This window comes from Xenopus laevis, chromosome 1L (genome assembly GCF_017654675.1).
Source record: "Xenopus laevis strain J_2021 chromosome 1L, Xenopus_laevis_v10.1, whole genome shotgun sequence".
Taxonomy (NCBI): domain Eukaryota; kingdom Metazoa; phylum Chordata; class Amphibia; order Anura; family Pipidae; genus Xenopus; species Xenopus laevis.
Genome location: NC_054371.1, coordinates 122,743,762 through 122,804,709, shown reverse-complemented (window position 1 = coordinate 122,804,709; position 60,948 = coordinate 122,743,762). Strand labels below are relative to the sequence as shown.

Sequence of the window (60,948 nt, the reverse complement as noted above, 5' to 3'; positions counted from 1 at the left end):
GTGGGTGAGAAATGTGGTACTGTATGTGGTGTTACATTTGGTAGTTAAGCAGAGAGAGGGTAGGCTTCTCGAAAGAAGTGCGTTTTACGAGATTTCTTGAAAGCAGAAAGGTTGAGAGAAAGTCGGACAGACCGTGGGAGAGAGTTCCAGAGGAGGGGTGCAGCCCTTGCAAAGTCTTGAATGCGAGCATGTGAGGAGGTAATGAGGGAAGAGTTGAGTAGCAGGTCAGTAGAGGAGCGCAGTAAGCGGTTGGGTGAGTATATAGAGATGAGTTCAGAGATGTAGGGTGGGGCAGAGTTATGAAGTGCTTTTAATGTCAGGGTCATTAATTTGAATTTGATTCTGAAAGGTAACGGAAGCCAGTGCAGGGATTGACAGAATGGCGTGACAGAATGGAGTGGCAGAGGCGGAGCAGTTGCTGAGATGTATGAGCCTTGCAGCAGTGTTCATTATGGACTGGAGAGGTGACAGTCTCTGGAGGGGAAGGCCAATTAAAAGAGAGTTACAGTAGTCTAGACATGATATGAAGAGAGAGTGAATAAGAATTTTGGCAGCATATATTGTATAATAGATAATGTGGCGCAACTACAGAGAAAGCAGACCCCGCGGCTGCAGGGGGGGCCGGAAGTATAGGGGCCCCATGAGGCACTAATTCATGAACAATTTCAATAAATATTGGTGAAACAGGTAAATTTCTAGATATTTTGGGGGCCTGAAAAATTATTTGCTGTGGTGGGATCCATTAATAACGTGTCACTGCTTCTTTCTTTGAAAAAGGCTTTGACACTTCCGCAATTTCCCCAAAAAAAATCTGCTACCACTGCACCCAGCCCAAACAAATGAGGTCATTATTCAAATATGACGAGCTCTAAAACGCTTCATTCCCAACTACAGCCAGCAGAACTACATTTCCCATAAATCCTCAGGCTTAGCTCTCGCGATGTTTTGGCTGGGGAGTAGGAGGGTATGGGGCCTTGTTGTTGATGTCAGTGATGGCGGCTACGGCGGTAGTGTCTCCGCAGGCTGAGGCCTCGGAGTCGTGGTATTTGGCGCTGCTGGGTTTTGCCGAACACTTTCGTACGTCCAGTCCGCCCAAAATCCGGCTGTGTGTTCACTGCTTGCAAGCCGTCTTCCAGTTCAAGCCCCCGCAGCGTATTGAGGCCCGAACTCACTTGCAACTAGGCTCGGTTCTGTACCATCACACCAAGAACAGCGAACTAGCCCGGCAGCACCTGGAGAAGGCGGTGAGGTGGCAGGGGCAACGTTGGATAAATGGGGTGAAATCGAATCCGATAGGGAGAATGTCGTGTGTCAAGGGTGAAACTCATTGAAGCGGCACTTTGCTGCCACAGAAAATGAGTTTCTATCTAAGGACTCTAATATAGGGGCAGTGATGAGGTATATTAGTGTGGGCGGGGCAATACGTGTGAGAGAAAGTGGGATGTTGTGAGTGCACCTAAGTTTGAAGGATAATGTTACCTCAGTGATGATAGATATATCTTGTATCTCATGATAACTTGCACTTCATTTATCCTAATCCCTTTAGGTGACTGCTTATAACTATAATGATTAAGACTGAAGCTCCCCTTAAAGTAATCTCTAGTATGGTGCCAACTGCAGGATTCTTAGACATTCTACAAATGGTCTTCATTTATTTATTTCATTTTCTTGGCATTCTCTAGGCTTACAATTTAAACTGTCGACGTTTCCAGGGTTGCCTTGCAACCATGGAACGGGTTTCAAATTAAACATAACCGATGAATATTAGAGTTCTCAAAAAGTAAAATAAGCAATTGAAATAAAAACAATAAAACCAAAAGCTCGCTATTTATCCGTAGATATATTTTCGTTTGCCGGTGTCACTGACCACTGGACAGCATTTTAATTGGCAGGCTGATATATATATAGTATAGGAAAACCAATACATCCAACACCATAGAAAATAAATAATAAAATCCTAACGGAAAAGTTTGTTAGATTAGAGCCATCTGCCACATAAAACTATTGCGAAGGTGACCCCCCCCCCCACACACACACTTTAAATGCTTGTTTTATATTTGTGCAGAAAAATGTCCTTTAAAACCTTTCCTGAATGGAGGGCTGCATACCTCTCCAATCTTTTTGCAGGCCTGTTTTAAATGGAGGATTTCCAATGGTTTTAGTATAGCAAATACTCCATACTAGTGATACAGTGGATCATTTTGTTCTTTAGGTATCCTGGTAAAAAGAATCAGTAGGGTATTTTATACATCAGTCACATGACTCGCTGTGTTCAGCCTCATGCTTTTATATGACTCATGGAACTTCTCAGTGGCTTATATCCTTGTATTTCATATTATGAGGTATGTTATTTGCTCTGTATCAATGACCTCTGCCGCAAGATTGTACAACAAAATCACTTATTTGCCTACAATGTTGTCATAAGGCTGTCATTTTGATCAAGAATATTTTGTCCTTTTACTAATTTATGTGATGTTAAAACTCGGTGGAAACAAATGTTTATTGCTTGATGCTCTTGCAGCCAAATGGCACTTGTAAACAATTCACATTTGTTTTTTTATTTGATTCCTAAAGGAGAACTAAACCCACCCCCAGTAACAGCCCTCCTTAACGCCTCCCTCACCTCTTACTCCCTGCACTGTGTATTAGACAGAAAGGTTCCCCCTGAAAAAAAACCTGATTCCACAATGCAAAACTGCGCAGTGGGGTTCTCCAGTGCCATCTTCAGTCTGTTTGCATTCTCTTCTGGTCTCTTTGCTGACACTAAGCCTGTGGGCGCATGCGCAGTTGGGCCTAGTCAGGAATTGGATTCAACTTTGCTAGCTCCTGTGGGCTTAGTGTTGGCAAACAGACAAGAAAGAATGTGAACAGGCAGAAAATAGTGCCGGTGAACTCCGTTGCGCAGCTCTGCATTTTAGGCACCTTTCTGTCTAATACACAGTACAGGGAGGGAGAGGCGAGAGGGGTGATGGAAGCCAGTTAAGGGGGTCTGTTGTTACTGGGGGTGGGGGGAGTTACGTTCTCATAGGGGTCGTATACATCTTTTAAAACCTTTATCATGTATCCCATAATAAGGACTAGTTGGTGCCTCACTTAAATTTGGACTAAGAATTATTCTAACGTCTCTGTATGATGTCTCTTTAGAAATAAGTAGTAGGAGTGTGCTACTGTGGAAGCACAGTAGGGTTATGTAAAGGGTGAAGACTAACCACAAACTGCATATGTTTTTATAAAAAAAAAAAGATTTTTAATTTAAATCTATCTTTATATCTTCTTTAGTACCAATTTTATTTCATAAAATATATGTTATAAGACTTTAACTTCAAGTTAATTTACCCACTTAATATTTGCAATGTGGTTTTATTAAAGGACTTGTTTAGTATAAAAATAAAAACTGGATAAATAGGCTGTGCAAAATAAATGTTTTCAATATAGTTTGTTAAAGTTCTTGACTTAACTCAAAGTTAAAGAGCTGAAAATCAGGAATTAGACTGTGCTTAGAAGCCTGACATTGTAACACAAGGGGGTGCAGGCAACAATCCATAGCGTGCATACCCCTCCATTTCCTGTTCCTTTGATGGTCACTCATCTGATTGGTTGAATTGTCAGCCAGTTGAACTGGGCTAATGCAAATTAAATAGGCATTTGCAGAGATTGATATATGTTATTCCTTTGCTGTTTATGTAATGTCATTCTGATGTAGACAGCATTTTAAGCATAATGAGGGTGAGTAACCCCCCTCCCTTCGCTTTGGCAGAGAGAGGGAACATAAAGATCTATGCCTCACAACCACGCCAGATATAGTGAAAACACTCCGTTTTTGTTAATGAAACCACAATGCAATGCTGCATAACATCTGAAAGATTCTTAAGATTTGTCATAACTTAACTATTGTTTCTGTTTTCTTGCAGTGGTTTATATCGCAGCAAGTATCCTTTTGTTTGAAGATCAAATGTACTGGTTGTCTTCCCCCCCTTCCAAGATGCAACTTTAAGGGGTCAACCCAAATGGTTTTATATGTTATGTCTAAATAGAACTGCTATAGCGTTTTTCTGTTCTCTGTACCTGACTTTTAATCTGTGTTCCCTTTGTGTTTTTTGGCTGTGTGCGCATACCATGTGAAAACCATTTAAATATTTTTAAAAGAAGTTGATGGGGAAAAATCAACACAAAATTGTTTTCACACAAAAATTTTGTGCAGGCCACAATTAGAATTTGAGTGCAGCAGCATACAGCTTAGAGGGAATATTGGTCAGAGAATTGCAGAGAATAGAAATAGACAGACTTATACTGCTCTTAAATCGATACTGACACGTTCCTATAAAAATCATAGGAACGTATCAGTATCTAGTAGTTGCTGCACATGCAATAGTTCCCCTCAAAGCCCCCCTCAAAGCCACCCCCAGCTCTGCAAACCTCTATTGACCTGACCCTCCGACAGATCTTCTGTGCTGTTTCAGTGATGCTAGGCTGGGGGTGGAGCGATCCTTCCATAGGCTAGTTACGAATGAAAACAGGACTTCAGCCAATGGAAGGATCGCTCCGCCCTGAGCCCAGTGTCACGGAAGCAAGGTGGAAGATCAGTTAGCTGTGTCTGCTGGCGTGGCTGGGGGCGGCTTTGAGGGGAACTATTGCGGGTGCAGCAACTACTTGATACTGACGTGTTCCTATGATCTTTTTTAGGGATGCACCGAATCCAGGATTCGGTTCGGGATACGGGCAGGATTCGGCCTTTATCAGTAGGTTCAGCCGAATCCTTCTGCCTGGCCGAACCGAATCTGAATCCTAATTTGCATATACAAATAACAGGTGGGGAGAGAAATCAAGTGACTTTTTGTCACAATACAAGGAAGATAAATATTTTTCCCTTCCCACCCCTAATTTGCATATGCAAGTTAGGATTCGGTATTCGGGCGAGACTTTCGAGAAGGATTCAGGGGTTCGGCCGAATCCAGAATAGTGTATTCGGTGCATCCCTAATTTTTTATATGAACGTTTCAGTATTGCTTTAACAGATATTACATTTTCAAATGCAGTGGAACTTCAATTTTGCATCCCCTGATTTTTAAGTTTTCTCAAATTTTACACCAGTTTTTTTTAGTGGCCCCTCCAATATATAATTTATTTTCCTGATTTTTACATTGTGCATTTTCTGGTCCTGTAAAATAGGTGTTTTACCTGTGGCATTTTTGAACTAATGTATAATGGAAAATTTCTCAGGATTTGGGTGGAGGACCTTTTTAAAATTCCCCATATATTTAAAGGTCAGCTCATTTGACGAGGTTGCATGTCCCCATGTGTGGTGTCAAATGAGACAAATCTGAAAATTTTGTGGGTCTACCGAAACCCAAAAGTCAAGGACCACATTAAAGAGATACTGTCATGGGGAAAAACATTTTTTTCAAAATAAATCAGTTAATAGTGCTGCTCCAGCAGAATTCTGCACTGAAATCCATTTTTCAAAAGTGCAAACAGATTTTTTTATATTCAATTTTGAAATCTGACCTGGGACTAGACATATTGTCAATTTCCCAGCTGCCCCAAGTAATGTGACTTGTGCTCTGATAAACTTCAATCACTCTTTACTGCTGTACTGCAAGTTGGAGTGATATCACCCCCCTCCCTTTTCCCCCCCAGCAGCCAAACAAAAGAACAATGGGAAGGTAACCAGATAACAGCTCCCTAACACAAGATAACAGCTGCCTGGTAGATCTAAGAACAGCACTCAATAGTAAAAACCCATGTCCCATTGAGACACATTCAGTTACATTGAGAAGGAAAAACAGCAGCCTGCCAGAAAGCATTTCTCTCCAAAAAGTGCAGGCACAAGTCACATGACCAGGGGCAGCTGGGAAATTGACAAAATGTCTAGCCCCATGTCAGATTTCAAAATTGAATATAAAAAAATCTGTTTGCTCTTTTGAGAAATGGATTTCAGTGCAGAATTCTGCTGGAGCAGCACTATTAACTGATGCGTTTTGAAAAAAAATTTTTTTCCCATGACAGTATACCTTTAATGTGTTACTTGACTGATGGGCTTTTCTAGCCTGCTTGATGCGTAGCTGATCGTTGACCTGATATCAGTTGGCTGGCAGTCCTGAATGTCCCATACACTTGCCAATATGTTGCGACTTGGAGTTGCTAAGTAGGCAGGTTTATTCAGACCGTGTATTATAAACAAGCCACTTTATGCATCATTGTCCTATGTTGGGAGAGGATATAGTTAACAAGTGCTAGCAGCAACCTTCACAAATACACAGATCTAACAATATTTCAAGTGAAGGGACTGGGTTGGGATTAGGATGTAGTTGATAAAAGGATTATTCTTCTGAATTTCTTGTGTTGATAATAATTGGCATCTTGGTGTATAAGCAATTTTTGATCTTTCCCCAGTCTCTTTTTCTTAACTTGCTGCCCTCAGATTCCACAGTTTGAAGATGTGAAGTTTGAAGCAGCAAGCCTTCTCTCTGAGCTATATTGTCAGGAGGTAAGTTGCTGCTGGCTCATATACTCCTTGTGTCAAATGCAAATGACTACTCTGAATGGCCACTGGAAGACTGAAAAAAATGTCAATTAAAAATGTCTTATCATGGCTTAAAATCCATGATAAGTTAAAAGTGCACTGTATGTTGATCATAGATGTTCCAGCCACCTTGATTCCACAATTTTAGACTAGAAATCAGACCACGCTGTGCAATCTAAATCACTAGACTCTGACAGCAGTGTGACTATTGCCTACTTCACTTGACTGTTGCAGCAAATTTTGCTTTAGGATGATTGGCTAGATATACAAGAAATTTGGCTGCACAGGGATTTTTAACTTATACTGAACCAAAAGATCAAGCATAGTGAAAACCTATGAAATTTGTTACAGACTTCAATTTTCATTTTTGCCGTGCAGCTTTGGTTTAACTACACTAGGGGGCACATTTATTAATGGTTGAATTTCGAATTCATGAGAGTTTTTTTAAACTCTAATAAGTTTGATTTTACCGTACTCAAAATTCGATTGGGGGGTGTGATGTTTATATGGATTGTCACATCCCCTGATCACTAAACTCAGGGTTGACAGTTCCTGCCATTGCAGGTCACGCGCTGCACAGAGACTCATAAGAGTGTGACAGTGGGAAACTGGATGTTATTATTAAGCATTTGAGAGTTATCTGCTGATGAGTCTCTTAAGGGTAACTTCACAGGGGGTTATTTAATAAAAAAAATTGAATATGTTAAACTCGCACAAAGTTAACAACCTGAAACCTCTAATCGAATTTGACTAAACTTGAATCGTTTTTTTGTCAGAAAAAAACTTGAATGTAAGGAAGGCGACTAACAGCTTCAAAATGGTCACTAGACCTCTCCCATTGACTTATACATGAACTCGGTTTTAGGTGTTGAATAGTCTAATTCAAATTTTAAAGGGCTACGGTTTGATAAATCTCGAAATTCGAATTAAAATTCGAATCTAGTTTGGATTATTCCCTATTCAAATTTGAGAGTTTAGACCATAAAAAAATTAGAAAATTCAAATATTAATTCGACCATTAATAAATCTGAACCTAGGTGATCATTTTGTAATTCATGTGCATGAAGGGTTGATATAGTGCCAGACAACTGTGTAATAAGGTCATACACAAACTGAATTATGTGCCTGGCCAGGTTTAGAGACCACTTTGAATTAAGAAAAGTGAACTAAACCACAGATGTCTTCATTTTATGAAAATCGAATAACTTATGCAAAATATCACAGACTAGTCTGTTGTTCATATCATGTACGTTTATTATTCATTATAGTGGCTTATTATGGACTACAGGTATGGGATCTGTTATCCAGAAACCCATTATCCAGAAAGCTCCAAATTACAGGAAGGCTGTCTCCCATAGATTTCATTTTATTCAAATGTTTTCTGTACAAATAAAATAGTACCTTGATCCAAACTAAGATATAATTGTTTATTGGAACTAAAATCAGCATATTGGGTTCATGTAATGTTAAAATGTTTTTTAGCAGACTTAAGGTATGAAGATACAAATTACAGAAAGTACCATTATCTGGAAAACACCAGGTCCCGAGCATTCTGGATAACATGTCCCATACCTGTTCTAGTATCTCTTTACCTTTTCTTATTGCTGCAAATTATAACTGGCAGTCTGTTTATGGTAGGGCAGCATCAAATGTTAACAGCTATTTGACCCATGCAATTTCTATCTGTAGAAGTTTGCACTTGGAATGGGATGGAAATGTTTGGTTCAGGAGAAAAAATAGCCCATTTTCCCAGAATTCCACCATAATAAAATATGGCCACATAATATCATGCACGGCAACTTGTGCATATTTTACCAGTGCAGGTGTAACTTACCACCTATGTTGTTAGATCCCCAACATGTGGTCGTTTTTGTCAAGCTAATGTGTCAAATCCACTAATGCCTAACTGCTTGATGCGTTCTCCGCCTAGAGCAACTTGAGGACATCTTTTATCCTGTTTCTCCTGGCAACCTGGTTCCCAAGAAGATTTGCTTTTCATTGTTTTTAATAAGTAAATGTACTGGTACCCTGGTTTTAAGTTTTCCCACATTTTAATTTTTTTTTATTTGCAGTCCCACCAATTTATAATGCATTACAATGGGTGCATTTCCCTGATTTTAAGTAATGTTTTCCTGGATTTTACATTAAAAATGTTTACTGATGTTCCCAAAAATTGCTGTTTGTCCATTGTGAAGATAATTATTAGAGAAATAAAGACATACTAACCAGATGTATATTTTGCCATGGTTCTGCCTGTAAAAATTGAATTTCAATTTGTGTGCCCCACGTACAGTCCTGCACCAATCACTTATTGGGTTAGATTGTGCATGTGACTGACAGAGGACTTGCACATGTCCCCTATACTGTAACATTAACGCTGCAATGCTTACACTTGGCTAATAATGCAGTAAATATTGTATCTCAAAGTAAAACTGACTCCTGTGCTTATATCATTTCAGTACTTGAAGAAAAAGTTGCTTTAATAAATTTCCCGGATTTGACATTTTCCCAGATTTTACAAATTTTTATCCTGATCCCCTGAAAAACGTAAAATTGGGGTTATACTGTATTTACAGCTAGAGGGCCATTTACGATTTTCAGTATTTATGCAGACTTTAGAGAGACACCTGCAAACTTTTTTTTTTTTTTTCTTTATTGTAAATGACTTTTGTGCCATTAATGCCTTAGTATTGAGACAGATGCTGGGTTGTTGCCCTCCTTGCTGCTATATCTTGTAGGGAGGAGGAAGACGCTGCCAAATAACAAATCAAATTTGAAAATCAGCAGTGGACAGCAAGTAGATATGTCTTTATTTTCATTCTTAGTTTTAAAGGTATCCAAATATGCCAGGCTGCCCTGAAGCTTTCTTGATTAAATTGTATTCATTCTTTTACAGAACTCTGTAGATGCTGCTAAACCTCTTCTGCGAAAAGCTATTCAGATTTCCCAGCAGACTCCTTATTGGCATTGCAGGCTGCTCTTCCAACTAGCTGTGAGTTTCAGAATTACTTCCGTATCTCTTTTAACAAACCATTACTTTCGTATCTTCAGTGTATTTTTGAAGAAATGCTTTTTACCTGTATTTGTTTTTGCTGCAGCAACTACACACTCTAGAAAAAGATTTGGTGTCGGCATGTGACCTGTTAGGAGTTGGAGCAGAGTATGCACGTGTAGTTGGTTCTGAATATACCAGGTAAAATGTTTTGAGAGATGTTATGGCTGTTCTGGTATGCTACATGCAGATTCTTAAAGGAACAGTTCAGTGTAAAAATATAAACTGGATAAATAAATATTCTGTGCAAAATAAAAAATGTTTCTAATATAGTTAGGCAAAAATGTAATGTATAAAGACTGGAGTGACTGGATGTCTACTATAATAACAGGAATTCAACTTCCTGCTTTCAGCTCTCTAACTCTGAGTCAGCGACTTGAAGGGGGACCACATGCGACATAACTGTTCAATGAGTTTGCTCTTGAATCTGACCAGCATGCTAAGGATCAATTGCAAACAGTTGTGACCCATGTGCCCCCCTCAGGCCTGGTAACCAATCAGTGGAAACCAAAAGAGCTGCAAAGCAGGAAGTAGTGTTCTGTTATGTTCATCCAGTCACTTCAGCCTTTATACATTAAATTTTTGCCTAAGTAACTATATTAGAAAGTTTTTACTTTGCACAGCCTATCCATTTACCCAGTTTTTATTTTTATACTGAACAATTCCTTTAAAAGTCAGCGTTCACCTTAAAATAAATTCTTTGTTGATCTATTCTAAGCAACCTTTACAATGGTTTTTAAGTGACCAATATTTATGTTGGTATGCCCATCTTTAGCTGGATTGTTTGTTGCAGTGTACTGATGTTTTTGGAATATGAGATATTGATAATATAATATATTTCTCTAGATGTTTGGTGCAAGTCAAATGCATTTCTGGAAGAATGATGAATTTATGCTATGAGAGTGTCATAACTAGAAGTTATTGAACAGTAAAATCTTCCAGTATATCCTTTTTAGGCCCTCCAAACTAAGGGGAAGATCATTTTAAGTAAACACATTATCACCTGAAGATGAAATTGTGCATCCTATTTTAGTTCTGCTGTTTGTTACTACTTTTCTTTTTGTACTTGTACTAAAAAAACATCCTGTGCAGTAGTAGATTGGTAAATGACTGTGTGAAAGAAAGCCATGTAACTTGCTGTATTGCAGTTCAGTGGAGTAACTAGTCACGGCTGGTTGGGGTGCAGGATGTGTACCCCTGCTAGTTAAACCACTGTTGCAGATGCACATCCCTAAGTAATAAACCTATTGATGTAGAACTTAAAAAAAAATACCCTTGATGTAGACACTTTGATAATTGCTTGCTATTATTTGGTTGTGTTAACAGTTGCAACCCCATATTGACATTGACAGCATGGTCTGCTTTTATTGATAGAATATTTTATCCAGAGGATTGACCGTAGACTACACATAGTCAGCCTGTTTGAAATAATGAATTTCTTGGCTGTACAGTGTTTTTGTTTAATCAACCATTTATTTGACACCGTTCACAGCCAATTGGGCTTTTGCAATACGTGGCAGGGGTTAATATGCTGTGCCAAACATATTTCCAAATTTGTCACTGTTCCATCCCCCCTTAAAGGAAAACTAAACGTAATAAAGTAGGCTAGAAATGCTACATGTTATGTTTTCATGCAATACGGTCTCCAATATATGTTCAAAATGCTTTAGAATATCTTTGTCAGTAGATGGCACCTGTTCTGTGCTGTAAGGCTTGCATCAGCACCATCTAAAGTTGCATCAGGGTTTATTCTTCCTCATGGGATGTTTATTTAGGGTCTTCTTGTCTGAAAGATTTCACAATATATGATCTTTTGTTAATTGGCAACCAACATAACAATGGACAAATTGTGCCCCAGGGAACATTTGCAGCTTCTAATAGCAAAATAATGATTGTTCTAGCCAGTTAGGCAAAATATGTAGATAACCAGCTACTTTTACCCTTGTTCTGATCAAACAAATTTAAAATCAAGTTTGCTTGTAGAAAAGTGTGTGTTATTTAATTTAAGTAAAAATGGAAGAAATGGTATAAAACTAGTTCTACTGAGGGTACTGCAGTTTTTGGCAGATTCTTCACTTCTATACTATCCCATGTCAAACATCAGTGTTTTGCAGCAGCACACATTCTAGGTGTTCTTTTGCATTTTGTGGAAAAAGGTTTGCCTCCCGCATAATCAATTTTTTCAACTCTGTCTTGCATGAACCTGAAATAAGCTGCCCTACCCTTTATGATTATGGCACATGGGATGTTTTATATCGCATGATAAATCTTCGCTACAGAAGGCAACAAAACATCCTTTGTTTCCTTTGACCGGCTAAAATGCAAATCTCAACTGGCAATTTGCATTTTAACTGGTGGGACGTAAACAAGGAATGATATGTTGTCTGCGGCGGCTAAGATTTATCACAGGCAATTAATTATTCTGTGTGCCATTCCTTGTGTGTGTGTGTGTGTGTGTAGCAGCATTGACTTATTTTTTGTATTTTTATTTCAGGGCATTGTTCTTGCTTAGCAAAGGAATGGTAAGTGTCTTAGTTTTTCATTGTGTATAACAGGAGACACAATACATATCACTGCTCATTTTCCTAAAGTTACTTTGTGGTTGGTTACTATTGTTGATCGCAAAGTCTGATCCCATCCTTAAACGTAATAATTGTAACGTGATGCATTGCATACCCTAGATATCTGTCCCTCAAAACCTTAAACTTTCACCTTAACATTATGTAACAGATGGGTATACTTTCATGTTCATAGTATGGGACTCCTTATTTTGCTTACTACCTGTGGCATTTATGTCTTTTTGCATACCATCAAAAAAAAATCGCATGCAGTCTAACTCTCAAAACAGGCATTTAGTGATGATGTATCTTATAAGTTAGCACACCGTATCCTCTAATATTATCACTGGTCATTTTCTGTACAATGCATAATTCTCCTTGTTTGCTGTAACACACTATGTTCAGCTTGTGATATCTTTAGTGCTGGCACAGTATCAGACACTCAACACTTTTTGAAAGATAACTTACATAATTTATAAATGCTGACTTTTTAGGTCACTTCCATGGAGTGGAGCTAATTGATTGGATTGCAGTTACCAACAGCATCCAAACAGCAACAAAAAGTTTTATAAAGTAGAAGGCAAGATTTGATCGGTTGATAAAGGGAACTGCTCTGGTGTAGTATAGCACTTGAGTTAGTAAATCAGCCCCACTTTTTCAGTAACAGGCCTGTCCCAGGAAATGTACGAGTGCTTGCTTCAGATATTTACTAGTCTTCTAATGTTTTAGCTATTGTTGATGGAGAGAAAGCTGCAAGACGTGCACCCGCTTCTCACCCTGTGTGGACAGATTGTGGAGAACTGGCAGGGGAACCCCATACAAAAAGAATCCTTGAGAGTCTTCTTCCTTGTTCTGCAGGTCACACATTATTTGGATGCAGGACAGGTATGCTATTCAGAAGATAATTTTATTTTGAACGGAGATCTGCTTTTATCCCTATTTAAAATCAATTGACACACTACAGTCTTACATTTTCAGATTACCTTGTGTTTTAGACCCAGATTCCCTAGATGTCATGATAAATTAGTATGACCTTACACAGGCTGGATTTTGGATAATCGGTGCAGTTTTGGCTGAATACATGATCTGTTCTTGGTTAAAGGAGAAGGAAAGTCTAAAACAAAATAAATCTGTAATTATTGCCCATAAAACATATATAAACTTACCAGCAGGCATTTCTTCATAAAGTTTTTCATAAGAAGAAATTCTTTTTAAAATAAGTGGCAAGTGGGACTGAAAAGAATATCCCTGCTGCAGTTCAGAAATATTCTAATAAGGGCACACGCATGCGCAATTAGTTTCAAATGTGCCCTGCGCAAGCGCATAATGATTTTCTGGCTTCCCTCTGAAGAGATGACGTACGGGTCACGATCTACCCGTTGGTCGTCCCTGATCTCTCTGCCTCTGCCTGCTTTTACTCACACACCAATCAGATTAATAGTTCCCCTTGCCCGGTTACAGAGAGACACTTTGAAGCTCCTGCGCTCGCTCTGGGTTTTTATTTTTTTTATCATCAGCGAGTGAAGGAGCAGAGATAACCAAATATTCCCAGCGTTTGGGTCTGTCTGACTGTGGTCTGTAGTAATACAACATACATAAAAGCATCATTTTAGAACGTTGGTTTACGTTAACAATATACTGCTTCCTATATTTTTTTCCATGATTCATTATCTGCGGAAGTGCCGCAGAGATTTAAAAATGGTGGCGCCAAAGTTTCCAATACAGACAAATTTCCCAATGCTAGTACACAAATTTAGCAATACTATTGCACTTTTCATTGCTGTGATTCAGCAGCAGATAATGGCGAAGAGAAAGAGAGGTTGTTTTTTTTTTTTGTTTTTTTTTTTTAACTTTCCTTCTCCTTTAATGGGAAGTACTAGGGGTTTGTGCCCCTTTATTTCTTACAACAAAGCAGTGACATTTACTGGCACCTTTACAATAATTCACTTTTATCCATTTGTCTGCTTGGGGGACACAGGAACAGTGGGGTATTGCTGTTACCACTAGGAGGCATGATACAATGAAAAGAAAAAAAGGCGTGCTGGCTCTTCTGCTCGCTATACCCCCAGATGGGCAGAGCCCAGCTCAGTTTTTAATGGGTCCTCAGGAGGTTAGGACATGTTACAGTTACCTCAATGGTAGTTTCTATTCTCTGACAGTTTTTCTCCTAAATTGACGATGGTGATAGTCACCTACACTGAGTAGTGTGCCTATGTCGTAATCTCCCAGCGTGTGATAAAGGTCCTCTGTAGTCTTTCATGTGCCTCTAGCACTGACTACTCAGTCTCACCATACCCTCTCTTCCTCACAGAGAGAAAGTAGGCTGACAGGAAGACAGGTGAGACGGGAGCCCCCTTCCTCCTAGGGTAGGGGATAGGGTGTTTTTTCCCCTCACTCAGAGTCCCAATACTAAATTAGAAAACCTGGACTGAACTCTTCACTCCGCTGAGTTTTGACGCATGGGCCCAAGTTTTTTGATGTGCATCTCGAATAGTTTTTTTTTTTTTTTTTAATGCTCTCACTGAATTTTGTTGCCAAACCTCGCAAGAGCTGGAGTGTCGTTTCCGGAACACTCCCAGAATGCATCCTTATACAGTAATGCACAGCTGTACAGATCCTCATCGACTGCTCACAGCAGGGATTAGCTGATACTACTATCAGCAGGGCACACAGCAACAGTGCACCTGTTGGCTACTGCTGTCTTGGTCTGTTTTTTTTCTGGGTACAGGTCAGTGCACAGCTCATTTTCAGCCAAACCAGGTAACATATCTCCCATTATTAGAGGTAATTTTGCCACACCGTGTCTGAGGGCCCCTTCTCTCACAGATGATGAGAGTGATCGTTACTCTCACAACCCCTCTCCATGTCCCCAGCATCAGAGGATGACCTTGAACTCTCAGAGGGTGAATTATCTCGTTACTCAGACCAACAAGACGAGTATACTCCTAAATTCTTGTCGGAGGCAGTGGATTTACTTATACTCTCAGTGCTAGAAACCTTTCACCTGCAAGAAACAGAGGCTAGAACTCTGTTCTAACAAGTCCTGCACTTAAAGGAACTAAAGAAGTTCATTCGGCCACGAAAATTCAAAATGGAATCTCTTAGATCCATCATAGCAGCAATGAGCCCAGCCTCTTCAGTTGGGGAGCAGTCCTGGAACGGCGCTCAGCTCAGGGTTAATGGGACCAGCGAGAAAAGCAACTTCCGATCAATCCACTCGAGATTCAGGCAATCCGCCTGGGATTGTGCCACTGGCACAAGAACTGTACTGACAGACCATAAATATTCAGACAATTCAACAGCAATCTCATACATAAATTATCAAGGGGGCACAAGGAGCAGATCAGCCCAAAACAAAGTAAAACTCCTATTTCAATGGGCAGAATCCCATCACACTCTCCTATTGTCTATATACTTTCCTGGTCTGCTAAATTGGGAAGCAGACTTCCTCAGCCGCCAAACACTGGACCCAAGCGAGTGCTCACTAAAAGAAGAGTTCTTGCAAGAGAGTGTCAAAGTGGGGACTGCCAGAGGTGGACCTCATGGCGACATGTCAGAGTCGGAATGTCTCAACTTTCTTCGCCCTCTGTCGGGACCCCCTTGCAATAGATGCATATGCGCTTAAGCTCAATGGAACTTTCGCCTCGCATATGTCTTTCCCCCACTTCCAATTCTTCCAAGAATGATCAAGAAACTTCAAAGAGAGAAGATCACGCTCATCCTCATTGCACCCAGGTGGCCCAGACACGAATCTTCTCAACCTCTCAATAGCAGAGCAGTAGCCACTACCTCCGGTGCAGGATATCCTATAGCAGGGTCCAAACCGGCATCCAAATCCAGCCCGACTTGACTGCGTGGCTCTTGAGACCCGAATCCTGAAACAGAAAGGATTCGATGAAGCAGTGATACATACGATGCGGGCAGCTCAGAAGCCCGTTTCAGCTAAGGCATACCACAGAGTATGGTCCACGTAAAAGCAGTGCTGTCATCGACACACTGTGGATTTCAAGACTTTTTTCAATTTCAAACCTATTGGAATTCCCTTAGTAGGGCCTTGCCATGAAGCTGTTTCTGGGATCTCTTGAATCACAGATCTCAGCCCTATTGATTGTGTCCTGCCTCCTAGTGGTACCAGCTATACCCCATTGTTCCTGTGTCCTCAAGAGACTGGAGAAAATTATATTTAATGGTGAGTACACAAAATCTCCTTTTTCTGCAATAGGCAAGCAATGCATTTGGTATCAACAGTTAATACTAACCTTGCAAGTTTTTTTTTTTTGTTTTTTTTAACTATTTCTTCATTTATGTTATTGCATTAAAATAAGATTAATATATTATAAATATTTCTATAAGTAAGACAACCTTGCCTGTTAAACATTCCCAGAAAATAGTTACCATATTTCCGACAACAAGATTGTACTTTAGACCGAGCAAAAAGGGGATCCTTAGATTCTGTAGCTGAGAAATGTCTATCTGAAGAATGTCAAGTGCTTAAATTAATCCTTCAAGAATGGATGCCTTTAGATACTAGCCTTAAAAATAATCTCAAAAGTTATCTATCCATTAATAGACCTAATTCTCATATACAGTTTGCCCTTCTTTATATATAGATGTTTTTCTATTTGAGTGGGATCTGCTATATTACTTATGTTATTATTATCCAGTGAAAAGTTCTGCATACTTGGCAACCATTTATGGTTTGGCACTTTATCTTGCAGGTAAAAAGTGTAAAGCCATGCCTAAAACAGTTGCAACAATGCATACAGACCATTTCTACTCTACATGATGATGAGATTCTGCCCAGTAATCCAGCTGACTTGTTCCACTGGCTTCCCAAAGAGCACATGTGTGTTCTGGTTTATTTGGTAAGCATGATCTAATTTTGTACCACCTGAAATGAATCATTCTGTGTCCCATATAATGTAGAAGTTGGATATTCAGATGTATGTAAATGTTTATAACTTGTGAAAACCTGATTATATAAATAATTGAATTATATGCTGTAGAAAGTTGTGCTCCTTGGTATGAGCATATTAAAAAAACATGTTCTTGAAGACACTCTGAAAGCCTATAAATTCCTAATAGAGAGAAAGGATACTATGTTATTTATCAAGTCATATTGATCAACAGTATCTATTAAAAAAATGATATGGTTAAAAACCAATGAAGGTCCGTTCAAAATCTGTATTAACCGTTTTTTTTATTTAGTACAGCATAAAAACAAAGACCAAAGGAAAAAAAAAAACCCATAAGTGGTCGGCACAACTTTAGCCACCACTCCCAAAAGACAGTACTCTGGTGATATCCTGTCACTTCACTCCAAAAGCAAAATTCCAGAACATATGTATAAATGTAGTCAAGTTTAGGACAATTCAGCACCTAAGTGGCTAAAGCATTGGGGGTAGGGGTGATAAACAACAGATGGAGCATTTTAAATTGGATTAGTTTATCTCCTCCTTTTCCCATCTACAGGTAACAGTCATGCATTCTATGCAAGCTGGATATTTAGAAAAGGCTCAGAAATATACTGACAAGGCCCTTATGCAGCTGGAGAAGCTTAAAAGTAAGTTTTTTAACATCCTCTACTTTTCAGTGTTCAGTTTATACTTTTGGAAGGGGACAAATTTAAAACTTTTAATATAGATTACAATGTTCAAGGTGGACCCATTTTAAGCAACTTTTATTTTGGGTTAAATGTTTTATGTAGCTTTTTTGAATTAGTACTCCTATTGCCACTTATAAGTCTGCAACTGCATGTCATCTGTTTTTTGGGGTTGCTGATCATGACAACTAAAAAATGATTGACTTGTAAGGACATTTATTGGAATCATGGATTGCATGTGCCAGCTATTGACTGGTCAAGAGTGACAGATTCAGCAGTTAGTATTAATGTTTATGGGCAGCTCTTATCATGTTGCTCCCATAAAAAAATCCTAGGGATTTTGGATACTTAGCTATAAAGCCAGAAGTTTCCTTAAATGTCGAATGTTATGTAGTGTGAGACTGTTCCAGCAGAAATGTTGACAGAATGCCCTGTGTATCATTGTAATACTAAATTAACATACTTTTTTTCTTCTCAGTGCTTGATAGCAGTCCTATCCTATCATCTTTCCAAGTTATCCTCTTGGAACATATAATCATGTGTCGTCTTGTCACAGGACACAAAGCCACAGCTTTACAAGAGGTAGTGATGCAAAAACTGGTACTTGAGAATTTTGCAGCTGCCTGTGGAATCTTTGTCAGTTTACATCTTTTTTTACTCTTCTTAGATATCCCAGTTATGCCAGCTCTGCCAGCAGTCTCCACGTCTGTTCTCTAACCATGCAGCTCAACTCCACACGTTACTGGTAAGTCCTGAATAGTGATGAAGCTACATCATGAGTTATGTCTAGTTTTTTTTTTGTAGTGGTGCACAAGTGCTTGCTCTGTTTAAATATTTATAGCGTGTGCATAAAAATAAATTGTAATTGTATTTGTGTCCTAGGGCTTATACTGTATTTCTGTAAATTGCATGGATAATGCAGAAGCGCAGTTCACAACAGCACTAAGGGTAAGTATGTTTCCTAAGATTTTTACATTGTAATGGTCCAGGCTGGCAGCCTCTTATAAAATCTAGCAAGCAGTTAATATATTTTCTTTGAAAAGTGCCATCAGCCTTTTCTTCTGTAGGGAGGTATTCATTGGAAGGGAAAAAATATGAAGTACTGTTGTTCTCATGTGAATGCAGAAATGGTATGTGGTTCACTTTATAAACTATTTTTACATTGATATCCTCAGCTCACGACGCACCAGGAGTTGTGGACATTTATAGTGACAAATTTAGCAAGTGTTTACATCAGAGAGGGAAACCGGCACCAGGAGGTAAGTGGATTCATATCTTCTCTTTTTAATTCACACCATGCCAATAATATTCACTAACCACAATAGAATTTATTTAATTTTGTCCTTCTCTTGTGCCCCTTCCTTTGTCCCTTTCCTGTGTGACTGTACTTGTATGCATGTTTTAGTTATTGAGAACCATTTTAAGGTGGCCATAGACATAACAATTACCATCTTTCCAGGAAAGATTGTTCATATCAACACGTGTAGAGATGAATCGTCGGATATACAGGTAAAAACAATTGAATTCTACCTGTATCTGACGATTCAGCACTAACAATGGCCAATGTTCGGGTGCCTGCAAAGGCAAAATTTTCCATCCAGTGACGAGCTGACCGTTATCCAAGTCTTCTGCCGATATCGGTCGGCTTGTTTCCCACCATACATGCACCGAATATCGTACAAAAATTTGTTTTGTATGATATTATCTGTGCGCCACATTGAACTATCTTGTTTTTTTTTTTTTTTACAAACACACTAAAGTTCTTTGTGAAGAAAGCTTGAGATCATAGATGCAGGTACCTATTTCACATGTGGTTCAGCTGCTTGGAAGTACCAGGATCTACATAATACAACAACGATTTTGTTTTTAATAGAAAATGGGAGAGCTGCCTGCACTATATTTTTTTTTTTATCAGCCACATTAAAACTGCACATAAATAGAAAAAGACAAAAGCACTCACAGATACTGAATCTTTATACCTTTTTTTTTCTTTTTAAATTTTGCCAGTAAGCCACATTGTGCAATGTTTCTGTGAGTTATAACTTTGAAGAAAAATGTACTGTTCTGAAGGAAAAGTAGAGCTACACAATGTTCCCTCTAAGGTGTGCATGCGCACACAAATTTTGATACCAGCGCACACAACAAATTGTGGTCCGCACAATTAATTAATTCTGACCTCAGCACACAGTTTTTTAAAACTGTGCATGCAAGTTTAAAATGTGCGCACAAAAACTTTTTTTTTTTTTTTGCACACAGTGAGAAGGAATTAAGAGGGAACATTGGAGCAGCACCTGTTTTTCTTACATTTCCCAGCACAGATTTGGACTTGAGCATACACAGTAGAGGAAAAATCTAAAAATTTTACTCTACTATGCATGCAAAAGTCCTGCACAGTGTCTGGGATGGGAATTTCTGCCTGAAACCTGACCGCTTTGCAGGTAATGTGCGGGTACCCGACCTGATGCAGGACTCGTGTGTTAGGCTAAACTTGTCAAGAGACAACTGGGAAAGGTAAGAAACATGGTGCTATTTTAATTGTCCTCAGGCAAGTGCATCTCTTCCCCCCCCCCCCTAAAAATAGCATTGGTGCAGTTGTGGCAACATTTAGGAGGGGTGATATTTTAATTCTCTAGTTTATTTCCTGCACTCATGCACATATGGAACTCTTAAAAAGCTTCTTTAGTAAATTGTCAACCTGTACCTCATCCCACTGGACACCTAGCTCTCTGGCCTAAACCTCAGTAAATTAAATTGCATTATTATCAGAGCTGAGAGAACTCTGTATATGAGAGTGAGTGTCTGGAGGGCAGGAATTACACGCAGTCAATATAGTAGCTTAATTCTATGCTTGATAGTCTGATAACACTTATCCTCCTCTCCATATTCCCAGTGTGTTTCTTTTCCCCCCTATAAAACCTCTTATTGTTGACCAATAACTTTTTTTTCTGGAAACAAGTATCCATGCATGTACAAATAGAAGCAATGTTAACTGTGGCTTAATTTATGAACTTGGGACAATTTATTTTACATAGGTGTATAGAGGGTGTCTTTTTTTTATTTTTTTATCAGAAAGGTAAAATACTTTATTTGTATGGTATAAATTATAAACATTGTCAATAACATGCCTAATAAAATAACCTGTGTTTTTTGTCCTCTCCCCCCTCCATTCTCATCACCCAAGCTTTATGGTTTACTAGAAAGAATTAACCCAGATCACAATTTTCCAGTCAGGTAAGAAGCTATTTGCATGCAATTGATAGATAGATATATATATATATATATCATTTTTATTGAAATAGAGAATATGATTTGTATATGACTACTGCTTTTCTGTTAAATGTAATGTGGAAAATCATCAAAAAACAGGGACTGAACCTTGGACTTGTGTGAACCCTACAACAGATTGTAATGGGAGGTTGTAACTTAGACTGCCAATGGATCCCTAGGAAAGTTAAGATGGCGGCTCTGTGCTACTTTTTTTTCCCCAGCCAGGCTGGTGGATTTTTTTCCCCTAAAAAAGTGCATCAGCCCAGGTAAATAATCATCGCGATTAAATCCACTGGAGATTGTCTAACATATTAATATGAAAGAGAAGAATAAACCATGTTGCTGAGGGGTGCCTAGAGTCAATAAAAAAAACAACTTTACTCTTCCATTAAAGGGGTTGTTCACCTTCCAAACACTTTTTTCAATTCAGTTGTTTTTAGATTGTTCCCCAGAAATAAAGACTTTTTTCACTTTCCATTATTTTTTACTGTTTTTCCAAAATCTAAGTTTAAAGTTTAATGTTCGTGTCTCTGGTGTTTCAGTCTGGCAGCTCAGTAATTCAGGTGCAGCCTCTAAACTGTTAAAATTTTGCCACATTTAGTTGATACATTTCTCAGTAGCATCTCTAGAGTATTAGCAACTATTGTATCAATTCTAACAGCTGCCTGTGATAAAACCCAGAGATTCTGCTCAGCAGGGACAAAGATAAGAAAGGTATCCACTTAGAACAGTTTACAGAGCTGCTTCAGAAGGTGAAAAATGACACTTTACACTTCAATATTAGAAAAATTGTCACACACATCTAAAGTAGAAAGTTGTTTGAAGGTGGATAAAATAACATGGGGTACAGTCTCCATTATTGTTCTTCATTATGTAGAGTTTAGCTATCATCTGTTAGGTGGAACAATAATATATATTTTTGTGTACACAAATAATCACTTCTTACATCTATAGATCTGCCTAAAAACCTTCTAGCATGGTTATTTTCCAAAAGACCCTTAAGTAACTTGCCAAATTTACAGTGGGTATTGTGAAAATTCTTTCTAGAAATACAAGTATGCAAAAGGCGGTAGTGTCTTTCACACATTAAGCTATTAAGTTGAGTTGTTGCTTGTGTGTGTGTGTGTGTGTGTGTATATATAGAGATAGAGATAGATAGATATTATATATATATATATATATATATATATATATATATATATATATATATCTATATATATATATATATATATATATATTTATATATATATATATATATCTATATATATATATATCTATATATAGATATATATCTATATATAGATATATATCTATATATAGATATATATCTAGATATATATCTCTATCATATATATATATCATATATAGATATATATCATATATAGATATATATCATAATATATATCATAGATATATATATATATATAGATAGATTAGATAGATAGATAGATAGAGATATATATCATATATATCATATATATATATATCATATATATATATATATATATATATATATATATATATATATTATATATATATATATCTCTATCATATCTATATCATATATATATATATATATATATATATCATATATCATATATATATATATATATATATATATATATATCATATATATGAGAGAGAGATATAATATATTTGTGCATAGGGTGGCACACCGCTTTAACTGTTGAATGTAGCATTCAAAAAGACCAGCAACACTGGGAGTTTTTGTGAAACAAGTCAAAAGTCTATATTTTTACGTTTCGGTCCCCTCTGGGACCTTTCTCAAGGCAACCACACCCATACTGCAACAAAGTTAAATAGCCAGTGGTGATTAATCAATTAAGGAAATTACATCATCTAATTAAAGTGACTAGTGCATCAAACATTATAACCAAGTATATACATATGTCTTGAAGTGCATGTGCATTATCACTAACAATTTAAAGATAAATAAGATACCATGTACATTTGTATTAAAATTAATGTGCTACTTACTTAGATAAAAGTGAGTTGTGCAATAAATATAATAAGATGAATAGATAAAACCATTGTTACATTCATATCTTGTCATTCTAGCAAAACAGTTCAAGGGCCATCCCTGAGACTATGTTGTTAATATCCAAATATTTACTTACATTATTGCATATGGGCAACTAACGTAACGTTGGCTGTATATGCACTTTAAAAATATAGACTTTTGACTCACTAAAACTCCCAGTGTTCCTGGTCTTTTTGATGTTCTGAAAGCTTGCTGTGATTATATTAGTTAGCAAATAAAGGTATCGCCATTATACCACTTTATTTTTTACTTCAAAATGGTTGCCCTGTAACATTTATACAGCAGAAACAACTTTTTTTTTTCTAAATAATTTGCAATTTCCATTCTAGTTCTCACTGCCTCCGTGCAGCGGCCTTCTACATCCGGGGACTCTTTTCTTTTTTCCAAGGCAGATATAATGAAGCAAAGTAAGTGATTTTTTGTATATATACACATATGTATGTATGTGTGTGTGTGTATGTATGTATGTATGTATGTATGTATGTATGTATATATATATATATATATATATATATTTTTTTTTTTATTACCTTTTACAACAAGTGCCCATTTACACCATCCCTCTTTTTACTCTTGTAGGCGATTTCTACGTGAAACCTTAAAAATGTCAAATGCAGAGGATCTCAACCGGCTGACCGCTTGCTCCTTGGTTCTTTTAGGCCACATATTTTATGTTCTGGGGAACCACAGGGTAGGTGTTCCCTTTGAACCTTGCTGAATTTAATTTTCTTCTATATTCATAACTATGAAAGACCAACTTTCTATCTCTCTCAATTTATTGTGTCTTTATCCACACTTTTTAAATGCTGTGTTGTGTTCACTATTCAAGGATTCACTAACTCAAAGTTTTCTGGATATGTTTAAGTACTGTATCCTCCCAAGAAGTACATGGTAATATTCAAGTTAGGATCCAGATTTAAACAGATTTGCCTATACCAATTGTACTAGGGCAGACATTTCAAGTTTTTTTTAAGTTCACACGGTACAGGTAAACCAGGCAATGATGTGGTTGGACACACACACACACACACACCGTTTTGCACTCCTTCACCCCTGCAACACTAGATGAAGTTAGCAAACTTCTAGCCTGCTCAAAACCCACAACCTGTTCCCTTGACCCCTTACCCTCTCACCTCCTCTATCCAATCTCTGATACACTGCACTTACCTACCTATTTAATCTTCCACTCTCTACTGGTACTTTTCCATCCTTATACAAACAAGCACTAATCACTCCTATCCTCAAAAAACCTTCCCTTGATCCCAGCTCTCCCGCTAACTATCGTCCGGTTTCCCTTCTTCCATTCGCATCCAAATTACTAGAAAGGCTTGTTTACAAACGCCTGATCCAGCATCTCACTCACAACTCCCTTCTCGACCCCCTGCAATCTGGCTTCCGCCCATCACACTCGACTGAAACTGCACTCACCAAAGTAACCAATGTTCTTCCACTGGCAAAGTCTAAAGGTCACTATTCCATACTCATCCTTCTAGATTTCTCTGCAGCCTTTGACACAATTGACCACACACTCCTCCTAGACATTCTATACTCAGCTGGCATTCGTAACACTGCTCTTTCATGGTTTACATCTTATCTGTCTGACCGTTCCTTTAAAGTTGCCTTCTCTAACTCTACTTCTACTACATTCCCTCTCTCTGTCGGAGTTCCTCAAGGCTCTGTTCTAGGCCCCCTGCTGTTCTCGCTCTATCGCTAGGAAAACGTATTCAGTCGTTTGGACTTCGGTATCACCTTTATGCTGGTGGCACCCAACTCTACTTGTCCACTCCTGATCTTTCTAATTCTGTCCTTTCCCAAGTTACAGATTGTCTCTCTGCTGTCTCCTCCTGGATGTCACAGCGCCACCTGAAACTGAACCTTTCTAAAACAGAACTCATTATATTTCCTCCAAGATCTTCCCCTGTCCCTCAGTTATCACTCACAGTAAACACCACCACCTTTCATTCCATCACACAGGCACGCTGCCTAGGAGTTATCTTAGACTCACATCTGTCTTTTTCACCACACATTCAAACACTTGCAAAATCTTGTCGTATTCAACTGCGTAACATTGCCCGAATATGACCATATCTCAGTTCAGAATCAACTAAAACATTGATTCAGTCGCTCATCATCTCCAGCCTTGATTACTGCAACCTACTCCTTGCAGGTATTCCAACAAGTCACCTTTCACAACTCCAATCTGTTCTAAATGTGGCTGCTAAACTCATTTATCTATTTCACCACTTAACATCAGTTGAACATCATATGAATGTCCCTTCACTGGCTCCCAATCTCCTCTAGAATTAAATTCAAATTACTAACACACACATTCAAGGCCCTTAATAATGAAGCCCCTCCCTATATTTCATCTCTGATCTCCAGATACACTCCTTCACGAAACCATTGCTCTACTTCTGATCTTTGCCTCGCTTCTCCTCTCATTACTTCTGCCCATTCTCGTCTACAAGACTTCTCTTGGGTGTCTGCTTTTCTCTGGAACTCTCTGCCTCGAGCTTTCTCCTTCTTTCCAAATTTTCAAGCGCTCCTTAAAGACCCACCTGCTTAAAGAAGCTTATTCAATGTACCTTAATTAATCAATATCATAAATCACAAAATGGTTTCTAAAATCCTAATGTCTCAATTGTACTCTAACCTTTAGTTTGTAAACTCTAATTGTAGGGCCCTCTAATCCTATTGTACTCTGTAACCCTTGTTTGTTATCCACCATTTATTCCCTGTTTGTTATAACTAAGGTAAAGCACTGCGTATCTTGTCGGCACTATATAAATAAATGATGATGATCTGTTTTTTTATTGAAATTCTGCCCTGTGTGGTAGCAGACAACGAAGAAGCAGGCCATCGATCCATAGATTGAAAAAGTAAAAATAAATGTTCTTGTTTTAATTTTTTCTAAATTTCACTTACTCTGGCTAATGGAAGTCAAGAGTATGTGGAGACGCACTAAGTATGGCTGCCTAAATAGATCAGTAGGAACCTGCCCAACTTTTTGTATGGCCAGATTATTGCTTTAAAAGGCAACTTCCTCAGCCAGCTGGGAAAGAGCACTTTCCGCAGTATAGCTCTGATTGATTGCTTAGTCTTCGAATACACAGATGCAGGATTTCAGACTGAGCAGATTAATTTATACCAATGTATTTCAACACATATTTATTTATATATATATATATATATATATATATATATATATATATATATATATATATATATATATATATATATATATATATATATATATATATATATATATATATATATAATCTTCAAAGGACCTGCACACCGATTTTGTGAAAATATTTAGTTTAATTTATACTTGTGATTCCAACGTTTCAGCCCTCATTAGGGCCTTTATCCTTGATAAAGGCCCTAATGGGGGCCGAAACGTTGGAATGACAAGTATGAATTAAACTAAATATTTTCACAAAATCGGTGTGCAGGTCCTTTGAAGAATTACATAGAATTTTGCCCTAGAACCTGGAGTAAGCTGAAAGACTGGTTTCGAGTGCAAGCGTTTGGAAGTGTGTGTGTATATAAAAATTCCTTACACCCATGCGGAGTGAGAGTAGTGGCTGCCTAAATAGATCAGTAGGAACCTGCCCAACTTTTTGTATGGCCAGATTATTGCTTTAAAAGGCAACTTCCTCAGCCAGCTGGGAAAGAGCACTTTCCGCAGTATAGCTCTGATTGATTGCTTAGTCTTCGAATACACAGATGCAGGATTTCAGACTGAGCAGATTAATTTATACCAATGTATTTCAACACATATTTATTTATATATATATATATATATATATATATATATATATATATATATATATATATATATATATATATATATATATATATATATATATATATAATCTTCAAAGGACCTGCACACCGATTTTGTGAAAATATTTAGTTTAATTTATACTTGTGATTCCAACGTTTCAGCCCTCATTAGGGCCTTTATCCTTGATAAAGGCCCTAATGGGGGCCGAAACGTTGGAATGACAAGTATGAATTAAACTAAATATTTTCACAAAATCGGTGTGCAGGTCCTTTGAAGAATTACATAGAATTTTGCCCTAGAACCTGGAGTAAGCTGAAAGACTGGTTTCGAGTGCAAGCGTTTGGAAGTGTGTGTGTATATAAAAATTCCTTACACCCATGCGGAGTGAGAGAGGGGTTATAGATAACTTAAACTAGGGAAGCAGCACTGTTAAAAGGGCAACTTTTTAGTTTTGTTTTCATCTTAAGGTCCACAAGAGCTATTCATATTGTCCATGCAATGTGTTTCTAGTTTTACAGTGTTCTATTTGTACTTAGTATGAGACAGTGGCAGCTGATAATTTAACATGTCTTTTTCCAGGAAAGTAACAATATGGTAGTCCCAGCCATGCAGTTGGCAAGCAAGATTCCAGACATGTCTGTACAGCTCTGGTCTTCTGCTCTCTTAAGAGGTAAATTTTATGTACATTATTTAATTTGTTTGCCTTAACCCCCTTGTGTTCCTCGAGTGCACACTGGTATAAAACTACATTAAGAACAAATGTATCGATGAATCATAGACTATGACCCTATACTTAACTTAGGGTGTGCACATCAGACTTGATGCGTTAAGATGTGAATGAATGTTAACCAATTTTTTTCTTTTTACTTGGGAAGATTTAAACAAGGCTTGTGGTAATAATATTGACGCACATGAAGCAGCCCAAATGCACCAAAACTTCTCCCAGCAGCTTCTCCAGGATCACATTGAAGCTTGCAGTCTTCCTGAACACAATTTGATCACGGTGTGTATCTGAGTTACCATGTTCTGAGGCTGGAATAAATGTCTTCCCTTTCTTTCATAAGGACATCAATAGCACTGTGTGCCCTTCTCTGCTTTATAACTAGATTGGAGACCTCTTAGAGTGGTTTAATGTGTTTGAATATTTTACATGAAAGTAAACAAAAAATATTTAATTTCCAAAATAAAGCAGTCTCAGACTTAACCAGAAGGGTAGTTGTGCGTGAAAAAAGGTAATTGGTACTTAAGCTAAAGAGAGCAAATGGGAAAGTGAAGCTACTCCATGTTTAGTAATCTCATTGGCTACCTCACAGTTACCAATGTACAACCACCACCCCTTCACCCTCTGTTGTGACTGTTTTGTTAGCACAAGTCCAGGGAGGTTTTGTGCACTGGTGATCTTATTATCTACTTTGCAAGAACTAAAGATTGAGTTGCTTCAATTTCCCCATGTGACCTGTTTAGCTCAGGAAATTACAAAACCCATAGATTTTTTCATGACTAAAACAGCAGGCACAAACTGTGTTCGGAACAAGCCCTATTAATTGAACTTATGTTAAATAAAACAGTTTCACCTGTAAATCTGTTGCTTGGGTATATTGGATAGATAACATTATAAGCTTTTCTGCTTGTTTTTGATTGTGAAAGGCAGAAAAGCATATAATAACACCAGTATTCCAGTACAGTAGTGCGGGAGACTGCAATATCATTTTGACATACAAAGCCTTGAATAACTGCTAAAACTTTTTTTTTTTTTTTTTTACCCCTTTCAGTGGACAGATGGCTCTCCTCCAGTACAGTTTCAAGCGCAGAATGGGCCCACCACCAGCTTGGCCAGCCTTTTGTGAGAGTGGCAACCCCAGTGCAATGCTAAGACTTATCCAGCATTCACTCAAACACCGCCATATACTGATTTTAGAGAGTTTGTACAAAAAAACCCAGAAATCAATTATTGGAAGCACTGCTATACTTCAGCACATCACTTCTGGATTTGTTTGGATACTGTTCTAGATCCCAAATGGCAATCCGTACACAGAGTGAAACAAACTTCATTGGGTCACTTTTCAGAGACACGTTTGGAGGCAGATCTACCTGTTGGAACACACTCCAATATGCAGGAGTTGCCGGGTTAATCCTCATGTCTATGGTGTGTTGAGGATACACCTCCCCTACAGCACTAAAAAAAAATTAGAGGAAGGTCTTACAAATTGGCATCCTGTTTGACACCTGCCTTCATTGTATTTGTATCCCTCCTCCCTAACAGATGTAACAGAGAAGGGCATTTTTAGCTTGTTTTATATTCATAAATATATATATTAAATTTATCAATGTTAAGACTTTTCTACTTACCGAATTACGGTTTTGTGAGGGACCTAGTTTTCCCTTAACACTTTTTTGTTTTTTTGTATCAATATGTAATATGTACAGGGGATAGGAATCTTTTTGAGACTTGGATATAGTTTTTTTTTGGGTTGGAGTAAAGCCTTAGATGGGAGACACCAAATATGCCAAGATACCACTAATTTTCTTGGCATCCCAAGCAAAGGAACAGCTATGGTGTGGTCATGAAAAGGGGTTAATGTTTCAGGACTCTCTAAAAAGTATGTTGAGATGTTCAGTAGCAAAAAAAATAGAAGCCGTAATTGAGGTTTGACTTTTTAAATTATCAGTAATTACTCCTATGATCCTTTTTTATTTATCATGAAGAAACCTGTAAGTATTGTAACCTGAAGATTTTTTTTTAAAGCCCTTTTCAAGACCTTTCCTTTGTTATTCAGTTTTCTTCCCCTATTACGTATATATTAATTTTACACTATCCTTTGCAGATCTGTGGTAAAGCGTTTGGTTATACATTAGTGTCTATGGGAAAATTTGTTTATGCTGCATTTTCTCTCCATGATAATGTTTTAGGTTACAGGCACAGATTGTTTTAGTCACACGTCCAACAGGCAAATACATTAGAGGTATATAGGAAATCTGTTCTGTTGCACCCTTAATAGGTCTCATTTTGTGTTTGTCATGCAAACTGACTTGTAAATGGCACTTTAAAGGTAGCTGCTTCAGCTCCCTAAAGGTGCATGTTTTTTTTTCTTGTTTTAAAACTAATTTACAGCATATATGATAAATGTGTAGAATAATCTACTTTCTAATTTCTACAGTATTTTTGCCAATTTTGACATAAATCTAATTCAGTGTTTCATGGGCCCTTTTTGCTGATGCTGTGATGTCATGAAGAGCTGTGGTTGCTTAGTTTCCATTTTGTGTATATAGATATGGCAACTTCATGCATCATCTAGCAGCAGGCTTTTTCCACCTTTAAATGCAATCTGGAAAAGTAGATGCAGTGCCTCTTGCGATATGTTACTTTTTTAGAATTGTTTTCCCATTCAATTTTAGATATCCTTCAGCTGCCTGAAAAGCATACCTTGTGCCGCCAGCCTACGCTCAGACACACTGGACATTCTCACTGCAGAGGTGGAAACACAATAGGAAACTTACTAAGTATTTTTTCTGCCGACTGGCACAAGTGTGTGCCAATAAAGTGCATTTCCCGTTCAACTGAATAAAAAGAAGATATCTATATGGATGGCCAGTCTGATCTCCATAGTCAGAGGTGATAAATATGCTCCGTGTGCTATCAGCCTTATATCACCAGTTTTAGTTGCATTCTCTGTGGGTTAGGATAAGAACTTTGAGTGGAATTGTAAGTATTTGGAGTTTTATTTCTCCTTCCGGAAGAAGGCTCTTAATATAACTTAGTTTCCCTCCATGAACAGTATATTACTTTGCAATCTTATCTTCCTCCTGTGCTCTAAGCTCTAAATGAATTATGACCACTTTATAGTGTTTGCACATATACTATCCCAGTATGGCTTACACTGTGGGGCTTGTAGAAATGTTGGTGTTATTTTGTTTTAAACTAAAACAAAGTAATTTGTACTATAACTGTTATGAGTAATAGAAGTAGTCATTCAAAACTGTGGGGCTGGCCCCTCTGGTGGGAACTCTGTTTGAAAACAAGTTAAGAGTATGGTTTGGGGCCAATGCCTATTTGCTCTGCTTGAAACACCTGAAAACAAAGTTTGGATGTCATGAAAGTTCTTATATTATTTGGTTGAAACAATGCTACACCTGTAAACATCTAAAGATGGCCATACAGGTTACAATTACGACCATTGGTCGCAGGAAAGATTGTTGAAACGTTAAGAGCTGAATCATCAGATATACAGTTGGAAACAATAGAATTCTACCTCTATCTGACGATTCAGCAGGAGCGTTCAATGGCGCCAGATCAAAATTTTCCATCTTGTCCTATCGAATAGATGACCGATATCCAAGTCTTTTGCCAATATCTGTTTCCTCGTGTCCAGCCATACATGCTTTGTACAAAGTGAAGTTTCATACGCCATATTTAGGGCAGCCTGGCCAAAGGATGGACCAATGGGGAATTAAGATGATTATTCTAATAACTGCCCTGGGGTCATGTCACAGGTCAGTGGATTCCAAGGTGACTTTTAATATTCTTTTTTTTTTTAATACATATTTTTGATTTTCATGGAGAGAAAAATTGAAAATTTTACAAAAGTAAAGGACAAGTAATGAGGTACAGGTATGGGATCAGTTATCCGGAAACCCATTATCTAGAAAGCTCTGAATTACGGAAAGGCTGTCTCCCATAAACTCCATTTTTTCCAAATAAACCAAATTTTCTCTGTAATAATAAAACAGTACCTTTCGCATTAGGTATTTTTACACTGACATCATGAATTAAGTTAAGGACCCCATACACGGGCAGATATAAGCTGTCGACCGATTATGTCAGCAGCTTATTGGCCCCTCCTGACGGGTTTCCATGATAGATATCTAGCCAAAAGTCGGGTAGATGTCGATCGGCTGGGCTTAAAAATCCCATCAGATCAAGGACCGCATCAATTGGTAGAAGTCCTCGATCCAACCTCGTCGTTTTGATCCAATGATTGGGCCCTAGGGCCCATTATCAGATCACCCAATCCGCTCGTTTGGCAACCTCACCAAAACCTCGACCTCTCCATATGTATGGCCAGCTTTATACTTTAAATTTATCTCGGTTTTCAATATATTGAGAACTGATGGTCCTTTTAAATGTTAAACAAATGTGTTCCACAGTTCTATGCCACATTTAGAGGGGAGGGGATTAAAACACAGAAATGTAAAGTTAGGCCTGTTTTTATAAATTTTTCTTTTTAAGTTTTACATAATGATAGAATTTATATTACTGACAAAATCCAATAGCTTAAGCTGATGTTAATGGTGGCCATACACTGGCAGATAAAGCTGCCGATATCGGTCTTTTGGACCAATTTGAAAGCTTATCTGCCCGTGGATGGGGGCTTCCGACGGGTCTTCCTGATCGATATCTGTCCACGATATCGAACGGGAAGGTTTGATTTTTAACCGACCAACCCTTCGGAGCCCCTTGGCGTATCGTAATTCGATCGTTCGGCCGAACGTTCGAATTACCCCCGATATAGCCATGCCGTTAGTGTTTTCTGCGCTGCCGTGTGCCAGTAACCAGCATTTGCTAATCAACCTTCTATTGTGACGTTTATATTAAATATATATTCAGTGTATTGTGAGTTGGTCCCTAAGCTCAGTAAGTGACAGCAGCACAGAGCATGTGCAGTGAATCAGCAGAAAAGAAAATGGGGAGCTACTGGGGCATCTTTGGAGACACAGATCTTTATTGCTAAAGGGTTTGTGGCACAGATTTTCCTATTGTTTAGCTTCTGCATGGACTGTTGAGTTTTGGTTAAATTGCAGAAGAATTCGTATTTGCCTGTTGGATGTGTGCCTAGAGGGTCATTGTGTTGTACTGGAGGACATGTAGGTGAGAGCTGAAAATGTTAGACATTCCTTTGCACGCTTATATTTGTTAATGTTATCAAAATGATCTTTCTTTTAGTACACTGCTTCTGGTGGTTCACCATCTATTGGAAAATCTATCTTCCAACAGTTTGCAGTACCTGCAAGCCTGTGAGTCTGAAACATCCTGGGGGGGGGGGTAATTACGCATAAGAAGATTTATATTCTCAGTAGCTGTGACTTTTCTTTAGAAAAAGTAGTGGTTACAAATCACATGGAGCCCTCTCCAATCACTTTCCATAGTGGACAACTTAGATCAGCACATGTATGGCACACCTGTGAGGCCAGAACTTCCCAGACTGCAGTGGCATTATGGTCCAATGGTTTTCAGTTTAAATTAGGGATGCACCAAATCCACTATTTTGTAAATACTTTGCGAAAGATTAGGCCAAATACTGAACCGAATCCAATTCCTAATTTACATATGCAATTTAGGGGTGGGAAGGGGAAAACATTTTTTACTTCCTTGTTTTGTGACAAAGTCACGTGATTTGCCTCCCCGTCCCTAATTTGCAAATTCTGTTCAGACAGGCAGAAGGATTCGACGAATCCGAATCCTGCTGAAAAAGGCCAAATCCAGAACTGAATACTGGATTCGGTGCATCCCTAGTTTAAATGCTCTTGAGTTTTTAGATACAGGGAAGGACCCGCATACAGTCTTGCAGTGGTGTCCTCTGCACACTGGTCTGGAAACACTAACATGTCTTCAGGCAACAAATGTATAATTTACTTCTGGAGATACCATTTGTCAGCAGTAGCAAGTGATTGAGAACAAAACTGTTTGATTTGTTGCTGCTATTTGCCAAAGAAAACTCATTGCTATTAAATAAAAAAAAAAATCTTCTGATGCGAGACTTGCATTACAATCTAGATAGCTAGACCACACTTACATGATATCGTTTGCCTTTAGCTAAATCTTTCAACCTCTAGCTACAGTCCTAATTATATTGCAGATTGTTGCAGTGGCAAAAATATATTGCAATAAAATCCGTCTCAGAGGGATAACAGAATTTAGACATTTTAATTTATGTATCTTGTGTTAAAGTCGACTTGCTTTACTCTGATTGGTTTGCCCTATTCCCTAATGGGCAAATCACTTGTACAGTTCTTTTAAAGTTTTAATTTAGTGTTGTTTTGAATTTATTCCAACTATTGATTCTCTGCTTTACTTTCTGTAGATAGTGTAAAGATGTTTGTATAGAAAATAAAATCAAAACTACATCTCAGGATTACAGGTGTATTTTGTATTCTTGTTTTTCATACAAAAGGGGATATTCCCTTTACTCCGCTGTCCTGGGTATTGCTGTTTTAGTGCTAATATTTGCACTTTAAAGGGATTATTCACCTTTAAATTAACTTTTAGTATGCTTGTAGAGCGTGATATTCTGAGACAATTTGCAATTGGTTTTCACTGTTTATTATTTGTGGCTTTGAGCTTTCTATTCAGCAACACTCCAGTTTGCAATTTCAGCATCCTGGTTGCTAGGGACAAAATTACCCTAGCAACCATGAATTGATTTGTCTCTAGCACATGAATAGGAGGGGTGGATAGATAGATAAAGTAATACAAAGTAGCAATAACAATTAATGTGTAGCCTCACAGAGTATTTGTTTTTTTAGATGGTGTCTGACCCCCATTTTAAAGCAAGAACATTTTAAAGTTGCTTAGAATTAGCCTTTTGTATAACATACTTAAAATGAAAAGTGAACCACCCCTTCAATGGCAGGTTAAAGATACCGAGAAAAGTAGCTTTCTCAAATTCAGATCTCAGGTGATAGCAGTTTCTCAAGGGGACTCCAACATACAGTAGCCAAAGTCTGCTCTATGCTCGAAAAAATCAAAGGGAAGGCATGTGGTAATACTACATTGAAAAAAGTTTTATGCAAAGCAATCTTCAGACTTTATACATGTAATATGGCTGGGCTGTGAGAACTGGAAGCAGCAGGTGAGTGATATGATGAAAAATGACGCATGTTTTCCCACCAGCGATTTACATTTTTTCCTTGTGTGCTAGTACCCTTAGAGGAGGACACTGGCCAGCTATATTTGCTTTACTGATTTTTAAATTTTCACACAATCTCAAGAGACTCTGTCTCAACAGAGCACTAAAGTATCGTTGTGTATAAGACATTTCTATGGTGACATTACCCTGAAAGAATTTGGTCTCCCCCCTCCAAAAAAGCACTGCAATAGCACCATAGGAGTTGCCACCTTTTTCTCTTAACCCATACCTGCTTTGGGAACAAGGGTGGGGTGTGACATTACCTCGGGGTGGGGTGTTGACAGGCAGGTTAGGTGGAAGAAAGGTGGATGGGACAGAAAAATGTGAGGGGAAATGGGCAGATTGGGTAGGGAAATGGGCCGGCCTGTGGTTAGAAGAGGAGATGGAAAAAGAGCAATTTATAGGGCATTTTTTATTTTACCCTCAATATAAATATATTGCCGGTGACTTTATCATACTGGTGCTGGCCTTAGCTGGTGATTTAAAATGCTGGCCAGGTGGGAACCCGCGGATCTCTTCCTCGATATGCCCACCTTGAGGTGAGTGATATTGGTTTGATCCGATCGTGGACCCTAGGGCCCAAAGATCGGATCACAATAAGTTGAATACAGGCGGTAAGATCAAGGACCCCCCCGATCGAAATCTACCCGACGGACAGATATCAATCAGGGAAACTCGTCGGAGGGCCCAATCAGTCGACCAATTATAACTGCTTGTGTATGGGGGCCTTAAAGGAGAAGTTACCAAGGCAGTTTATTGAAAATAGATTAGCCACAACAGTGCAAGCTAGAACATTTTTTTTTATTCTTTAGAATGCTTTTCCATACCTGAGTAAACAGCTGTAGACACTGCCTCTGCTTGTTTAGGATAGCAGTTGCCATATTAGCTTGCTGTGACATCACTTCTCCCCCTCTCTCCCTGCTCGCTCTGAGCTCAGGTTACAGCAGGAAGGGGAGAGGAGCAAACGGATTATGCTGAAAACAGGAAGTCTGATACAGAAGCCCATGTGTAAACAAAAGACTAAAAATGCGGTTTCTTTTGACAGAAGACACAGAGTAGCAATATTTTGAGGGTTAACTGGTGTATTTATATAGACCTTTGTGATAAACCTTAATTAGTTTTAACCTTTCCTTCACCTTTAAGCATGAGACAAAATAGTTCTCTGAAGTCTCCTAAATCTACACATCAGAATCCCAAACAGCATTGAATATCAAATCTGATTCATGGGGTGCATAGAGAATGATGCACCCCTTAGCTTATAATAAATTATAAAAACAGCACAAGTGCTGCTTGTCTTCTAAATATTAAAACAACAATAGCATGTTTGTGGTTGGTATGAAAGTTTTACTTTATATAACCAATTAAGTATTCTACAATTTAACATGAAAAATGTAGCACAAGTCTGTTTATACGGATGAGTTTAGATGAACCATTGTTCACATCCCTACAGGTTACTTTTAACTATGAACCACTCCAAGTGCTAAAGCATAGTGATAGGGCAGGGGTGCAATGAAATGGAATACTGTTAACATCTGTTCTTAAAAGGAGGATTGTCAACAGCACCACCACGCCTAGAAGTCAATGTTACACCGTGATTACTAGCTGCTACTTGTAGCTGGTAAGAAACAGGTTTATTTTCTGTAGGTGTATAATAGACAATATGAAACAACATAAATGCTCAAAAGCCACAGCTACAACAAGCTGTGTTATGCTTAATCTGCTCCAGCGAAGATGACACAATGTCCTGTTACCTTCCTGCTGGTATTATTGTAAAGTGCTGGTGGTAAAACCTTTGCAATGCATTGTAGCCCAAGTTGCGAGGCTATCTTAATGTAACCCTGGATTGAGAGTAAGGAGAAGAGATTTTGAAAACAAACATGCAAAGAACACAGTGATGAATGTTTTTAGTACCACTACATGTAGGCCTTCGCCTACATGCAGTGATCTCGTTGGATAAATGTAATTTCGATATCCTCATTTGTGATCTGTTTCCTATGATCTTTTGTTATATCTTTAACCAAGCTAAATAATTTCTTGTAGGCAGAAGCCTGCCTTTGGATTCTAGGGCAGCAGAAAAGACCAACTATTCAAATTTTCCTTAAAGGAAACAATGTAGGTCTTTATAAAAAGATATTGCATAAAACAGCTCATATGTAAAACCCTGCTTCATGTAAATAAACCATTTTCATAATATACTTTTCTAGTAGTATGTGCCATTGGGTAATTATAAATAGAAAATTGCCATTTTAAAAAAAAAAAATAAGGGCCGCCCCTTGGAATCGTACTAATCACTGTGCACACAAACATACCAACAAACCATACTTGTTAGGTCACATGAGCCAATTAACAGACAGAGTTGTGTCTTTTGCTTCAACACTTCTTCCTGTTACAGTTAGAGTTGTAGTATTTCTGGTCAGGTGATCTCTGAGGCAGCACACAGACCATCACAATATGGTGGCTCAAGGCAAGAGATGTAAAAGGGCAAGATTTACTTAAATATATAGACCAGTTTGGTAAGATTCTTTAATATGCCACTTAATATGATATAAACTGTTGCTTAAGTGTTCTTTTTGGGGGTATAGTTTTCCTTTAACTGGCTGATGCATTTTATAAGCATCCCATGGAAGAATGGTGGAAGGATATTTGCTATTAAGAGTAACACTGGTATACGATAATTAAGGAACACCAGAAGTTGAAGAGAATCTTATTTATCAATACTGAAAGTCACAATCAAAAACGTGGATCATTGCCTGAGGCAACAAAGAAATCAGAAACAATATATGGTGTAGTATGTTCCAGTTAGGTTGAATAACATTTTTTATCTCCCCTCGAATATTACACCACCGGTTAGCTTCAACAGCCTTCACCGATTTAGCAGAACTGCCTACTTACAAGACCATAAATGGTGGTATCGCACATAATAATTCTCAGGTGTAGATCCTCCTTACAGTATACCTTCAAAAAGGGAACATAGAAATCCCATAGTGTAATACTATTTATTGATAAAATATTTTTAAAAGAATATTTTGCACTCACATTTACTATGAAGTGATTAGGTTGGCAATAAGTGTAAGGAGGGATGTTTTGCTGGCAAGTTGCTTTCTCTCCTCGAGGGATACAGTTATCCGAAAACCTGTTATCCAAAAAGCTCCGAATTACAGGAAGGCCACCTCCCACAGACTCAATTTTGATCAAATTTAAATTGAGGGGTGGTTCACCTTTTATGTTAAGTTTTAGTATGGTATATAATGACCAATTCTAAGCAACTTTTCAATTGGTCTCTTTTATTTATTATAGTTTTTAATAATTTACCTTCTTCTGAATATTTCCAGCTTTCAAATTGGGGGCTATTGCAACTTTCTATTACTCCTCTTTCTATTCAGGCCTCTCCTATTCATATTCCAGTCTATTATGCAAATCAATGAATGATTCCTAGGGTAATTTGGACTTTAGCAACCAAATTGCTGCTGAATGAAACATTAAATAATGCAAAAACCACTAATAAAAAATGAAAATCAACTGTAAATTGTCTCAGAATATCACTCTCTACATCATACTAAAAGAAAACTAAAAGGTGAAAAACCCTTTGAAAAAAAAAAAATCTTTTTTTCTCTGTAATCATAGACCAGTACCTTGTACTTGATCCAAGCTAAAATACAATTAATCCATATTGGGGACAAAACAATCCTATTGGGTTGATTTAATGTTGAAATTTTTTTAGCACACTTAAGGTATGGAGATTCAAATTACAGAAAGACCCCTCACTAAGAAAACCCCAGGTCCTGAGTGTTCTTATTAACAGGTCCCATACTTGTATTAAAGACTTTATCAGCGTTTGGCACATCCTTTGCATGTGCTGAAAACAGTAGCCCACAACATGTTTCAGTTCACATGGACCCTTTCTCAGGTGTGAGAATGGATTCATGTGACTTGAAACATGTCATGAAAATAAGCTTAGTACACTGTACTGTGTTGTTGCTATGCATAAGTGCTCTTAGAAATATTAAATTGTCTATTTGCCAATTTGTAATGTTGTACATTGACATGAATAATATGGGAAATACTGTATTACAGTCTACCTCCTATTGTAAAATATAAGGATATTATAAGGTGACTTCTAATATTTTCATATTTTTCAAAAAGGGGTTGTTACAATACAGTTTGTGAGTTGTCACACAAAGAACATCATTGGGGTTGTTCACCTTTTAGAATGATGTAAAGAGTGATATTCGGAGACTATTTTCAATTGGGTTTCATTTATTATTTGTGGTTTATTAGCTTTTTATTCAGCAGCTCTCCAGTTTGCAGTTTTAGCAATCTGGTTGCTAGGGTCCAAATTACCCTAGCAACCATGCACTAATAAGACTAAGAGACTATGAATAGGAGAGGACCTGTATAAACGATAAGTAATGCAAAGTAGTAATAACAATACATCTGTAGCATTACAGAGCATTTGTTTTTTAGATGGAGTCAGTGACCCCCCCCATTTGAAATCCGGAAAGAGTCAGAAGGCAAATAATTTAAAAAAAAAAAAAAAAACTATAAATAATGAAGACCAATTGAAAAATTGCTAAGAATTTGCCATTCTGTAACATACTAAAGGTGAACCACCCCTTTACGCACCAGTTCTAAATGATGACATCACTGGAATGAAATTCCAAGTACACAGAGGCCCACACAGCCCCCTTACAGGACCAATAAATCAGGAGTGTCTTGCTACACAGGAATAAAAGGTGAAACTGTATTCTATTACACACAAGCGTGCTGGGGAATGTCCAGCGTCCGCCATTCCTGTATGAAGCAATGTGCCTTTCTTTTAAATAAAATGAAAAAATCATGAGTGTCTATGTCATTTTACAACAGCCCCTCTGGCATTTGCCAGAATCTATAGATTGTTAATCCAGGCTGTCTTGCCTCCTCAGTACTTGGAATCCTGAACTGTACTGACCCAGATCATCCTTAGGCCCTGAAAAGCAATATTAAATAATGCTAAACCAGTCATAAATTAGGTTCCAAGAGGAATTATATGATTTCTAATATTAGCGTCCAAAATATTTAACTTAGCTTATGGCTTCTAATGTTGGCCTCCAAGATTCTTACACAAGGGTGTTTAGTCCTGCATTCTCCAGTGGTAAAACATAGGAGAAATCCACTACAAGGGAATGCAGGGCTAATAGCACATGTAAGAGCCCTTTCAGACATTTAGTGTTTTAAATTTCCCAAAGCAGTCTCCAGGTGGCTGTCTCTTCCAGTTTATGCAGCAATTGCAGATGACCTGCTTTTTTGGGACTGGAGAGGGTGCTTTCCGCTTTCTCGCTGTATAATATTAACAATGTATGTGGTATGCCAATAACCACTACCCCTCACAGCATGTAAATCTATTTCCAAAGGCCAGGACTCACTATTACTCTATTATATATATTACTACACAATGTCCATGAGATGCAACTATCCTCTGAAGTATGAACAATATGCTGTGCAAAAAAAAAAAAGACCAGCTGGAATAAGGAAAAAGCAAACCTATTCCCTACCCCTGCAGGCCTTATAGTGGGGGGTGTCATTTAGGATAAAGAAATCCACCCTAACCCTGCAGTGAAAGAGTACAGGTATAGGATCCCTTATCTGGAAACCCGATATCCAGAAAGCTCCGAATTACGGAATGGCTGTCTCCCATAGACTCCATTTTATCCAAATTTTTAAAAATTATTTCCTTTTTCTTCGTAATAATAAAACAGTAGCTTGTACTTTATCCAAACTAAGATATCATTAATGCTTATTGGAAGCAAAACCAGCCTATTGGCTTTATTTAATGTTTAAATGAATTTCTAGTAGACTTAAGGCATGAAGACCCAAATTACAGAAAGATCCGTTATCCGGAAAACCCCAGGTCCCGAGCATTCTGGATAACAGGTCCCATACCTGTACCTGAATACTCTTAATCAGGGCTATCCAACTGGCCCCTTGTGTGACCCCCACATGAAAGTCTGCCTGCTGTGTCTGTTTACCATGTGTAATCTTTAAAATGTATCACTACAGAGATTAACTGGCCCCTGCATTGTTCACATCTGAGACCCAGACTGAAGCTGCCCACATTGTTCACACCTTATTCAAAAGTCTTATGGGGCAGCAGCACTGTGTCACTGTATGTAGTACGTATTACAGTGGTCCTGAAAGTTTTCCCTGTCTCCTGCTCTGTTCTGTTCTGCCTTCCCTTTGCTCCTTGTGTGTGCCATACTCTGCCTGACCCATGCTCCCTGTGTGTGCGCCATATTCTGCCAGCCCCATGTTACCTCTGTGTGCCATACTCTGCCTGCCCCATGCTCCCTGTGTGTGCCATACTCTGCCAGCCCCATTCACAAACATAGGGTGTAGTGCTACACAATCAATCTCACCGCTTTTTGTAGCGTCGGGTGCCAGCTGTGACTCTGTCTGCCCAGGTCCAGTACAAATTCCAATACAAAACTCCAGCAGCACTCCGGTATAGTGAAAGAATTTTATTTGTGCAAATGAAGCAACGTTTCGGGCATAACCAGCCCTTTATCAAGTGCAAATGAAGCAACGTTTCGGGCATAACCAGCCCTTTATCAAGCTTGATAAAGGGCTGGTTATGCCCGAAACGTTGCTTCATTTGCACAAATAAAATTCTTTCACTATACCGGAGTGCTGCTGGAGTTTTATACTCTGCCAGCCCCATGCTCCCTGTGTGATTCATACTCTGTCTGCCCCATGCTCCCTGTGTGTTTCATACTCTGTCTGCCCCATGCTCCCTGTGTGTGCCATACTCTGCCTGCCCCATGCTCCGTGTGTGCCATACTCTGCCAGCCCTATGCTCCCTGTGTGTGCTGCACCCGCAATAATTCCCCTAAAAAGATCTGTTTGTAGTGTCAGCTGGTCTGCTGCACCAAGGTTCGCAGGGCTGAGGGCGGCTTTAAAGGAATTATTGCGGGTGCAGCACATACTTGATACTGACACGTTCCTATGATTTTTATAGGAATGTGTTGGTTTCACTTTAAGGTGGGGTCAATGACTCCAATTTGAAATCTGAAAAGAGTTAGAAGGCAAGTTATTAAACTATAAAAAATTAATGAAGACCAGTTGAAAAGTTGCTTAGGATTAGCCATTCTATAACATATTCAAATTTAACTTTGGCGAACAACCTCTTTAAATACAATCCACATTAACTCAAGCAAGGCATCTGCCAGATCATAGAAGTTCTTAAATCTGACTTGATTATTTTCAGTGCTTGTATACTCCAGATTAAAATGATGTATGAATGTCGTCAGGTTGCAAAACTGTTCAGCTGGACTTCACACTAGTGAAACCGCTACACACTGGGCTTTATTCTTACAGAGAAGTACTTTATTATGACTTATCTGTGAAATAGGACATTGCATATTGTATTATATTTAAATTTAATGTTGTTAGGAGTTGGGGGTCAGTATATTTTTGGAGACTCCAGATTAGGGTTGCCACCTTTTCTGGAAAAAAATACTGGCCTTCCTATATTCTTGCCATTTTTCCTGTTAATAACATTGGCATCAAACATCATTTTTACCATCCAGGCCAGAAAAATACTGGTCAGGCGGCAACCCTACTCCTGCTCTCTACGACTCAGATGTAAGATAGTCATGATTTGTTGGGATGCTGGTGGGAGGTTTGGGCTCAGGGCCAAGCCAAGGGGTAGGCAGAGTAGGCACGTGACTAGGGTGCAAAGCTGGGGGGGCGCCAAGCATGTACCTCCTTTGTCGCCTACCCCCAGACCGATGCGCGACTCTGTGTTTTTTCCATCTTCTTGCGCTCCTGCGCATGCGCGCTCCCACCAATTTGGCCATGCGCACGTGTGGCAATTCACGCATGTGCAGGAGTGCAAAAACCACATCTTTCTTGCGCATGCGCACTCGGGCTAAGCCCGCGCCACGTCCGCTGGCTTGCCTTGGGCGCCTGTGCTGCGCGGCCCGGCCCTGTTTGGGCCTCTGTGTACTTCACATTCCATGGCCTATTGTGAATCCCAGGGCAGGAATGGTCCAATTTACTTTTCATCTCAGTGCTCCCATCTTGATTCCTTTTTTGAGGGATTCCTTTCACCCCACTAGGCCAGTGAATGTGCATTATAGTTAAGCCAGAAAATTGCCTATACCATACATACACTAGTACAAGGCAGCACAATTGATCACTGGAAAACAAAGATGGCAGCACATGTGCACTTGTAAAGTGCCCAGGGTGTAAAAAAAAAAAAAAAAAAAAAAAAAAAAAAACATACTGGGACTTGCATTTGTACAATCATTGTTGGGAGCAGGCTGGCATCCACTCTATTTAAAGGAGAACTAAACCCTAACTAAAGAAGTAGCTAGAAATGTTGTACATTATGTTTTAGTCTTCTGTACCTGCCCAAGGCAACCACAGCCCTTTAGTAGTAAAGATCTGTTTCTCCAAAGATGCCCCAGTAGCTCCCCATCTTCTTTTCTAGTGATTCACTGCATACACTCTGTGCTGCTGTCACTTACTGAGTTTCGGGACGCACTCACAATATTCAGTACACATAGAATATAAATGTCACAATATAAGGCTGATTAATACAGATAATTACTACATGGCAACATAGAAATCAGTGCAACTAGCATCAGAATGTAATAATCATCTTATATTACAGATAAACCTCATTTTCTGCTGGATAATTTGTGACAACCCCTAAGCTTAGCTTCTCAACAGCTGCTCAGAGCCTGCTAAACATGTGAGTGTCGCAGACACTTTCCAAGATGGTGACCCCCTGTGACAAGTTTGAAGTGCTGGATCATTGCTGCTATTGAAAAGCTGAAACTTTAGCCTGGTGCAATAAGGTCAGTATATAAAATGGAATTTTTAGCCATATTTATTTTTAGGGTATAGTTCTCCTTTAATTGCCCCTGTGGATAACATGGTATTAGACAAAAATAAAACTTTTTATTCTACTGCATGCTCATTTGGTTGACTCGCTAAAATAAAGAAGAAAACAATAGCAAGTGCCTATAAGAAATAAAAAGGTGGAGCAAATGTTGCTTGAAACAAATGGCCCTTATTTTTCCAGTCAGTGGGTTCCATTGGATTTTAGCATGCAGTAATCATTATTACAATTAAATAAATTGGTGAAATAAAAGAAAAACTATTAAACAGGATTCAGAGGAAAAGGTACAATGAAAAACAATTCCAGGCATCTACGGACTGTGTTCCTCTAGGACCAGGTCCAGTGAATGCAGTACTATGACCACATTGACCTTGCCCACGTGGTTGGAGACATTTTAATTCCACCAACCCCCACCCCCTTTAACAAACGTTACCTATAGCGCCCTTAATAATTCATAAACGCCACAGTAAAACACACTCCGGCGACATCTTAGTCTTATTCCATTGTTTTAGAGTTAGCGGAGCATAAATTTCACCCGGAACCGAAGGTCTAAACTGCACAGCTAACAGTGGGTTAACAATACAGCCAAACAGTCAAAATGTCTGAACGCTGGACTACGGCCAAATCAAAATCATTCCCGTGATGTCATAATCCCCCTCAGGGTGCATTATGGGACAACCTCCTACTTGCCACCTTAAGCGCTCCCTCCGTCGAAGTCTTCCACTAAGTGACGTCACCACGGAAAGGGGTTCGACATCTTGACTGACATCACTTACTCATTACCGCCTTCTGCGTTGAGAAAAAACTATTAAGCTCCGCCCACCTCTCCTTCTCATTGGGCTCGCTTACCGGTCTCGATTTTTTTCATTGGAAGGATTTGCGGTATGGATAGTAAGCCACGCCACTTATGCATTTTCTCAGACAGAGGTTTGCTAAGGGGTCCGTCAATCAAAGAGCAGCTACGCGGAAGCGTGGCGCCGATGCCGTAATCTGCCTAGCAACCGTGAAGCCGGCTTTAAAGCGGTAACTTCGGGTGGGCCGAAGGTTTCTTCCCGCTCTATCGGTGCCACTACGAATATCAGGTACCGACGGTGAACGGGTTGCTTAGACACAAGGGAAGCCTCCGGTACCGAGGCCGGGAGTCCGGCGCGGAATCCTTGCGGCCTCGTTTATTGGAGGAGAGGCGTCCCCCAGTTGAGGTGAGAAGCCAAGGCCCTTAGATAGCGAGAGGCCTGTGTGACCATTGCTAGTGAATGTTTCGTGTGATTGAGTGCGAGCTCCTCATGTGTGCTACATTAACCCCTTTGTCTGTGCTTTGTATACTTAACACGTGTCTTTAGCTTTTCGGGCTAAATTAGATTAGCACAAATTTTCTATTTGTCCCTTGCTGGAAACACTCATTAACAATTGTACATAATGACTGAAGCCTTCTAACTGCGCGTCAGGATCGAACCAACCACGTACACGCTTTATAATCGCTTTACAGCAAGCCCACCCCAGAATTTCTAACCATGTTTGGAACATTTTAGTGCTTTTACTAAGTTAGACAATATTACGTGTACGTGTTCTGGTCAGTATCGAACTGCCGACTCCACTCTTACTACAAGGGGTGATGGGAACTGTATTACTGCTGCGCTCGAATGCAAAGAGTGCCCCCAGGATCGATCTGGCCACCAGTTGGTTCTGGTAAAAGTTGCTGTAAGAAACCATACTTAGTCTCTATATAGTGGGGGGCTGTTTGGGTCTATGTGTACTTAAGATGTCAAGGCCTGTTATGAATCTCAGTCCGGACCTGGAGCCCCATCTAGGACTTTCCATTTTGTTTCCAATAGGTATATTCGTCCTCTTTTAGGGCAGATACACACGCTACTATTTCAGTTGATTAGTCGCCCAGAGACAGCGCTTCTTCTTCAGGCGACTAATCTCCCCGAACTGCCTACTCGCTGGCTAGGATGTAAATCGACAGCGGGATGGCACTCTTGATCGATTCGTTTTCCGAAGTCGCCCAAAGTTATCCTCGTGAGGTGACTTAAAAAAACGAATCGTTCTGAGTGCCATCCCGGGGTCGATTTACATTCTAGCCAGCGGGGAGGCAGTTTGGGGAGATTATTTGACTGAAGAAGAAGTGATTTGTCGATGGGCAACTAATCAACTGAAATAGTATTGTGTCTCTGCCCTAAAAGGGGACGAACATACCCATAGGAAACAAAATGGAAATATATTCTAGCCGACGGGAAGGCAGTTCGGGGATATTGGTCGCCCAAAGAAAAATCGATTTGTCGATGGACGACAAATCTCTCGAAATAGCAGTGTATTTAAGGGCAGAGACACACAGGGAGATTTAGTCACCCAGCGACTAATCCCCTCTTCTTCGGGCGACTAATCTCCCCAAAAATCCTTTTCACAGGCTAGAAACGAAATTGCCTGCGGGGTCCCCTCGAAGTTTGCTCATCAGGCAACTTCGGAAAACAAATTGCTCAGAGTTCCATCCCGCTGGCAATTTAAATTATAGACGGCGGGAAGGCTTTTCTGGGAGATTAGTTGCCTGAAGAATCTTAGCGTTTTCCCTTACCCTAAGGGTAAGGGCACACCTGGAGATTCGGGGAGATCTTCGCCCGGTGACTAATCGCCTCTTCTTTGGGGCGACTAATCTCTCCGAACTGCTTCCCTGTGTCTTCCTCCGGCTTTAATGAAAAAAAAGCCTGCGCCAGTGCACTCGCGGCATTTTGATTTCCGAATGGGGCGACTTCAGAAATCGAAGAGCCGCGGGTGCATTGGCGCAGGTGTTTTTTCCATTAAAGCCGGCGGAAGACACGGGGAAGCAGTTCGGAGAGAAGCAATTAGTCCCTGCCCGACAATCTCCCCGTATCTCCAGGTGTGCCCTTAACCTAAGACCTATTTTCAGGGACGTTCGTTTCCTTCAGAATCTATTTGGTACAATAGTAATAAAACCAGGAAATGGGTTCTTGCTCTGCCTCCAAGTGCTGTGTTGAAGCCATTCATGTTCACTGAAACTAGAGAAAAACTGTAGTTCCTGTATAATGGTTATTTAGTCCTCTGTCCTAATAGTGAGCCCATGGTTTTGCTATTTACTAATGCAAATGTCTAGGAGATTCCTTGCATGCCTGTTCTTTCTTGCCCCTTATAAAGTATTCTTGTCTGTCATAATGCAATATAAAGGTTTTAATGCCTAGAAATACGTTTTCTTTTGCTAGTGCTATAGCTTCATCCCTTTTTTTTTATAAGCTTTATCAATGTCCTGTGGAGTTCTTTGCTGTTTTTTATTTCATTGAACCTTTCGTGTCCTGTTGGACGGTGAATTGGTGAGAAGTAAGACTGGTTATTTAAATAAAAATAAGGATGCATATGTGCAGTTTTTATGTGAGACTGCTGTTTAGCCTTCATTTTTTGCACTGTTATAGTGTATCCATTAAATTGGCCTTCACCTGAGTAGTCCAGGTAGCATTAGCTCTGCTTGTGCATTTATAATGCTTTGTCTTGATACATGTTGCGTCTTTATTTTTAAATAACCCCTTTAAAGTTTTTTTCACCAGATAAATCTGGTATAGTATTTTAGTACAGGTATGGGACCTGTTATCCAGAAAACTCCAAATTACGAAAAGACCAGCTTCCATAGACTCCCAGACCAGCTTCCATAGACTCCCATTTTATCCAAATAATCAAAGTTTTTTTTAAAAACCGAGTTCCTTTTTCTCTGTAATAATAAAACAGTACCTTTTATATGATTCAAACTAAGGTATAATTAATCCTTATTGGAACCACAACCACCCTATTGGGTTCTAATGTCTACATGATTTTCTAGAAGACTTGAGGCACGAAGATCCAAATTACTGAAAGATCTGTTTTCCGGAATACCACAGGCCCCGAGCATTCTGGATAACAGGTCCCATACCTGTATATGATCATATCAGTTGTTTGAAATGTAAACCATGCTTCCTGAAATTCAGAAACTAGAAGTTTTGAGCATAGTTGTGTTAAAATGGCTATGCACAGCTACCAAGGCAACAATTTATTGGCATATGGATTGTACCAATCTATTAGTTGGCCCTAACCAATAACTGGATTGTATGCTGGAGCCCACAGGGGCCCAGCGACCAAGATCCAGCAGCATTCTCTATCCTGCCTGATATGGTTATTCTTTCTTTGGACAAAATAACTGTGATAAACCATAAGCTGTTGCTGTAAATTATTCCACAAATATTGTACAGTCAGTGTTCTAAGGTTTTTGCATTTGGCAGTGTAGCAGCCCTGTGCTTTGATTAGAGCCTGTTTTATGCTGTATGCCATTTGATACACGTTTCATGTTGCTTTGGTTTACATGATAAACCTTTCAGTGTTGGAACTTACCATCTTCTTTGATTCTGATACATTTTTACATTCTTCTCAAATGCTCAAGGTCTATTGATTACTACAGTAAAGAGAATTAAAAGGAGGATGAGTCTGGCCCCTACTTGCAGTCTGAGCTGTTAACGGACACGCAAAATAGATGTCTCAGAAAGCATTTGGGCATGATATCAATTTATTATTCGTAGCTTAACATTTCTTGATGAAACCATTGAAGTTCTGTGCTATCAGACAGCAAAGCCTGTATTGCTGGCAATGATGTGATTAAAGGGCATTAAACAAAACATGATTCACAAAATGGCCGCAGCCAATGACGTCTGACAGAAGGGTTAATGTGCTTACAGTACAGCTAGGTGGCTTCTGCACAAATAGTCACAGAGGATGTTCCTTGCCAGCTGACTTTGCAAGGCAGAGTGGGAGACGTACTTCCTGCAAGACCCAACCCTTCACTGCCTGTAATTCTTTTCAAGGCTCCCCCCCTGGAAGTTTTTTTTGTTTTTTTTTTCAACCATGAGTCAGAAGAAGACACTTCAGGCCAGCAGCTAATAAATATTATGACAGCAATATTATGTTCTTAATCACACTATCCAGAAAGAACCAGGTTATCAATTACTTTGCTGTAAATTTGTTTCATTGTTTTTACTAAACAATTGGCAAGGTGAGATTTCATATGGAAGTACATTTATTTTTGAATGGTGTTAGATGCTACATATTATGGTTAGTGCACGTAGCACCTTTTTAAACACTATTCTTAACAAATTCTAAGTTCCATAGTTTTTTTTTCTTCAACTTGGTATAAGAAGCATTCTTGCATAATCAGTGTAATCAGTTATCATGACATTGTTTTTGCACCTACAGTTTTAATTAATTTGAATATAATGCTTTTGTTGCTAAAGACTCGCCATGGCAATAGCCTCACTAATGCAACATTGTGAATGAGTAGTGAGGGCCATGCCTTCTCAGGATCTTGCAGTCTATCCAGCTCTCATCTGCAATCATCCTCCTCACCAGTCCACTAAATAGTGACTGCCTATGGCATCTTACTGCAGCCCCTCTGGCATTTGCCAGAATCTACAGATTGCCAGTCTAGGCCTGTATATGCGTGTTGACATCCAAACCAGTTGGTACAGAGCTTTATCAGTGGTTTGGAAGAATTCATTTTTTTGTGTGTGTGATAGAATCCACTTCAACTGCAACATAAAACTGCATTTATTTAACTTTACATGATTTTCTAGTAGACAATGTAAGGAGATCCAAATTGGGGAAGATCCCTTATCTGGACAACCCCAGGTCCCAAGCATTTTGGATAGCGAAAAAATACACATAACCATCATATATGGATTTTGATGCATGCAGCATACATTTTAACAGACAAACTTTCAACTACCCTTTTGTAAAGGTCTTTAACATATAAATTGCTCCCTAATAGGGATGGGTGAATTTAACTCATTTTGATTTGCCTAAAATTTGCTGCCGACAAAAATTTGGCAAAATGCATTAAAGTGTATGGGTGACAATTTTTTTTTTTTTTTTGATGTGCAACATTTTTTTCTCTCATTGAAGTTTATTGGTGTCATTTCCGCGGCGAAAAACGTGCTCTTCCCTACTCCCAAACGGTGGCCATACACAGGCTGACATAAGCTGCCGACAGTGTATGGGCCCCTCCAACGCGCTTCCCCTGATCTATCTGGCTGAAATTTGGATGGATGTTGACCGGCCAGGTTTAAAAGTCTTTGCATCAAGGATAGTTTTGGTTCGTTGAAGGTGGCCGACCACCTGTATTCTGTGTTTTGATCTGCATGTATGGCAACCTTATGTGTTGCACTGACATTGCATGACATGCTAAAATCCAAATTTACAATCCATGGTTGTAGTCGGATCTTTCTGTAGTGTAAATTTAAGCCTAAAACTTATTTTGGATGTTGATGTGTCTTTGTGATTCCCAGGGTTTTCTGGTACACTTTGCTCTTTGGAAGAGAACAGTGGTGGTCAAAAGCCCTTATTGCTTCTTTTAATATTATTCAACAAGAAGCACCTGATTTTAACGCGTAAGGATTGATCCTGCATATAAAAGTGCTGCCTTGAGCGTTTTTATACAAAGGTCTTTCTCACTGCTTCATATGCATGAGACAGGACATTTTCATTTTGACTGCTGCTGTCATTGTATATGCTTGTTTGCCATTGGCCATAGAGTAAAATTAAGTTTAGAAAAGATAGTGTTAGACTTTCAGAGAAACACAACTGACTACATGCAGTCCTATGGATATGTACAAACCGATGTTGATATGTGCTGGCAGAAAAATAGTTATCTGTAGCATTTATTTCAGAATTTCATATTGGTATGGGTTAGAACATGTATTGTTGTGGCCATGATACATAAATCTGCATTGCACAGCAAGCAAATGTTTTAGACTTATCCTAAAGTGTTCATGCCTTTCCTCTGCCAGTATAAAGTGATGGCATAGAAAAGGCTGATCCATCCCATGTGTTGTGAGAGGATGAGATCCGTCTGTCATTGTGCACTGGGGTGGATTTTTTCCAGAAAATTCTGGCTACTATACATGGGATGGGTGTGGGATAGATTGACCTTTCTTCCAGCATTTTATGTTGGTGTATAAACCACACAGTGTGCCATTTGCCTTAGGCTGATGGCTGGCACAGAAATGTTGATCCATCCTGCATTTTTCCCGTGTGTAGTACTGGGATTTGTGCTATCCACCTGTCAACATGTGCAGGTTGAATTTTGGCCCAAAAAAATGGTGGTTCGCGTTTCCTTGCCGAAATCTGGCCTTGGTGCTGTGACAGTCATTCAAGTGATTGGCCTTTTATCCACCAGTAAAGAAACCCCATTGTGTGGCATTAACCTTAGATAGTTTTTTTTCCACTTCTTTCCCGTTTTTGGTCCAAGGGGGCCCTATACCTAACATGACAATAAGCTTTCACCTAAACAGGTCATCTATGTTTCTGGCCGTGGATGTTTTTTTTTTTTTTTTGAGTGCATTACATGGCAATATAAAGCTTCCTTTCTAAAAAGGAGTGGTTTACCCAGGTGTGTAACTATAGAGAAAGCAGACCCTAAGAATTTATTTCATGTTTGAATAGTATGTCTGTGCCTGAGATATATGTTCTCTGGTGCAGCTAGAATCTCGCTGGCAATGGTAGTATCCTCTACAATGCTGGCACAATCTGCAGCAATTCAGATATTTACATCAGTCCCTGCTCCACTGAAGTTTACAGTGTAAGATGTATGTTTTTTTTTTTGCCAATACAATCTGGAAAGAAAAATTACTATGAGGTACAGGTATAAAGGCCTTTTTTTAATAAACTAACTTATGTGAACAGATACAGTTTTCGTTTTAGAAAGTATCCTACAATTGCTAATGTGTTTAGCTCCATTCCATAATGCAGATGTGTCCAGTGCCCCCCCATTCCTCCTCTCACAACAAGAGTAGGGAGTATGCAAATTACCCTATTTCTTAGGCCATGACACATTTCATTCTAGAATATCTGGAGCAGTCAGGACTAACGGTAGAAATTACAATAGTAGTCATTTCCTCGTGGAAACGCCTAGCAGGATTATTAACCCTGTGGCTGGCCTTGGTCATGGAACGTATGGCCGTGGAATGCCACATCCCCCTATCAGCGGAAGGATCTCTGTTGAGATTGAACAGACGCTCCTCCACGTGACCCTTTATGTGCAAGAGGAGCTTACAGTCTGTTTAGTGTTTTATAAATCGCTGTCACAACGCCAAAAGTGGACAATGTATGGTTTACTAGTAAGAGATTGCTGTGTATGCGCTAAAGGGTGACACATAAGAGGTTGCTAGGGGATTCTGGGAGTTGTAGTCCAGAAAGGCGCAGTTTAATGCAAGCTCTTGCCCGTTTGTCGCGTTTCTTCCATCGTTGTTCTTATCTGGGCTGCCTGTAAAATAAATTTTAGAATTACTCCCGGTTTCTCATTTGTATGGACTTGTTCCGGTTGGTGGGAGGGGTAAACTTGTCCTTGCAGTTCGTGCTCCGTCCACATGCTTTCTCTGGGACGCACTACTGACGCCTTTAAGACCCCGCGCCCCTGTTTGTTTGGGGGTTTATAGCGGATTAAAGGGCCGGCTACGCATGCGCGGCAGGAAGCGGCCAGAGCCTACATGTGTAAGAGGCGCATTATTTGGCAACGTGAGCAGAGGCCAGGACTACCGGGGATCCGATCGTGCAGGGACCCGGGAAGAGAGGCCTCGGCTTGGACTGCCAGGAGCCGCCGATTCCGCAACAGGGTAAAACAGGACACGGGACGCTAGCGTTAGAAACTTTATGCTGTAGGGGACTCTTACATTTCCAGCAAACTTGTTCTCTTATTTTATCTGACACACAGGCTCCTCCTTTTTATAGATGGAGGTGGGAGGTCCGGTTTGGGCACCCCACTTGTAATCCGAAGTCACGATCACTCTTCCTGCTATGTCCATACGTTTTAAAACTCGCAGTAATGAATATAGCCCGTTTATTGCATGCCTTCGCTTTGTCAAAGGACTTAAACCGTGAGTCTCCTCACAGCATAACCGGAAGATAAATCATTGAAATCGCTTGTAGTGTGTGTGCAGGTTAGATCGCTTCTGCTGCCTCATTCATAACCTTACTGGATCGTTATGTTTTGGGGAAAACTGGGGGCCACGTTGATTTTGCTTCTTTTAGCGGCATCTGCTGGGTTAATGTGGGTGGGAGCTGAGATGCTGCTAGCAGGGGAGGGGTGGTGGGGGCAGATGCCTCCAGGGGAGGTGGAAAGTGTCCCAGGAGTTCATAGGTTTTATGTCTGATTTTCACTCCTACCTTTTTTTTTTTTTTTTTTTTTTAAGCAAAACATGCATATTTAAATCTGTTCAAATAGCTTGTTAGTGGTGGTTCTGTAGTCTCATTGGGTAAAGGTAATTTAAAGCCTCTGTTATCAAAGTCTATCCCGCATCTCTTCCACAGTTTAACCGTAGTGTGGATTTTTCTGAAGAGTCAATGCTGTTTCCATGTGTTTTTGAAGATAGTTATGGTTTTTATGGCTCTTTTACTTGCCCCATCTTTTGTGCTGTGGGACCATCAAGGCCTAATAATTCATTTTAACTTTTTACATTCGTTTTTATTCCCTTGTGGCTGTTAGATAATTAGTCAGAATTTTATTTAAAAGTAAGCAGAAGTTTAAAATATTAATTGGTAGTTGGATTGGTAGCATCATTAAAATTACACTAAACAACTGCATCAGTACGAAGTATAATGTAATCAGTTATTGCTTCTACACCAACTACAGTGCAGTTAATATTTCATTTACTCTGGCATCTTGCTGTTCCTATTAATGTTTTACAAATTCTTCTATGAGCATTACAATGTGAATATGTATGCCTGTGCCTTTATTTGTAGACATTTTTGTTTGTTCCTATACGAAACTTTGTTAAAAGTTAATGTTGTAACATTTTTATGAGTAATATGTTGCCTTTATAGTTTGTTGACTAGTTTCTTAGCCTTGCCTGGTATTATTGTGATCCTCTTCCCCATTTCCAGCCTTCTAATACTTATGTTTGTAATTAAGCTCCTATTTAAGGGTTCTTTTGTATCATAAGGGGTTCTCAGCAACACAATCCCTGCTTCAGCTCTTACAAACTGATTTTCTTTATACCTGTGAAATAAATGGTAGTTTCACACGAATAATTAGAAGCACTTTTACTGCATGTTCAAGATGTGCTGTGTTTAATCAAACCTCAAGTGTACGTCCCTTTTTATGAGCAATGGAAGTGGGAGCATAGTTGACTTGATACCTGACTAAGAAAAGGCTCTCCAGGCTTGCAGTTGAATTACAATGGTCAGTTATAGCTCATTTCATTTGCAGTACTCTGTTTTGTTAGTAGACATAATGTGGACAGTCTGTCAATGGGCGTGTTATGGGGTTTCTTTTGTAGGGGGCGGGGGCAGGTTGTGATAAACTAGGTCAGCCTTGGTTCTGACTAGCACTTTTTTATGTTCTAGCAGATGAAGCAAAATTGCAAGGTTACATTTTTCTTGGGTGGGCTTTATCATTGAGTTTTGCTTAATTTTAATAGTCTATTCAAATGTTTTGTCCTTACAAAATTTGTATATAATTGAGCTACTAGGCAATGTTCCCTGTAAGGTGTGCGCTCATGTGCATGCACACGAATTCTGAGGACAGCACCCACAACAAATTGTAGTGTGCACAAAGAATTTTGTGTGAAAACTGAAATTTTTTTTAGTAATTCTGACTTGAACACATCATTGGTACTAGGACTTGTTTGCTAACAAAGTTGCTAAATTATATTCCTGTACCCAACAGTAGCATCTTTGCCATACGTGGGTGGAAGCTGTGATTTGGGTCCTTTAGACAGTCTGCATTTTATCTGCCCCTTCGATGCGCCTGCACGCCTGATTGCTATCCAATCTTTGTCTCTTGGGCCAACTTTCAGATTAAAGGGCACCTGTTGCCCCTAAAATGTTTTCCCTCACCAAAGGTGTGGGTGAATAGAGTTCACACTCTGTTTTTTTTAAAAAATTTTTATTATAAATTTGGTCTCGCCAGAGTGTGTGCGTGGCCTTGTTGTGCAGAGCACATGTGCATAATGAGCTGCTGACCTCGCTTGCAGGTGCAAGCCCTTTCTTTGAAGTCCACGTTTGGTCAAGACCCCCTTCGCTTATAAGAAGGCTACAGATATATGAAATTCGTTGATTAGTGCATAAGAGAAAATTAGGGTATACCCATAATACCACACTAAATTTGAAGCTGGGATTCTTTGAGCATTTAGGAATGCAAATGGGCAATTTCCCCAAAAGTCTCCATTCTAATTCAGACTTCATCTATACATATAAGGGCTAGACTCCAAGAGCGTTTTATGTCAGATCGATGCCTGCCAACAAAACACGCCCGACAAGTCAGATGGAGTTGCACGCGTGAAGATATTATTGGACTGAATGAAAAGTCGGAGTTAATGACTACATTGCATCCCACACAACGCGACTGTCTGATGTGGACACAGAAAGCAGCGTTTTCATCCGACAGTCTGACCTTATAGTTGTTAACTCTTTTCATTCAGTCCATTTATATCTTCACATATGCGACTCCATCCGACTTGTTGCGTGCATTTTGTTGGCGGGCATCGATTTGACCAAAAACGCTCATGGAGTCCAGTCCTAAAGGTGGCCATAGACACACAGATCTGATCGTACGAATGGAGGATTCGGTTTGTGTGTGGCGTGTGCCGACCTCTTTCGTCCGGAGGAGATCGGTCGTTTGGTCGATCGGTCAGGTTTGATTTTGACCCGACCGATCCCGCCGGACCCCATGGCACAACGTAATCTGATCGTTCGGCCATATGGCCGAACAATCAGATTACCCCCGATATAGCCATGCCTGTTAATGGCATATCGGGGAAAGACTCGCTCATTTGGCAACATCGCCAAACAAGCGGATCTTTGCATCTATGGCCACCTTAATGGTCGTAGAATTGAACCTGAAATCACAAGGCAACCTTAGGTGCACATCACATGGAAAATACATTTACCAAAGTGGGGTAATTTTAGAGCTGGACAGAGAGTAGTTTGCCCCAGGTTTATTTGGGTTCTCTCGTCCATATCTATCATCTATCTAAATATCTGTTAAAATATAAATATCAGTCACTGGTGCATCCAACGTTTCCACCCCCATTGGGGTCTTTATCAAGGATTACTTGATTGAGCACCCAGGCCTTTGAAGTAGGTGTATAGTGCCACGGGCTTTTAACATAAAATGTGTTTTTTCCCCTCCTTAAGGTAAGAACAAGAGTTCTCCACCAAGGTCTTTCAGATACTCTACACAACCCACCAAAAAATAGCTATCTGTTCAACAGATCTATTTACCTGTTGTCACCTAAGTATATGCAACCTGTAGAGCAGTGGTCCCCAACCAGTAGCTCGCGAGCAACATGTTGCTCACCAACGCCTTGGATGTTGCTCTCAGTGGCCTCAAAGTAGATGCTTATTTTTGAATTTCTGGTTTTTAGGCAAGTTTTGATTGTATAAAAACCATATGTGCTGCCAAACAGAGCCTCTTGTAGGCTGTCAGTCCATATAGGGGCTACCAAATAGCCAATCACAGCCCCTTCTGTCATCTACAGGGACTTTTTTCATGCATGTGTTGCTCCCCAACTCTTTTTGCATTGAATGTGGCTCACGGGTAAAAAAAGGTTGGGGACCCCTGCTGTAGAGCAATACAGTCTGCAGTGTATAATTTCTTTTGCACGCAGTAAGACTGCTGCTTATTTTGATTGTTGTTTTGCATGGCTGCATGTACTACCAGCGAGAGATTGTGAAATTTTTTTTGCACATGTATTTTCCCATGGTCAATTGTTTTATTTTTAACCGTAATCTCTATTGTGTTTTGTGTATTGATTGCAAGTAGGCTATGGCACGTGTGGCATTTTGATTGATAGTGATTACATACACAAAAATAGATCATGTTGCTGCTTTTATAAGTAATTTTTACTTGAAGTTGCTAAACCTGACTTTATGACCAACCTGACTGTCCCTTCTCAACCTGTTTGTTATAGACAGCCCCCTCAGAGGAACATTAAGGCATCAGTTAGGTAATTTAAAAGCATTGGATAAATACTCAATGCAAAATTATTAATAGCATGCATAGACGGTGATATAATAGATGTAAAGGTTTAATTTCCGGTGTAAATATCTTAGAGTGGATGTCAGGAGATGGCAACAATCTCCACTATGTTCCAACGGCAGTGAAAGGCATACCTTTTGTCTGTCATCGGTTAGATTTTAGCCTGAGTATGACAGTTATGGATAGGTGTCTTCTCTGCCAGCAGAAGTTGGACAATGACCCCAGTCCTGTAGTGCTTATGCCCTTTGGTTGCCACACCATGGCTTGCATAGCAGTTAAAAAATCCCTGGCTTCCACCTTATGTTTTATGGAGTCATCTTGATTACAGTTCTGTCAACTGTATTTGTCTACTGCATATATATACATAAAGTTTTGTTCACGTCCGTTTGTCCTTGGGAAGGTCAGTGTTGTTGATTGAAATGTTGTGCTAATTGAAATTATGCATTTTGGCTAATGCCTGACTTGCTGATCTTGGCCTGCAAAATCAGCCCCTATGTTCCATCTCCCATTCCTTTCTTGCCTGCACCATTGCGTTGGTCCTGGTGCAGGCAAGTGTGGCAGATTTCAGCACTGAAATGCAAGCAAATTTTTTTTCACATGTGTGCCTGCACCTGGCCTGACTCAATGCTTCCAGGTGTAAAGAAAGCAATCTGATGGCAGCACAGGGGCTGGTTCTCTGCCTTTGTTTTTTAGCAGGCCAAGTTTCAGCCCCATTTGGCAGTAGCCTTTTTGGAAGTCCTGTGAGCACTAGTATATTTTAATATTATTTATTGGTACCCAGGTACTTAACTTTTTTTTTTTTGTTTGTGTGTTCTTGCCCTGTGACCGATGTCTTCTGATATAGTTTTGTTTGAGTCACTTTCCTCTGGTTCTGTTTGCCTACCTGAATTTAGTATGAACTCATTGCTCTGGTTTGTTTTCTTGTGGATAATATATAAATTAACAGAATTACTAGGTCTGTGGAAGGTGACCGCTATTGCTGTGTCTGCTTTGCATTGGCATTTTGTTGGTACAATTCTATGTAGGAAGGTTTTAGAGCCAATTCTGTAACAAAGCAGTTGATCAGGGATCACACTATTCTTGTCTGAGATGTTCCTTTCAGGAAGTTGCTAGGTAACTAAAGGGAGGAGTCAAAGGGTGGCTCCCTAATGACATATTAGGAGTCAGTAAGGTTGAGGGGGTGAGGCAAACAGGGTGTTGGATCTGGTGACCGCCTGAGCTTTACCAGAAACTTTGCTTTTACTATACTGACTGTTTAACCTGTTGCATGTCTCAAGACAGTGCTTATTACAAGATTAAAAAAAACTTAAGCAGTTAGGATTGTCTGGCAGAATGTAACTGGTATGTTGTCGAAAAAGGGGTTTTAAAATTGTACAGTAGTTTTTTTCGCCGTGTTATGTATAGTTTTGTATTGTGGCAGTCTGTTTTTACTCAAGGGCTCTAGGGCTTTCACTTTATTTCATGGCTCACTTGATTTTCCACATAATTCATTTATCTGAAGGGACAAACTTTTTTCCAATATCCCTTGTGGGCTATCCACAGTTGCAACTCAGCAGACCATCTTAGGAACTGAACTGACTGCCTCACAATAGTTCTGATCTATGGATGACTCCTATTATCATCATTTTCAGGACATCATCAGTGGACTAAGTGCAATGATACACATTGTGTAATGTTGTCTGCATTTTGGCACAGCAACAGAATGTCATAAAATTCCCTGCTATTGTCTGTGCTCAGAATTGCTGAATGTAAAACTCCGTTGTATACAAAGGCATTGTTTTGCAATTCTATAACTTAAGTGTTTTACTCTAAGCACCCTTAATAGTAATGAATGCCCTTCGTTTTATCACTGTGTGTCATTGCCCTTGGAAGTGTCAGGATCTTTCAGTAACCAGTCTGCAGTTTGAGCCTGTAAACTATACAGCCTTAGGGGTATATTTATCAAAAAGTGAAGTTAGAGATCGCAACAGTCCTCGCGTTAAATTCCGCTACTGTGCATATTTCTCAAATGATAAAATACATTGATAAATACGCTTTTAAAAATCCCATAGAAATGAATGGAGGGTTGCGGAATTTCACTCTAGGGGACTGTGGCAATCTCTAACTTCACTTTTTGAGAAATGCCCCATTTAGTGATTCAGCCCGTGTTTGCCTTGTTTATCCACCACTATCCAGCTATACTATGCAGCAAGAGAAAACTTAAAGGGGTGGTTCACCTTTATTATGTTATAGAAGGACCTTAGGTTTGTTTTTTTTTAAATAATTTACCTTCTCATTTTGCCTCTTTCAGTTGAGGGTCACTGACCCAGTAAAAAAATTGCTCAGAGGGGCTTTTTTTTTGTTTATATTGCATATCTTTCTTTTCAGTCCTCTCCGATCATTGTCCAGGCTCACACTGCCTGGTTGCTAGGATAAATTGGACTATAGCAACCAGATAACTGAAATTCTAAACTGCCAAACAAAGTTAAATTTAATTTTAAAGAAATGGAGACAAATTGCAAACGTGAGAATATCCTTATAAACCTCACACTAAAGGTCAATTTAAAAGTGAACTACACCTGATAGCTGGTTTCTGACTATTGCTGGGCATCTCATTAGGATATATATTTTTTTGTTTTTATTTAGGTTTAAACATTGTCTATTTCCCTTTTGATTCTGTATCTTGCAGCCTTGAATGTGGTTGACTAGTAGGCTAGCAAGTGATCACAAAAGAAATTATGCCTGCTGTGGAACCAAATATCTAGCATGTAATCATACAAGGGCATATGGCTACAAACAGCCATACTTTGCAATTTCAGCAGGCAATTGATCCTTGTATGGCAATAAAAATCAATAATTAAGCACAGCTGATGCATATATATCATTTGGAAAGGCTGCAAAATCCCTTTGGGCAAAGGCTTCATTTGGGCATTAATGTGTCCCTCCACCCCGCATCCAATATGTGCTTTGTTGACTTCAGACTGAACTCTTAGATGAGACTGATTTGGCCCATGCTGTTTAAATGTATGTTGTGTTGTAGAAATTACATATCAAAGTCTTTCAAATTGAGTAATTGGCAACTAATCAAAGTACAGTTGCTAGTATTTTTAACCTTTGCTCTTTAACAGTTAAGCTAATAGTGCATGTGTATCATATACAGCATCATTGAGACACTAAAGCTGTTTAAATTTGAGAAATAAACTAAATTTCACCAGTTGAGAACAAAAATTGTCCTAAATGGACACTACTTTTTATAGAATTATATTTAGAAATAACTTACCATTTAAAAAAAAAAAAAGTAACCTATATATTGGAAAATTGCATAGCTTTAAATTTGAACTAGTTAGTAGTACTCTTGGAGTGTTGGTAAAGTGTTAGACCCAGTGTCGGACTGGGACACCAGGGGCCCACCCAAAAACCTTTAGACCAGGGGCCCACACTAAGTATTATTTTCTTCCTCGCCTCACTCAACCACTATTCTCCTGTTCTCTTTTCTTTACATACTATAACCTATAATTCCATCTATTTAGCCTCTTTATTCTCATAGAAATAGGGAATGGCCATGAAATAAGCTAAATGTTTGGAAGCAGGAAGGCCCACTGACACCGGGGCCCACCGGCAGTTTCCTGTTATCCCGATGGGCCAGTCCGACAGTGGTTAGACCACCATCTCTTGAGTGCATTGCTTGAGGGACCCATGTCTAATAAGCAGAGCATCTCATGATGACTATAGCTGATGCTGTATATTTATGGAATGTTTACATTCTACTGCTACTATAGCTATTCCATTAGATACTATAAAATATAGATACTCTCCAAGTCCTACCCCCTCAGAAGCCATGTTCCAATATCTTGCACTGATGAGATCTAAGATTGAAACAGGCTGTTTGCAAGTTTGGATATATGGCTCTGAACCATCAGGCTGTATCTGTGCTATAAACCAGCGGTTCTGGATGCATAGTTGGCCAAATGGACATAAAGGAGTGATTTGCATGTCTCCGCCCATGATGCCTTATGGAAGAATTCAAACTCATCTCATTTTTGGTACCTAGGCAGTGCTGTGTGTATGGCAAAAGACAAGTAAATACCTTCTGATTTCCGAAGGCTTCACTTTGCATGTAATTGCTTTTGCAGTAGCCAGCCAGAATCCGACCGACGCGTGGGTTTCAGGCTGGTCCAACATCGCTAGTCTATATATCTGTAAGGGGGATTCTGGCAAAATGTTTGATTGCCAAGGGGGACCTGAATTGGAAAGGGAAACTTGTTTAAAGGGGACCCGTCACCCAAAACAATTATTCAAAATCCTATTTTATTAGATTAGTCAAGGAAAA

General features: G+C 39.2%; 1 protein-coding gene across 1 annotated transcript; it reads left to right on the top strand.

The window, feature by feature from the left end:
• Window positions 1-937: 937 nt before the first annotated feature.
• On the top strand, window positions 938-33,984 carry mau2.L (MAU2, sister chromatid cohesion factor L homeolog). The gene is made up of 19 exons (XM_041563154.1): window positions 938-1,244; window positions 3,912-3,929; window positions 6,422-6,487; window positions 9,420-9,515; window positions 9,622-9,716; window positions 12,070-12,097; window positions 12,863-13,018; window positions 16,852-16,998; window positions 17,606-17,696; window positions 18,214-18,317; window positions 18,403-18,480; window positions 18,618-18,683; window positions 18,911-18,994; window positions 20,917-20,966; window positions 23,394-23,471; window positions 23,644-23,755; window positions 27,434-27,524; window positions 27,730-27,857; window positions 28,627-33,984. Exons 1-19 carry the CDS (start codon window positions 984-986, stop codon window positions 28,699-28,701), a joined length of 1,824 nt encoding a protein of 607 aa, XP_041419088.1. The 5' UTR covers window positions 938-983; the 3' UTR covers window positions 28,702-33,984.
• The last annotated feature ends 26,964 nt before the right edge of the window (window positions 33,985-60,948 follow it).

What these genes read in the sequence shown, in the direction of transcription:
- mau2.L (XM_041563154.1), top strand. Translation starts at nt 984, where the DNA reads ATGTCAGTGATGGCGGCTACGGCGGTAGTGTCTCCGCAGGCTGAGGCC. An exon ending in TGTGTGTTCTGGTTTATTTG is followed by an intron (nt 16,999 to 17,605) that starts GTAAGCATGATC and finishes TCCCATCTACAG; the next exon opens with GTAACAGTCATGCATTCTAT. An exon ending in AGTTCACAACAGCACTAAGG is followed by an intron (nt 18,684 to 18,910) that starts GTAAGTATGTTT and finishes TGATATCCTCAG; the next exon opens with CTCACGACGCACCAGGAGTT.